At 40.6% G+C, this 72089-nt stretch overlaps 2 pseudogenes; both read left to right on the top strand.

Annotated features, from left to right (window-relative positions):
* Positions 1 to 33604: 33604 nt before the first annotated feature.
* Positions 33605 to 33672, top strand: LOC138848305 (U6 spliceosomal RNA; annotated as a pseudogene).
* Positions 33673 to 46467: 12795 nt separating this feature from the next.
* Positions 46468 to 47453, top strand: LOC138848301 (high mobility group protein B2 pseudogene; annotated as a pseudogene).
* Positions 47454 to 72089: the final 24636 nt, after the last annotated feature.

Here is a 72089-nt window from a genome sequence, read left to right as displayed (position 1 = left end):
ATGCAAGAATCCATAATGATATTGGGCTTGATTGAGTCGCAAGGAAATTGGCTGTTCCCAGATTCATCCACCCCTCCAGCTGATGCCTGTGGAATTATGACTGAATTAACCGGAAAATCGCAGTGAACCTCAGTTTGGAGGCAATTAATATCTGTCACCTCAGCCAAAGTGTTCCATTTGATTTTTCAAAACACAAAAACTCACCTTGGTCGTGAACCTGTAGATTTCTAAGCTTCAAACGCCTATTTGTTGTGTTTTTTATTTCATAATCGCTACTCTGTCCGAACTCATGTTTGTATTGCGTCACAATACAAAATTTGGGAAGGAAGAAGGTAAAAACCTCTCAGACCCAGAAAACATTTAGGAAATTGCCGCTCAGGAAACCAAAAGTCAGCTGAGGCACCCAAAACAATGACAGCAAGGCAGACTTGGAGCAAGTCAACAGCTGTGCCCTTTTTGAAAAATAACCTTCCTCTTGTGCCCTGAACTCCATATTGCAGCCTCAAAACCAAAGCTCACATCAGAAAATTCATTACAAACCATGATAAATAAGAAAAATGAGACAAAAGCCAAAGAAATGCTAGAATCCATAATGATATTGGGCTTGAATTAGTCGCAAGGAAATTGGCTGTTCCCAGATTCATCCACCCCTCCAGCTGACTGCCTGTGGAATTATGACTGAATTAACCTGAAAATCGCAGTGAACCTCAGTTTGGAGGCAATTAATATCTGTCACCTCAGCCAAAGTGTTCCATTTTTTTTTCCAAAACACAAAAACTCACCTTGGTAATGTTACCTGTAGATTTCTAAGCTTCAAATGCCTATTTGTTGTGGTTTTTATTTCATAATGACTACTCTGTCCAAACTCTTGTTTGTATTCCATCAGAATACAATATTTGGGAAGGAAGAAGGCAAAACCAACTCAGACCCAGAAAACATTTAGGACATTGCCACTCAAGATACCAAAAGTCAGCTGAGGCTCCCAAAACAATGACAGAAAGCCAGAATTGGAGCAAGCCAACATCTGTACCCTGTTTGAAAAAGACCATTCCTCAGGTGCCCTGAACTCAATATTGCAACCTCAAAACCAAAGCTCACATCAGAAAATTCATTACAAACCATGATAAATAAGAAAAAGGAGAAAAAAGCCAAAGAAATGCAAGAATCAAGAATGACATTGGGCTTGATTCAGTCGCAAGGAAATGGGCTGTTCCCGGATTCATCCACCCCTCCAGCTGACTGCCTGTGGAATTCTGACTGAATTAACCTGAAAATCGCAGTGAAACTCAGTTTGGAGGCAATTAATATCTGTCACCTCAGCCAAAGTGTTCCATTTCATTTTCCAAAACACAAAAACTCACCTTGGTCGTGTTACCTGTAGATTTCTAAGCTTCTAACACCTATTTGTTGTATTTTTTATTTCATAATGGCTGCTCTGTCCAAACTCTTGTTTGTAATGTGACAGAATACAAAATTTGGGAAGGAAGAAGGCAAAACCAACTCAGACCCAGAAAACATTTAGGAAATTGCCACTCAACAAACCAAAATTGAGCTGAGGCATGCAAAACAATGACAGCAAGCCAGAATTGGAGCAAGCCAAGAGCTGTGCCCTGTTTAAAAAAAAAAAAAAAACCTTCCTCTTGTGCCCTAAACTCCATATTGCAGCCTCAAAACCAAATCTCACATCAGAAAATTCATTACAAAGCAGGATAAATCAAAAAATGAGAAAAATGCCAAAGAAATACAGGAGACCTTTCTGATATTGGGCTTGATTTAGTCTCAAGGAAACCGGCTGCTCCCAGATTCATCCCCCCCTCCTGCTGACTGCCTGTGGAATTCTCACTGAATTAACCTGAAAATCGCAGTCAAACTCAGTTTGGAGGCCATTAATATCTGTGACCTCAACAAAGTGTTCCATTTTATTTTCCAAAACACAAATACTCACCTTGGTCGTGTTTCGAGTAGACTTATAAGCTTCAAACGCCTATTTGTTGTGTTTTTTATTTCATAATGACTGCTCTGTCCAAACTCTTGTTTGTATTCCATCAGAATACAAAATTTGGGAAGGAAGAAGGCAAAACCAACTCAGACCCTGAAAACATTTAGGACATTGTTGCTCAAGAAACCACAAATCGGCTGAGGCACCCAAAACAATGACAGCAAGCCAGAATTGGAGCAAGCCAACATCTGTACCCTGTTTGAAAAAGACCATTCCTCCGGTGCCCTGAACGCCATATTACCGCCTCAAAACCAAAGCTCACATCAGAAAATTTATTACAAACCATGATAAATATGAAAAAGGAGAAAAAATCCAAAGAAATGCAAGAATCCATAATGATATTGGGCTTGATTTAGTCGCAAGGAAACCAGCTGTTCCCGGATTCATCCACACCTCCAGCTGACTGCCTGTGGAATTATGACTGAATTAACATGAAAATCGCAGTGAAACTCAGTTTGGAGGCAATTACTATCTGTCACCTCAGCCAAAGTGTTCCATTTGATTTTCCAAAACACAAAACTTCACCTTGGTCGTGTTACCTGTAGATTTCTAAGCTTCGAACGCCTTTTTGTTGTGTTTTTTATTTCCTAATGGCTACTCTGCTGAAACTCTTGTTTGTATTGCGTCAGAATACAAATTTGTGAAGGAAGAAGGCAAAACCAACTCAGACCCAGAAAACCTTTAGGAAATTGCCGCTCAAGAAACCACAAATCGGCTGAGGCACTCAAAACAATGACAGCAAGCCAGAATTGGAGCAGCACAACAGCTGTGCCCTGTTTGAAAAAGACCATACCTCAGGTGCCCTGAACTCCATATTGCAGACTCAAAACCAAAGCTGACATCAGAAAATTCATTACAAACCATGATAAATAAGAAAAATGAGAAAAAAGCAAAGAAATGCAAGAATCCATAATGACATTGGGCTTGATTCAGTCGCAAGGCAACGGGCTGTTCCCGGATTCATCCACCCCTCCTGCTGACAGCCTGTGGAATTCTGACTGAATTAACCTGAAAATCCCAGTGAAACTCAGTTTGGAGGCAATTAATATCTGTCACCTCAGCGAAAGTCTTCCATTTCATTTTCCAAAACACAAAAACTCACCTTTGTTGTGTTACCTGTAGATTTCTAAGCTTCAAACGCCTATTTGTTGTGTTTTTTAATTCATAATGGCTACTCTGCCCAAACTTTTGTTTCTATTGCGTCAGATTACAAAATTTGGGAAGGAAGAAGGCAAAACCAACTCAGACCCAGAAAACATTTAGGAAATTGCCGCTCAAGAAACAAAGGGCCGCTGAGGAACCCAAAACTTTGAAAGCAAGACAGAATTGGAGCAAGCCAACAGCTGTGCCCTGATTGAAAAAGACCATTCCTCCAGTGTCCTGAACTCGATATTGCAACCTCAAAACCAAACCTCAGATCAGAAAATTCATTACAAATCATGATAAATAAGAAAAATCAAAAAATGCAAAGAAATGCAGGAGTTCTTAGTGATATTGGGCTTGATTTATTCCCTTGTTAATGGCTGTTTCCAGATTCTTCTATACCTCCCAACTGAGTGTCTGTGGTTTCTGCTGAATCAAAATGAAATTCGCTGTGAAACTCGGTTTGGAGGCAATTAATATCTGTCACCTCAGCAAAAGTGTTCCATGTCTTTTTCCAAAACACAAAATCTCACCTTGGTCGTGTTACCTGTAGCTTTCAAAAGCCTATTTGATGTGTTTTTTATTTCATAATGTCTATTCTGTCCAAACTCTTGTTTGTATTGCGTCACAATACAAAATTTGGGATGTAAGAGGACAAAACCATCTGAGACTCAGAAAACGTTTAGGAAATTGCCACTCAAGAAACCTCAAATCGGCGGAGGCACCCAAAACAATGACAGCAAGCCAGAATTGGAACAAGCCAGCAGCTGTGCCCTGATTGAAAAAGACCATTCCTCCGGTGCCCTGATCTCCATATTGCAGCCTCAAAACCAAAGCTCACATCAGAAAATTCATTACAAACCTTCATACATAAGAAAAATGAGAAAATACCCAAAAATGCAAGAATCCAGAATGATATTGGGCTGGATTTGTTCGCAAGGAAACCGGCTGTTCCCGGATTCATCCAACCCTGCAGCTGACTGCCTGTGGAATTCTGACTGAATTAACCTGAAAATCGCAGTGAAACTCAGTTTGGAAGCAATTAATAACTGTCACCTCAGCTAAAGTGTTCCACTTTATTTTCTAAAACACAAAAACTCACCTCGGTCGTGTTACCTGTAGATTTCTAAGCTTCAAACGCCTATTTGTTGTGTTTTGTGTTTCATAATGGCTACTCTGCCCAAACTCCTGTTTGTATTTGGGCAGAATACAAATATTGGGAAGGAAGAAAGCAAAACCAACTCAGACCCAGAAAACATTTAGGAAATTGCCGCTCAAGCAACAAAGGGCCGCTGAGGAACCCAAATCTTTGAAAGCAAGACAGAATTGGAGCAAGCCAACAGCTGTGCCCTGATTGAAAAAGACCATTCCTCCGGTGTCCTGAACTCGATATTGCAACCTCAAAACCAAACCTCAGATCAGAAAATTCATTACAAACCATGATAAAAAAGAAAAATCAGAAAAAATCCAAAGAAATGCAGGAGTTCTTAGTGATATTGGGCTTGATTTATTCCCTTGTTAATGGCTGTTTCCAGATTCTTCTACACCTCCCAGCTGAGTGTCTGTGGTTTCTGACTGAATTAAAATGAAATTCACTGTGAAACTCGGTTTGGAGGCAATTAATATCTGTCACCTCAGCAAAAGTGTTCCATGTCTTTTTACAAAACACAAAATCTCACCTTGGTCGTGTTACCTGTAGCTTTCAAAAGCCAATTTGATGTGTTTTTTATTTCATAATGTCTACTCTGTCCAAAGTCTTGTTTGTATGCCATCAGAAAAGAAAATTTGGGAAGGAAGACGGCAAAACCAACTCAGACCCAGAAAACATTTATGAAATTGCCACTCAAGAAACCAAAAGTCAGCTGAGGCACCCAAATAAATGGCAGCAAGCCAGAATTGGAGCAGGCCAACAGCTGTGACCTGTTTGAAAAGGACCATTCCTCCGGTGCCCTGAACTCCATATTCCAGCCTCAAAACCAAAGATCACATCAGAAAATTCATTACAAACCATGATATATAAGAAAAATGAGAAAAAAGCCAAAGAATTGCAAGAATCCATAATGATATTGGGCTGGATTTAGTCGCAAGGAAACCGGCTGTTCCCGGATTCATCCACCCCTCCAGCTGACAGCTTGTAGAATTCTGACTGAATTAACCTGAAAATCACAGTGAAACTCAATTTGGAGGCAATTAATATCTGTCACCTCAGCCAAAGTGTTCCATTTGATTTTCCAAAACACAAAAACTCACCTTGGTTGTGTTACCTGTAGATTTCTAAGCTTCAAACGCCTATTTGTTGTGTTTTTTATTTCATAATGGCTACTCTGCCCAAACTTTTGTTTCTATTGCGTCAGATTACAAAATTTGGGAAGGAAGAAGGCAAAACCAACTCAGACCCAGAAAACATTTAGGAAATTGCCGCTCAAGAAACAAAGGGCCGCTGAGGAAGCCAAAACCTTGAAAGCAAGACAGAATTGGAGCAAGCCAACAGCTGTGCCCTGATTGAAAAAGACCATTCCTCCGGTGTCCTGAACTCGATATTGCAGCCTCAAAACCAAAGCTCACATCAGAAAATTCATTACAAACCATGATAAATAAGAAAAATCAGAAAAAATCCAAAGAAATGCAGGAGTTCTTAGTGATATTGGGCTTGATTTATTCCCTTGTTAATGGCTGTTTCCAGATTCTTCTATACCTCCCAGCTGAGTGTCTGTGGTTTCTGACAGAATTAAAATGAAATTCGCTGTGAAACTCGGTTTGGAGGCAATTAATATCTGTCACCTCAGTAAAAGTGTTCCATATCTTTTTCCAAAACACAAAATCTCACCTTGGTCGTGTTACCTGTAGCTTTCAAAAGCCTATTTGATGTGTTTTTTATTTCATAATGTCTATTCTGTCCAAAATCTTGCTTGTATTACGTCAGAATACAAAATTTGGGAAGTAAGAGGACAAAAACAACTGAGACTCAGAAAACATTTAGGAAATTGCCACTCAAGAAACCTCAAATCGGCGGAGGCACCCAAAACAATGACAGCAAGCCAGAATTGGAGCAAGCCAGCAGCTGTGCCCTGATTGAAAAAGACCATTCCTCCGGTGCCCTGAACTCCATATTGCAGCCTCAAAACCAAAGCTCACATCAGAAAATTCATTACAAACCATGATAAATAAGAAATATCAGAATAAAGCCAAAGAAATGCAAGAATCCATAATGATATTGGGCTTCATTTAGTTGCAAGGAAACCGGCTATTCCCGGATTCATCCACCCCTCCAGCTGACTGCCTGTGGAATTCTGACTGAATTAACCTGAACGGAGGCAGTTAATATCTGTCACCACAGCCAACTTGTTCCATTTGATTTTCCAAAACACAAAATCTCACCTTGGTCGTGTTACCTGTAGCTTCAAAAGCCTATTTGTTGTGTTTTTTATTTCCTAATGGCTACTCTGTCCAAACTCTTGTTTGTATTGTGTCAGAATACAAAATTTGGGAAGGAAGAAGTAAAACCAACTCAGACCAAGAAAACATTTAGGATATTGATGCTCAAGAAACTTCAAATCGGCGGAGGCACCCAAACCAATGACAGCAAGCCAGAATTGGAGCAAGCCAACAGCTGTGACCTGATTGAATAAGAACCTTCCTCTTGTGCCCTGAACTCCATATGCCAGCCTCAAAACCAAAGCTCACATCAGAAAATTCATTACAAACCACTAAAATTAAGAAAAATGAGAAAATAGCCAAGGAAATGCAAGAATCCATAATGATATTGGGCTTGATTTAGTCGCAAGGAAATCGGCTGTTCCCAGATTCATCCACAGCTCCAGCTGACTGCCTGTGGAATTCCGACTGAATTTATCAGAAAATCGCAGTGAAACTCAGTTTGGAGGCAATTAATATCTGTCACCTCAGCCAAAGTGTTCCATTTTATTTTCCAAAACAAAAAAAAATCATATTGGCGTGTTACCAGCAGATTTATAATCTGTAAATGTCTATTTGTTGCATTGTGTCAGAATACAAAATTTGGGAAGGAATAAGGCAAAACTAACTCAGACCCAGAAAAAATTTAGAAAATTGCCGCTCAAAACCAATAGTCAGCTGAAACCCCAAAACCAATGACAGCAACCCAGAATTGGAGCAAGCTAACAGCTGTGCCCTGTTTTAAAAAGACCATTCTTCCGGTGCCCTGAACTCCATATTGCCGTCTCAAAACCAAAGCTCACATCAGAATATTCATTACAAACCTTGATAATAAGGGAAATGTGAAAAAGTCAAATAAATGCAAGAGTCCTTTGTGATATTTGGCTGGATTTAGACACAAGGAAACTGGCTGTTTCCAGATTCATCAACCCCTTCCACAGACTGACTTTGGAATTCTGATGGAATTCACCTCAAAATCGCACTCACACTCAATTGGAAGGTAATTAGAATCTGTCCCCTCAGCAGAAGTGTTCCAAGTCATTATCCAAAACACAGAAACTCATCTTGGTCTTGTTCCCTGTAGCTTTTGAATCCTGAAAGGGCAATTTGCCGTATTTTCTTTTTTTTCATAATGGCTACTCTGTCCAAAATCTTGCTTGTATTGCATCAGAATACAAAATTTGGGAATAACAAGGCAAAATCAACTCAGACCCAGAAAGCATTTAGTAAATTACCACTCAAGTACCCACAAATCGGCTGAAGCACCCAAAACAATGACAGCAAGCCAGAATTGGAGCAAGCCAACAGCTGTGCCCTGATTGAAAAAGAACCATCCTCTTGTGCCCTGAACTCAATTGCCAACCTCAAAAACAAAGCGCACATCAGAAAATTCATTACAAACCATCATACATAACAAAAATGAGAAAAAAGCCAAAGAAATGCAAGAATCCATAATGATATTGGGGTTGATTTAGTTGTAAGGAATCCGGCTATTCCTGGATTCGTCCACCCCTCGAGGTGACTGCCTGTGCAATTCTCACTGAATTAACCTGAAAATCACAGGGAAACTCAGTTTGGAGGCAATTAATATATGTCACCTGAGCCAAAGTGTTCCATTTTATTTTCCAAAACACAAAAACTCACCTTGGTCGTGTTACCTGTAGATTTCTAAGCTTCAAACGCCTATTTGTTGTGTTTTTTATTTCATAATGGCTACTCTGTCCAAACTCTTGTTTGTATTGAGTCAGAATAAAAAATTGGGGAATAAGAAGAAAAAACCGTGTCAGACCCAGAAAACATTTAGGAAATTGCCACTCAAGAAACCTCAAATTTGCTGATGCACCCAAAACAATGACAGCAAGCCACAATTAGAGCAAGCCAACAGCTGTGCCCTGATTGAAAAAGAACATTTCTCTTGTGCCCGGAAGTTCTTATTGCAGCCTCAAATCCAAAGCTCACATCAAAAATTCATTACCAACCATGATAAATAAGAAAAAAGAGAAAAAATCCAAAGAAATGCAAGAATCCACAATGATATTGGGCTTGATTTAGTCGTAAGAAATCCGGCTAGTCCTGGATTCATCCACCCCTCCAGGTGACTGCCTGTGCAATTCTCACTGAATTAACCTGAAAATCACAGTGAAACTCAGTTTGGAGGCAATTAATATCTGTCACCTCAGCCAAAGTGTTCCATTTTATTTTCCAAAACACAAAAACTCACCTTGGTCGTGTTACCTGTAGATTTCTAAGCTTCAAACGCCTATGTGTTGTGTTTTTTATTTCATAATGGCTACTCTGTCCAAACTCTAGTTTATATTGCGTCAGAATACAAAATTTGGGAAGGAAGAAGGCAAAACCAACTCCGACCAAGAAAACATTTAGGAAATTGCCGCTCAAGAAACCAAATGTCAGCTGAGGCACCCAAAACAAGGACAGCAAGCCAGAATTGGAGCAAGCCAACAGCTGTGCCCTGATTGAAAAAGAACTTTCCTCTTGTGCCCTGAACTCAATATGCCAGCCTCAAAACCAAAGCTCACATCAGAAAATTCATTACAAACCATGATAAATAAGAAAAATGAGAAAAAAGCCAAAGAAATGCAGGAGTTCTTAGTGATATTGGGCTTCATTTATTCCCATGTAAACTGCTGTTTCCAGATTCTTCCACACCTCCCAGCTGAGTGAATGTGTATTCTGACTGAATTAACCTGGAAATCGCAGTGAAACTCACTTTGGAGGGAATTAGAAATTGTCCCCTCAGCAGAAGTGTTCCATGACACTTTCTAAAACACAAAAACTCACCTTGGTCGTGTTACCTATCGATTTCTAAGCTTCAAATGCGTAATGTTGTGTTTTTAATTTCATAATGGCTACTCTGTCCAAACTCTTGTTTGTATTGCGTCAGAAAATTTGGGAAGGAAGAAGGCAAAACCAACTCAGACCCAGAAAACATTCAGAAAATGTGGATCAAAAAACAACAACGCTGAGGCACCCAAAACCTTTAAAGCAAGACAGAATTGTAGCAAACCAATAGCTGTGCCCTGATTGAAAAAGAACCTTCCTCTTGTGCCCTGAACCCAATATGCCAGCATCAAAACCAAAGCTCACATCAGAAAATTCATTACAAACCATGATAAAAAGAAAAATGAGAAAATAGCCAAGGAAATGCAAGAATCCATAATGATATTGGGCTTGATTCAGTCACAACGAAACCGGCTGTTCCCAGATCCATCCACCCTTCCAGCTGACTGCCTGTGGACTTCTGAATGAATTAAGCTGAAAATCGCAGTGAAACTCAGTTTGGAGACTATTAATATCTGTCACCTCAGCCAAAGTGTTCCATTTTATTTTCCAAAACACAAAAACTCACCTTAGTCGTGTTACCTGTAGATTTCTAAGCTTCCAACGCCTATTTGTTGTGCTTTTAATTTCATAATGGCTACTCTGTCTAAACTCTTGTTTATATTTCTTCAGAATACAAAATTTGGGAAGGAAGAAGGCAAAACCAACTCAGAACCAGTAAACATTGAGGAAATTGCCACTGAGGAAACGACAAATTGGCTGAGGCACCCAAACCAATGACAGCAAGCCGGAATTGGAGCAAGGCAACAGCTGTGCCCTGATTAAAAAAGACCATTCCTCAGGTTCCCTGAACTCCATATTGCAGCCTCAAAACCAAAGAACACATCAGAAAATTCATTACAAACCATGATAAATAAGAAAAATGAGAAAATAGACAAAGACATGCAAGAATCCATAATGATATTGGGCTAGATTTAGTCGCAAGGAAACCGGCTGTTCCCGGATTCATCCACCCCTCCAGCTGACTGCCTGTGGAATTATGACTGAATTAACCTGAAAATCACAGTGAAACTCAGTTTGGAGGCAATTAATATCTGTCACCTCAGCCAAAGTGTTCCATTTCATTTTCCAAAACACAAAACCTCATCTTGATTGAGTTACCTGTAGATTTCTAAGCTTCCAACGCCTATTTGTTGTGTTTTTTATTTCATAATGGCTACTCTGCCCAAACTCTTGTTTGTATGGCGTCAGAATACAAAATTTGGGAAGGAAGAAGGCAAAGCCAACTCAGACCCAGAAAACATTTAGGAAATTGCCGCTCAAGTAACCAAAAGTCAGCTGAGGCACCCAAAACAAGGACAGCAAGCCAGAATTGGAGCAAGCCAACAGCTGTGCCCTGATTGAAAAACAACCTTCCTCTTGTGCCCTGAACTCAATATGCCTGCCTCAAAACCAAAGCTCACATCAGAAAATTCATTACAAACCATGATAAATCAGAAGAATGAGAAAAAAGCCAAAGAAATGCAGGAGTTCTTAGTAATATTGGGCTTGATTTATTGCCATGTAAACGGCTGTTTCCAGATTCATCCACACCTCCCAGCTGAGTGTCTGTGGTTTCTGACTGAATTAACCTGAAAATCGCAGTGAAACTCGGTTTGGAGGCAATTAATATATGTCACCTCAGCCTGAAAGGAGCCAAGAGCCACCATAAAAAAAAAATGGGGCTCCTGAGACAAACTGTTCCAGAGACGGCCTTGGAAAATGGGGAGTAAACCGGTTCACAGAGAAAGCAGTCAGCTACTGACCAGAGATACGCAGAACACCTGCCTTGTAGATAAGCCCCCTTCCCTACGCTTGCTCAAGGTTAACTAAGAAAGTTACAAGGCACATAGCAACCTACTCCTGTCTCCTAGAAACCCCCTCCCCTAATGTATCCCTTTGACCTAGTACTTTTCCACCGACATTAGCACTTCAGTAGCCTGCTACTGAAAATTATCCAATGAACTTACGCCAGCCTATAATATGTTAATTTTGTGGTTTTGCCCTTTAAAAGCTGTGTAAGATAGCTGCTCAGGGCTCCTCTCGCTTGCTTGCTGCTTGCAGCAGTAGAGGGCCCATTTGTACAAATGAAATAAATTACCTCCTGTTCTATTGCATCGTCTGGTCCGGAGTCTGTGTTTCTGGGGTCATCACAAGAGGACACCGCTTTTGGGGTCCTACATATGGGGGCTCGTCCGGGATTTGGGGGACCCCAGACTCCCACACTCCATCGGCCAGACGGAGGTAAGTTTGCTTACTTGTGTATTATTGTAACTGTGGTTTGTACTGTTTGTCCTTGTCTGCCAGGACGACGTGGAATCCGTCCTGGGGCGCCTGTACAGGCTCAGTACTGACTGGACCAAAGGGGAAGACAGACGTGTCGTGAGGCCCCTGGTCCAACCCTGGAGGACGCTCCAGTGGTGGTCTGGGAAGGAGGGAAAGAGGGCATTTCCCTTCTTCAAAGGGAGAGCCTGGCCAAACGGCCGCTCCCTTCTGAAATTCTGGTTTTGGTTTTGTCTCGGTCTGTTGCTGCGCGGCTTGTGATTTCAGACGTGTCCTGAGACCCCTGGTTCAACCCTGGAGAACGCTCCAGTGGTGGTCTGGGAAGGAGGGAAAGAGGGAATTTCCTTTCTTCCAGGGGAGAGCCTGGCTAGACTGCCGCTCCCTTCTGATAGTTTCGGTTTTGTCTCGGTCTGTTGCCGTGCGGCTTGTGATTTGTGTTCTGTGTGTCACTGTTTTTGTTGTCCTTTATCTCTTACTGTCTCCCCCATCTGTTTTTATTGTTGTGTTTGATTGCTAGATGTATACTTGTATGAAAAATGTAGATTGTATTCTTATGATGTGTTAATTATGTCTACTTCTCAATGCAACTCTAGGGCCAAATGTAGGGACAAATTTTTGGGCTGGAGAGGCTTGTACCTAGATTTGGCTCTGGTAACCAAGAAACTTTGCTGCCGAATGACCTTCTCCTGCTCCTTGGGAGCCTGGCCAGTTCCCGGGGAGGAGGATAAAGGAATGTTTTCTGATAAACAGGTGGGCATGCTTCATGTCTCGGCTCTCTGGCCAAGACCCGAGATGGGACGCACTGCTTGCCTAAAATCTTGGCAATGAGCCACCCTTGTCCTTGGAGGCTTTAGGGGGGAGCCGGAGCAAGCCTCTGCTGCTGCTGTTTCATTTTGGGGGGAACACGCAGTCAAGCTGAATGTTAAATGTGCCCATAATGATTACATGATCAATTGGCTACTGTGATTGAGGTGTTCTGTGACAGTCCCTTTAATGAAAAATTAACAAAATGGATTAATAACAGGACATTCAGGACCTGACGCTCTGCTTGGTATGTCATTACAAAAATCATCAAGGAGGGCTATGCCTGATAAATGAGGGTGCTATAAATGTGGGCAACAGGGACATGTACAAAAATTGTCCAGAAGTCAAAAATCAAAATAAGGCTCTTCCTGGGATTTGCTTCCAGTGCTAAAGGGAAAGGCATTGGGCCAATAAGTGTCACTCCAAAACTGATAAAGAAGGTAATTCATTAAAAAACAGAGTTCAGGAAACTGGAAGCGGGGCCAGCCTCAGGCCCACCCTACAGGGATCAGTGGACCATCTTGCTATAGTATCATTAAAGCAATGGAGCCATGTTTATTGCAACATTCTGTTAATCTATGCTCCTTTACCATCTTTCCTGTAAATAATTTTAGTGTGCACTACAAGGCTTGCAGCGTATTTCTTGCAGATTAAAAGTAACTAAGTCTGTGCACAGCAGACAGCTAAAAAGTAATTTACTGTCACAAATTGGCGTAGTTGGCAGGATCTGCAGGTATGCAAAGCAATGCCTTTCTTTAAAAGAAAAACTGAAGTTGCATGTGTAACCTGTGATGTTCCTGGCTGAAAAGACCTTCAGTTCGCCTCTTTGGTGAAGGAATGGGCTCTCTGCTCAGAATCGAGTGAGAATTGGGATGGCAAGTTACAGAGTGCACAGCCTCCACAAGTTATTGAGGTTTTGCTATCAGTGCCGGTGGAAAAGGGGGATGAACTATAGGCTTTGGGGAGGTGAGAATGGATTTTGTTATCTGCATACTGATGCATGTATAAGCAATTGGAAAAATAAGTACAGGATAAATGTAAATTGAAAAAAAAAAATGCTGCCCTTTAGAGTCAAACTGCTAGATAGTGGTAAAAAAAAATTATATCAAGCTCCTGTACTGCTGCCAGGGCCAACTAAGGTTATTCAGTGTAAACAATACAGAATTCCAGGTGGATATGAGGAAATATCTAAAACAGTAAAAAATTATCTTAAGAATTCAGATGAAACCTAAAAAATGACTGTAAATTACAGGGAATTAAACAAAGTTACTCTCCCATTGACTGCTACAGTCCCAGATACCATCATTTTAATGTAAAAGGTCACAAACATAAAAGCGTGTTCTTAATAAGGAAAAAAAAAAGAGATACTTTTAAAAGGATATAATTTGTAAAAATTGTTTATCTTAATGGCTGGTTTATACTGGAATGAAAAAAAGGGGGGGGAGAAGAGAAAGGTTTGAGCAAGTTACAGAAGGTGTAAGAAAGTCGCAAAATGTTATAAAAAAAATCTTTGGTTATTTTCTTTGACATAAAATCAAAATCTGATCCTCTGTTAAAGCAATAAGTTAAAGTAATCTATTATGTTCTCTTGATGTCTCTGTTAAATTCTAACTGCTTAAAAACAGCTGTAAAAAGAGCAGTGGTGAAATGGAGGGATCCTATCACCAATCAATGAAATGGACATGATCCAGTACTGGTATGGGACATGGGCTCCTAAGGGATGAGTTTTTCTATGTAACCAACATGCTTTTCTGCAATTGCTCCCTGGGCCGTGTGGCCCTGATGTTAACATCTGTATTTACAGCAGCGGATAGAGCACGTCAGTGGCGTGCTTTACCTGAAGACTACAATAACAACGTCATCCTAATAGGAGAGGACACTGCCCTTGCCATGGCTGCATCAGTAGTAAGTGTTCCTGGACTGGCTTTTGAAAATAATCGTGGACTATAAAGGCTTACATGTTTGGTGACCAAAGCAATCAATCTTACTGCTACTGTGCTATCCAATATAGCCAAAGAACTGGATCAAGGTCACTCAGGAGTGCTTTTAAGCCATGCAGCTAACAATTACTTGCTGTTAAAAAGATCATTTAAGTTGTAAACCTGTACCTGGGGGATATTGCTTTAACATTACTAACAATGTGCCATATATAGAGTCTGTTATTGATAAACTTAAGAGTAAAATGCAACATATGTTTATTACTAACCCACTATTCATTTGAAGGGTTTCAATGGATTCATTGGTTATTAATGTTGGCTGGACTGCTACTGCTTTTCCCACTTTGTATGGGATGTCTTCCGTGTGTTCTGCATTTTATGCTGACTTCGCTACAGTATGAATGGACTGAGATTCATCATTTAAAACTTCGTACCAAGCCTCCATTGTAATCAAAATAATTGATATTTGGCTGTATGTTTCATCTCTCACCTAATGTTGGGCTGGAATGGTACTCAAAGACGGGTAAGACGCTCAGCATCCTGTACCAACCTAAGACAGGGCTCTAGGCCAAGCTGCCAGAGTTACCGATGACGGGTAAGGACAGAGATGACTGAGGGCAACCTAAGACAGAGGCCATTCTCAATTTAATAAAAAAAAGGAGGAGATGTGGGGACCCATGGCTGGCCATGGGCCCACATGCTAAGGCCTGGCTTGCTGATCATTGGCATTAGTCCTAACGCAACAGTATCAAGCCCTGGCCACCAGTGACCGTATTAAAACCCCTCATTAACGGCACACAATTTTAGGATTAAAATTAGTTCAAAGAGAAAATGGGGGAATGAAAGGAGCCAAGAGCCACCATAAAAAAAAAAATGGGGCTCCTGAGACAAACTGTTCCAGAGACGGCCTTGGAAAATGGGGAGTAAACCGGTTCACAGAGAAAGCAGTCAGCTACTGACCAGAGATACGCAGAACACCTGCCTTGTAGATAAGCCCCCTTCCCTACGCTTGCTCAAGGTTAACTAAGAAAGTTACAAGGCACATAGCAACCTACTCCTGTCTCCTAGAAACCCCCTCCCCTAATGTATCCCTTTGACCTAGTACTTTTCCACCGACATTAGCACTTCAGTAGCCTGCTACTGAAAATTATCCAATGAACTTACGCCAGCCTATAATATGTTAATTTTGTGGTTTTGCCCTTTAAAAGCTGTGTAAGATAGCTGCTCAGGGCTCCTCTCGCTTGCTTGCTGCTTGCAGCAGTAGAGGGCCCATTTGTACAAATGAAATAAATTACCTCCTGTTCTATTGCATCGTCTGGTCCGGAGTCTGTGTTTCTGGGGTCATCACAAGAGGACACCGCTTTTGGGGTCCTACAAGCCAAAGTGTTCCATTTTATTTTCCAAAACTCAAAAACTCACCTTAGTATTCTTACCTGTAGATTTCTAAGCTTCAAATGCCTATTTGTTGTGTTTTTTATTTCATCATTGCTAGTCTGTCCAAACTCTTGTTTGTATTGCGTCAGAATACAAAATTTGGGAATAAGAAGGAAAAACCGTGTCAGACCCAGAAAACATTTAGGAAATTGCCACTCAAGAAACCAAAAGTCAGCTGAGGAACCCACAACAATGACAGCAAGCCAGAATTGGAGAAAGACAACAGCTGTGCCCTGATTGAAAGAGAACCTTCCTCTTGTGCCCTGAACTCAATATACCAGCCTCAAAACCAAAGCTCACATCAGAAAATTCATTACAAACCATGATAAAGAAGAAAAATGAGAAAAAAGCCAAAGAAATGCAGGAGTTCTTAGTAATATTGGGCTTGATTTATTGCCATGTAAACGGCTGTTTCCAGATTCATCCACACCTCCCAGCTGAGTATCTGTGGTTTCTGACTGAATTAACCTGAATATCGCAGTGAAACTCGGTTTGGAGGCAATTAATATCTGTCACCTCAGCCAAAGTGTTCCATTTTATCTTCCAAAACTCAAAAACTCACCTTAGTCTTCTTACCTGTAGATTTCAAAACTTCAAATGCCTATTTGTTTTGTTTTTTATTTCATAATGGCTACTCTGCCCAAGCTCTTGTTTGTATTGCGTCAGAATACAAAATTTGGCAAGGAAGAAGGCAAAACCGACTCAGACCCAGAAAACATTTAGGAAATTGCCACTCAAGAATCCAAAAGTCAGCTGAGGAACCTACAACAATGACAGCAAGCCAGAATTGGAGCAAGCCAACAGCTGTGCCCTGATTGAAAAAGAACCTTCCTCTTGTGCCCTGAGCTCAATATACCAGTCTCAAAACCAAAGCTCACATCAGAAAATTAATTACAAACCATGATAAAGAAGAAAAATGAGAAAAAAGCCAAAGAAATGCAGGAGTTCTTAGGGATATTGCGCTTGAATTATGGCCATGTAAACGGCTGTTTCCAGATTCATCCACACCTCCCAACTGAGTGTCTTTGGTTTCTGAATGAATTAACAAAAAAATCGCAGTGAAACTCGGTTTTGGAGGCAATTAATATCTGTCACCTCAGCCAGAGTGTTCAATTTTATTTTCATAAACACAAAAACTTACCTTGCTCGTGTTACATGTACATATATAAGCTTCAAACGCATATTTGTTGTGTTTTTTATTTCATAATGGCTACTCTGTCCAAACTCTTGTTTGTATTACGTCAGAATACAAAATTTGGGAAGGAAGAAGGCAAAACCAACTCAGACCCAGAAAACATGTAGGAAATTGCCACTAAAGAAACCAAAAACAGCTGAGGCACGCAAAACAATGACAGCAAGCCAGAATTGCAACAAGCCAACAGCTGTGTCCTGTTTGAAAAAGACCATTGATCCGGTGCCCTGAACTCAATATGCCAGCCTCAAAACCAAAGCTCACATCAGAAAATTCATTACAAACCATGATAAATCAGAAAAATGAGACAAAAGCCAAAGAAATGCACGAGTTCTTAGTGATATTTGGCTGGATTTAGACACAAGGAAACTGGCTGTTTAAAGATTCATCCTCCCCTTCCACTGACTGAATTTGGAATTCTGATTGATTTCACCTCAAAATTGCACTCACACTCAATTTGGAGGGAATTAGAATCTGTCCCCTCAGCAGAAGGGTTCCATGTCATTTTCCAAAACACAGAAACTAATCTTGATCATGTTGCCAGCAGATTTCTAATCCTGAAAGGGCAATTTCTGTGTTTTTTTTTCTTTCATAATGGCTACTCTGTCCAAATCTTGCTTGTATTGCATCAGAATACAAAATATGGGAATAAGAAGGCAAAACCGACTCAGACCCAGAAAACATTAAGGAAATTGCCGCTCAAGAAACCACAAATCGGCTGAGGCACCCAAAACAATGACAGCAAGCCAGAATTGGAGCAAGCCAACAGCTGTGCCCTGATTGAAAAAGAACCTCCCTCTTGTGCCCTGAACTCAATATTGCAGCCTCAAAACCAAAGCTCACATCAGAAAATTCATTACAAACCATGATAAATAAGAAAATGGAGAAAAAGCCAAAGAAATGCAAGAATCCATAATGATAGTGGGCTTGATTTAGTTGCAAGGAAACCGGCTGTTCCCAGATTCATCCACAGTTCCAGCTGACTGCCTGTGGAATTCCGACTGAATTAACCTGAAAATCGCAGTAAGACTCAGTTTGGAGGCAATAATATCAGTCACCTCAGCCAAAGTGTTCCATTTTATTTTCCAAATCACAAAAACTCACCTTGGTCGTGTTACCCTTAGATTTATAAGCTTCAAACGCTAATTTGTTGTTGTTTTTTTTTTTTTATTTCATAATGGCTACTCTGTCAAAACTCTTGTTTGTATTGCGTCAGAATACAAAATGTGGGAAGGAAGAAGGGAAAACCAACTCAGACCCAGAAAACATTTAGGAAATTGCCGCTCAAGAAACCACAAATCGGCTGAGGCACCCAAAACCTTGAAAGCAAGCCAGAATTGGAGCAAGCCAACAGCTGTGCCCTGATTGAACAAGACCATTAATCCAGTGCCCTGAACTCCATATTCCATCCTCAAAACCAAAGCTCACATCAGAAAATTCATTAGAAACCATGATAAATAAGGGAAATCTGAGAAAGCCAAAGAAATTCAAGAGTCCTTTTTGGTATTTGGCTGGATTTAGACAGAAGGAAACTGGCTGTTTCCGGATTCATCCCCCCCCTTCCACAGACAGACTTTGGAATTCTGATTGAATTCACCTCAAAATCGCACTCACACTCAATTTGGAGGGAATTAGAATCTGTCCCCTCAGCAGAACGGTGCCATGTCATTTTCCAAAACACAGAAACTCATCTTGGTCGTGTTGCCTATAGATTTCTAATCCTGAAAGGGCAATTTGCTGTGTTTTTTTTTCTTTCATAATGGCTACCCTGTCCAAAATCTTGCTTATGTTGCATCAGAACACAAAATTTGGGAATAAGAAGGCAAATCCGACTCAGACCCAGAAAACATTTAGGAAACTGCAACACAAGAATCCACAAATCAGCTGAGGCACCCAAAACAATGACAGCAAGCAGAATTGCAGCAAGACAACAGCTGTGCCCTGATTGAAAAAGAACCTTCCTCTTGTGCCCTGAACTCAATATGCCAGCCTCAAAACCAAAGCTCACATCAGAAAATTCATTACAAACAATGATAAATAAGAAAAACCAGAAAAAAAGCCAAAGAAATGCATGAATCCATAATGATATTGGGCTTGATTTAGTTGCAAGGAAGCCAGCAGTTCCCAGATTCATCCACGCCTAAAGCTGACTGCCTGTGGAATTCTCACAGAATGAACCCGAAAATCACAGTGAAACTCCGTTTGGTGGCAATTAATATCTGTCACCTCAGCCAAAGTTTTCCCTTTTATTTTCCAAAACAAAAAAACTCACTTTGGTCGTGTTACCTGCAGATTTAAAATCTTGAAACGCCTATTTGTTGTGTTGTTTATTTCATAATGGCTACTCTGTACAAACTCTTCTTTGCATTGCATCAGAATACTAAATTTGGGAAGGAAGAAGGGAAAACCAACTCAGACCCAGAAAACATTTAGGAAATTGCCGCTCAAGAAACCACAAATCAGCTGAGGCACCCAAAACCTTGAAAGCAAGACAGAATTGGAGCAAGCCAACAGCTGTGCCCTGATTGAACAAGACCATTAATCCAGTGCCCATAACTCCATATTGCAGCCTCAAAACCAAAGCTCCCATCAGAAAATTCATTACAAACCATGATAAATAAGGGAAATCTGAGAAAGCCAAAGAAATTCAAGAGTCCTTTGTGGTATTTGGCTGGATTTAGACACAAAGAAACTGGCTGTTTCCAGATTCATCCCCCCCTTCCACAGACAGACCTTGGAATTCTGATTGAATTCACCTCAAAATCGCACTCACACTCAATATGGAGGGAATTAGAATCTGTCCCCTCAGCAGAAGTGTTCCATGTCATTTTCCAAAACACAGAAACTCATCTTGGTCGCGTTGCCTGTAGATTTCTAATCCTGAAAGGGCAATTTGCTGTGTTTTTTTTTTCTTTTATAATGGCTACTCTGCCAAAATCTTGCTTGTATTGCATCAGAATACAAAATTTGGGAGTAAGAAGGCAAAACCGACTCAGACCCAGAAAACATTTAGGAAATTGCCGCTCAAGAAACCACAAATCGGCTGAGGCACCCAAAACAATGACAGCAAGCCAGAATTGGAGCAAGCCAACAGCTGTGCCCGGATTGAAAAAGAACCTTCCTCTTGTGCCCTGAACTCAATATACCAGCCTCAAAACCAAAGCTCACATCAGAAAATTCATTACAAACCATGATAAAGAAGAAAAATGAGAAAAAAGCCAAAGAAATGCAGGAGTTCTTAGTAATATTGGGCTTGATTTATTGCCATGTAAACGGCTGTTTCCAGATTCATCCACACCTCCCAGCTGAATGTCTGTGGTTTCTGACTGAATTAACTTGAAAATCGCAGTGAAACTCGGTTTGGAGGCAATTAATATCTGTCACCTCAGCCAAAGTGTTCCATTTTATCTTCCAAAACTCAAAAACTCACCTTAGTCTTCTTACCTGTAGATTTCAAAACTTCAAATGCCTATTTGTTTTGTTTTTTTTTTTCATAATTGCTACTCTGTCCAAACTCTTGTTTGTATTGCATCAGAATGCAAAATTTGGGAAGGAAGAAGGCAAAACCAACGCAGACCCAGAAAACATTTAGGAAATTGCCGCTCAAGAAACCACAAATCAGCTGAGGCACCCAAAACAATGACAGCAAGCCAGAAGTGGAGCAAGCCAACAGCTGTGCCCTGATTGAAAAAGAACCTTCCTCTTGTGCCCTGAACTCAATATGCCAGCCTCAAATCTAAGCTCACATCAGAAAATTCATACAAACCATGATAAATAAGGGAAATGTGAAAAAGCTGAAGAAATGCAAGCCTGTGGAATCCTAACTGAATTAACTGAATTAACCTGAAAATCGCAGTGAAACTGAGTTTGGAGGCAATTAATATCTGTCACCTCAGCCAAAATGTTCCATTTCATTTTCCAAAACACAAAAACAACTTGGTCATGTTACCTGTAGATTTGTATGCTTCAAACACCTATTTGTTGTGTTTTTTATTGCATAATGGCTACTCTGTCCAAAATCTTGCTTGTATTGCATCAGAATACAAAATTTGGGAAGGAAGAAGGCAAAGCCAACTCAGACCCAGAGAACATTTAGGAAATTGCCACACAAGAAACCACAAATTAGCTGAGGCACCCAAAACAATGACAGTAAGCCAGAATTGGAGCAAGCCAACAGCTGTGCCCTGATTGAAAAAGAACCTTCCTCTTGTACCCTGAACTCAATATGCCAGCCTCAAAACCAAAGCTCACATCAGAAAATTCATTACAAACCATGATAAATAAGAAAAAAGAGAAAAAAGCCAAAAAAATGCAAGAATCCATGATGATATAGGGCTTGATTTAGTCGCTAGGAAACCAGCTGTTCACGGATTCATCCACCCCTCCAGCTGACTGCCTGTGGAATTCTGACTGAATTAACCTGAAAATCGCAGTGAAACTTAGTTTGGAGGCAATTAATATCTGTCACCTCAGCCAAAGTGTTCCATTTTATTTTCCAAAACACAAAAACTCACCTTGGTCATGTTACCTGTTGATTTCTAAGCTTCAAACGCCTATTAGTTGTGTTTTTTATTTCATAATGGCTACTCTGTCGAAAATCTCGCTTGTATTGCATCAGAATACAAAATTTGGGAAGGAAGAAGGCAAAGCCAACTCAGACCCAGAGAACATTTAGGAAATTGCCACACAGGAAACCACAAATTGGCTGAGGAACCCAAAACAATGACAGCAAGCCAGAATTGCAGCAAGCCAACAACTGTACCCTCTTTGAAAAAGACAGGTCCTCCAGTACCCTGAACTCCATATTGCAGCCTCAAAACCAAGCTCACATCAGAAAATTCATTACAAACCATGATAAATCAGGGAAATGTGAAAAAGCCAAAGAAATGCAAGAGTCCTTTTTGATATTTGGCTGGATTCAGATACAAGGAAACTGGCTGTTTCCAGATTCATACCCCCCCTTCCACAGACTGACTTTGGAATTCTGATTGAATTCACCTCAAAATCGCACTCACACTCCATTTGGAGGGAATTAGAATCTGTCCCCTCAGCAGAAGGGTTCCTTGTCATTTTCCAAAACACAGAAACTCATCTTGATCATGTTGCCAGCAGATTTCTAATCCTGAAAGGGCAATTCGCTGTGTTTTTTTTTTTTTTCTTTCTTTCATAATGGCTACTCTGCCAAAATCTTGCTTGTATTGCATCAAAATACAAAATTTGGAAATAATTTGGGAAGGCAAAACCGACTCAGACCCAGAAAACATTTAGGAAATTGGCACTCAAGAAACCACAAATCGGCTGAGGCACCCAAAACAATGACAGCAAGCCAGAATTGGAGCAAGCCAACAGCTGTGCCCTGATTGAAAAAGACCCTCCTCCGGTTCCCTGAACTGCATATTGCAGCCTCTAAACCAAAGCTCACATCAGAAAATTCATTACAAACCATGATAAATAAGAAAAAAGAGAAAAAAGCCAAAGAAATGCAAGAATCCATAATGATATTGGGTTTGATTTAGTTGCAAGGAAACCGGCTGTTCCCAGATTCATCCACCACTAAAGCTGACTGCCTGTGGAATTCTGACTTAATTAACCTGACAATCGCAGTGAAACTCAAGAAACCAAATTTCAGCTGAGGCACCCAAAACACTGACAGGAAGCCAGAATTAGAGCACGCAAACAGCTGTGCCCTGATTGAAAAAGACCATTCCTCCAGTGCCCTGAACTCTATATTGCAGCCTCAAAACCAAAGCTTACATCAGAAAATTCATTACAAACCATGATAAATCAGGGAAATGTGAAAAAGCCAAAGAAATGCAAGAGTTCTTTTTGATATTTGGCTGGATTCAGATAAAAGGAAACTGGCTGTTTCCAGATTCATCCCAACCTTCCACAGACTGACTTTGGAATTCTGATTGAATTCACCTCAAAATCACACTCACACTCAATTTGGAGTGAAATAAAATCTGTCCCCTCAGCAGAAGGGTTCCATGACTTTTTCCAAAACACAGAAACTCATCTTGGGCGTGTTGCCTGTAGATTTCTAATCCTGAAAGGGAAATGCGCTGTGTTTTTTTTTTTTTTCTTTCATAATGGCTACTCTCCAAAATCTTGCTTGTATTGCATCAGAATACAAAATTTGGGAATAAGTAGGCAAAACCGACTCAGACCCAGAAAACATTTAGGAAATTGGCACTCAAGAAACCACAAATCAGCTGAGACACCCAAAACAATGACAGCAAGCCAGAATTGGAGCAAGCCAACAGCTGTGCCCTGATTGAAAAAGAACCTTCCTCTTGTGCCTGAACTCAATATGCCAGCCTCAAAACCAAAGCTCACATCAGAAAATTCATTACAAACCATGATAAATAAGACAAAAGAGAAAAAAGCCAAAAAAATGCAAGAATCCATAATGATATAAGGCTTGATTTAGTCACAAGGAAACCGGCTGTTCCCGGATTCATCCACCCCTCCAGCTGACTGCCTGTGGAATTCTGACTGAATTAACCTGAAAATCACAGTGAAACTCAGTTTGGAGGCAATTAATATCTGTCACCTCAGCCAAAGTGTTCCATTTTATTTTCATAAACACAAAAACTCACCTTGGTTATGTTACCTGTAGATTTCTAAGCTTCAAACGCCTATTTGTTGTGTTTTTTATTTCATAATGGCTATTCTGTACAAACTCTTCTTTGCATTGCATCAGAATACAAAATTTGGGAAGGAAGAAGGCAAAGCCAACTCAGACCCAGAAAACATTTGGGAAATTGCCACACAAGAAACCACAAATCGGCTGAGGTACTCAAAATAAGGACAGCAAGCCAGAACTGCAGCCAGCCAACAGCTGTGCCCTGATTGAAAAAGAACCATCCTCTTCTGCCCTGAACTCAATATGCCAGCCTCAAAACCAAAGCTCACATGAGAAAATTAATTACAAACCATGATAAATAAGAAAAAAGAGAAAAAAGCCAAAGAAATGCAAGAGTACTTTGTGATATTTGGCTGGATTTAGACACAAGGAAACTGGCTGTTTCCGGATTCTCCCCCCCTTCCACAGACTGACTTTGGAATTCTGATTGAATTCACCTCAAAATCGCACTCACACTCATTTGGGAGGGAATTATAATCTGTCCCCTCAGCAGAAGCGTTCTATGTCATTTTCCAAAACACAGAAACTCATCTTTGTCGTGTTGCCTGTGGATTTCTAATCCTGAAAGGGCAATGTGCTTTTTTTTTTTTTTTCTTTCATAATGGCTACTCTCCAAAATCTTGCTTGTATTGCATTAGAATACAAAATTTGGGAATAAGAAGGCAAAACCGACTAAGACCCAGAAAACATTTAGGAAATTGGCACTCAAGAAACCACAAATCGGCTGAGGCACCCAAAACAATGACAGCAAGCCAGAATTGGAGCAAGCCAACAGCTGTGCCCTGATTGAAAAAGAACCTTCCTCTTGTGCCCTGAACTCAATATGCCAGACTCAAAACCAAAGCTCACATCAGAAAATTCATTACAAACCATGATAAATAAGGGAAATGTGAAAAAGCCAAAGAAATGCAAGAGTCCTTTGTGATATTTGGCAGGATTTAGACACAAAGAAACTGGCTGTTTCCAGATTCATCCCCCCCTTCCACAGACCGACTTTGGAATTCTGATTGAATTCACCTCAAAATCGCTCTCACACTCCATTTGGAGGGAATTAGAATCTGTCCCCTCAGCAGAAGCGTTCCATGTCATTTTCCAAAACACAGAATCTCACCTTGGTTGTGTTGCCTATGGATTTCTAATCCTGAAAGGTCAATTTGCTGTATTTTTTTTTTCTTTCATAATGGCTACTCTGTCCAAAATCTTGCTTGTATTGCATCAGAATACAAAATTTGGGAAGGAAGAAGGCAAAACCAACTCAGACCCCGAAAACATTTAGGAAATTGCCACACAAGAAACCACAAATCAGCTGAGGCACCCAAAACAATGACAGCAAGCCAGAAGTGGAGCAAGCCAACAGCTGTGCCCTGATTGAAAAAGAACCTTCCTCTTGTGCCCTGAGCTCAATATGCCAGCCTCAAAACCAAAGCTCACATCAGAAAATTCATTACAAACCATGATAAATAAGAAAAAAGAGAAAAAAGCCAAAAAAATGCAAGAATCCATAATGATATAGGGCTTGATTTAGTCGCTAGGAAACCGGCTGTTCCCGGATTCATCCACCCCTCCAGCTGACAGCCTGTGGAATTCTGACTGAATTAACCTGAAAATCACAGTGAAACTCAGTTTGGAGGCAATTAATATCTGTCACCTCAGCCAAAGTGTTCCATTTGATTTTCCAAAACACAAAAACTCACCTTGGTCATGTTACCTGTAGATTTCTAAGCTTCAAACGCCTATTTGTTGTGTTTTTTCTTTCATAATGGCTATTCTGTACAAAGTCTTCTTTGCATTGCATCAGAATACAAAATTTGGGAAGGAAGAAGGCAAAGCCAACTCAGACCCTGAAAACATTTGGGAAATTGCCGCACAAGAAACCACAAATCGGCTGAGGCACTCAAAACAATGACAGCAAGCCAGAAGTGGAGCAAGCCAACAGCTGTGCCCTGATTGAAAAACAACCTTCCTCTTGTGCCCTGAACTCAATATGCCAGCCTCAAAACCAAAGCTCACATCAGAAAATTCATTACAAACCATGATAAATAAGAAAAAAGAGAAAAAAGCCAAAAAAATGCAAGAATCCATAATGATATAGGGCTTGATTTAGTCGCTAGGAAACCGGCTGTTCCCGGATTCATCCACCCCTCCAGCTGACAGCCTGTGGAATTCTGACTGAATTAACCTGAAAATCACAGTGAAACTCAGTTTGGAGGCAATTAATATCTGTCACCTCAGCCAAAGTGTTCCATTTGATTTTCCAAAACACAAAAACTCACCTTGGTCATGTTACCTGTAGATTTCTAAGCTTCAAACGCCTATTTGTTGTGTTTTTTCTTTCATAATGGCTATTCTGTACAAACTCTTCTTTGCATTGCATCAGAATACAAAATTTGGGAAGGAAGAAGGCAAAGCCAACTCAGACCCTGAAAACATTTGGGAAATTGCCACACAAGAAACCACAAATCGGCTGAGGCACTCAAAACAATGACAGCAAGCCAGAAGTGGAGCAAGCCAACAGCTGTGCCCTGATTGAAAAAGAACCTTCCTCTTGTGCCCTGAACTCAATATGCCAGCCTCAAAACCAAAGCTCACATCAGAAAATTCATTACAAACCATGATAAATAAGAAAAAAGAGAAAAAAGCCAAAAAAATGCAAGAATCCATAATGATATTGGGTTTGATTTAGTTGCAAGGAAACCGGCTGTTCACAGATTCATCCACCACTAAAGCTGACTGCCTGTGGAATTCTGACTGAATTAACCTGACAATCGCAGTGAAACTCAAGAAACCAAATTTCAGCTGAGGCACCCAAACAAAGACAATAGCCAGAATTGGAGCACACCAACAGCTGTGCCCTGTTTGAAAAAGACCATTCCTCAGGTGCCCTGAACTCTATATTGCAGTCTGAAAACCAAAGCTCACATCAGAAAATTCATTACAAACCATGATAAATAAGGGAAATGTGAAAAAGCCAAAGAAATGCAAGAGTCCTTTGTGATATTTGGCTGGATTTAGACACAAAGAAACTGGCTGTTTCCAGATTCATTCCCCCCTTCCACAGACTGACTTTGGAATTCTGATTGAATTCACCTCAAAATCGCTCTCACACTCCATTTGGAGGGAATTACAATCTGTCCCCTCAGCAGAAGCGTTCTATGTCATTTTCCAAAACACAGAAACTCATCTTGGTCGTGTTGCCTGTAGATTTCTAATCCTGAAAGGGCAATGCGCTTTTTTATTTATGTTTTTTATTTCATAATGGCTACTCTGTCCAAACTCTTGTTTGTGTTGCGTCAGAATACAGAATTTGGGAATGAAGAAGGCAAAGCCAACTCAGACCCCGAAAACATTTAGGAAATTGCCACACAAGAAACCACAAATCGGCTGAGGCACCCAAAACAATGACAGCAAGCCAGAATTGGAGCAAGCCAACAGCTATGCCCTGTTTGAAAAAGACCATACCTCCTGTGCACTGAACTCTATATTGCAGCCTCAAAACCAAAGCTCACATCAGAAAATTCATTACAAACCATGATAAAAAGAAAAAAGAGAAAGAAGCCAAAGAAATGCAAGAGTCCTTTGTGATATTGGGCTTGATTTAGTTGCAAGGAAACCAGCTGTTCCCGGATTCATCCACCCCTCCTAGCTGACTGGCTGTGGAATTCTGATTGAATTCACCTGAAAATCGCACTCACTCTCGATTTGGAGGAAATTAATATCTGCCCCTCAGTGGAAGGGTTCTATGTCATTTTCCAAAACCCAAAAACTCATCTTGGTCATGTTGCCTATGATTTCTAATCATGAAAACCCAATATGTTCTGTTTTTCAATTTCCTGATGGATCCTCGTTCTAAACCCTTGTTTGTATTGCATCAGAATACACAATTTGAAAAGGAAAAAGGCAAAACCAACTCAGACCAACAAAGCATTTAGGAAAAAGTCGCTCAAAATGAAAAATTGCCTGAGGCACCCAAAGCAATTACAGAAAGCCAGAATTGGAGAGAAACAACAGCTGTGCCCTAATTGAAAAAGACCATTCCTCTGGTTCCCTGAACTCCTTAAGCCAGCCTCAAAACCACAACCCACATCAGAAAATTTATTACAAACCATGATAAATAAGAAAATGTGAAAAATGCAAAAAAGAAAAAGAAATGCAAGAGTCCTTCGTGATATGGCGCTTGTTTTAGTACAAGGAAACCAGCTGTTTCCGGATTCATCCACCCCTCCCAGCTGACTGACTGTGGAATTCTGATTGTATTCACCTGAAAAGAGAGAACATTTATAAGTATATTGGGACTGTGGAACCTGTCATTTACCAATCACATGTTAGACTGAATCATAGACCAAATATAGGGAAGAAATCCTATGCATGTAAACCTTGTGGGAATTCATTCAGTATTAAATACCCTCCATCACAGCACTCATATTGTGGAAAACCCTCATGTGTGTAATGATTGTGTGGAAACCACTCACCAGAAGTCAGATCTCATTAGACATCAGAGAATTCACACAGGGTTGAAATCTTACAAATCTAATGACTGTGGGAAGTTCTTTGGCCAGAAGAAACACCTCATAAATCATCAGAGAATTCACACAGGTGAGAAACCTTTTGAATGTAATGACTGTGGAAAATCCTTTGGCCAGAAGGCAAACCTCATAAATCATCAGAGAATTCACACAGGTGAGAAACCTTATGAATGCAATTACTATGGAAAATCCTTTGGCCAGAAGGCAAACCTCATAAATCATCAGAGAATTCACAGAGGGGAGAAACCTTATGAATGCAATCATTGTGGAAAAGCCTTTGCTGAGAAATCAAAGCTCACAAAGCATCAGACAATTTGTACTGGGGGAAACCTTATGATTGCAATGACTGTGGAAAAACCTTTGCTGAGAAGTCAAACCTCAGAAAATATCAGAGCCTTCACACCATGGAGAAAGCTTATAAATGAAATGACTATGGAAAAGCCTTTGGTCCCATCCTTGCATACCAAGGATAAATCCCACTTGGTCTGGGTGGATGATCTTTCTGATGCATTGTTGGATTCAATTGGCCAGAATTCTGTTGCAGATCTTTGCATGTATGTTCATCAGGGAAATTGGTCTATAATTACTTTCTTTGTTGCACTTTTTTCAAGTTTAGGAATGAAGGTGATGTTGGCTTCATAGAAAGAATTTGGGAGAATCGCCTCTCTCTCAATTGTTTTGTATAACTTGAGAAGAATTGCAGTTAGTGCTTTAAATGTCTGTTAGAATTCAGCAGTGAAGCCTTCCAGTTTTGGGGTTTTCTTGGTAGTGATGGTCTTTATTACTGGTATCATTTCCATCTGGTTATGTGTGTGTTTAGGTTTTCTATATCTTTGTTGCTCAATTTAGGTAGGTTTTATGGATGGAAGGATGGTGGAAAGCCTCTTTGCTGTACTTCATAACTCATAAGATATCAGAGTATCCACACAGGGAATTTTCTACTTGACCTTTTTGTGCAAGTTATATCTCATGAAATATTAGAGAATTCACCAAGGGGAGAAATGCATGAATATAATACATGTGAATAGCCTTTGTGGTGCAAATCAGACCTCATCAAACATAAAAGAATTCTCATGGGGAGCAATTTTATGAATGTAATGACTCAGAGCCTTTTACCATAATTCAGCCCTCATTGTACATCATCAAATTCATATAGGGAAAAACTCCTTTGAAAGTAAAATCCCTTTAATTAGAAGCCATACCTCATAAGACAACAGGGAATTCACGTGGGAGAGAAACCTTATGGGTGTAATGAGTGTTGGAAAGCTCTGCCCAAATCTCTCCTTATATCAGAATGCACAACATATATATCTAATGAATGAAATAAATGTGAGAAAGTCATTTCACATAGGTAATGCCTCATAATCCATCATGGAATTTGAACAAGGGAGAGACCTTAACAATATAATGAATGTGGAAGAGCTTTTCTCCAAAATTCATGTAAGTATTGTGACAAAACCTTTTGCTGGAAATCACATCCTATCCAACAGAGACTCATGTAAAGGAGAAAGCTTATAAATATTATTAGAGTCAGAAGTCAATGGTACATCAGAGAATTGACACAGGTGGTTTCTTAGGCGTATACTGATTGTGCAAAAACATTTTCTTTATTTCAGGCTTGTATAGACACAGAATTCACAAAAGGTGATAGTCTTTGCATGCTGTAAATACAATAAAACCTTTAGCCAGAAATTAGACATCAACAGACTTCAGAGAATTCATAAGGAACAAAAGTCTATGCAATGAATTTGGAAAATGTATTTCTGTTATAAATCAGTCTTCAATTCCCATGAATAGACTCACAAATGAGAAAACATGCATGCATAGAAAAGTTTTGTACCATAAATTATCTCTAGATGGTAAACTAATATATCACACAAAAGAAATATCATGAGTGTAATGGAATTGGGAAACCCTTTGCTATAAGGCAGATTTCCAGAAAGCTTAGCAAGATTACAGAAAAGTCTCTGAAAATGTAACATGTCTGAAAGATTTGTTGGCATCACAAACTGGAGGATAGCTCAAGTGCATGTGTTTTTGTGCCTGGCATCCAAATTGATATCTCTTTTTCTTTGATGAATTCCTTGTTTATTTATTTAGCAGATTTAGAGACAAAGGATTCCTGTCCATTGATTTACTACTATATGCCCACAATTGCCATGGTAAAGTATATGGCAAAAACTGAGTGCTGGGGGCTGTGAATCTGATTCATCACTGATAACATTGAAGACATTGGTTCCTGGTTCTTATGCTGCTATGCATGGAAATGTTTCTCTAATTTCATTTTCAAATAGTTCATTGTTAATATAAAGAAATGCTTCTAATTTTTAAAATTTCATTGAAATAATTTGTGATTAATGTGTCCTAGTCATGCATTATTACAGGGTGTAGTGCAATATTTGCACACATTTATGCAGTAAAAAGTGATCAAGCTAAGCAACTACAGTTTTATTAAGTTTTTAAAGAGTTATTTATTTGAAAGACAGAGTTACAGAGAGAAGTAGCAGCAGAGAGAGAGAGAGGCCTTCCTCTGCCGGTTCACTCCCCAGATGGCCACAATGGCCGGAGCTCTGCCAATCTGATTCCAGGAACCAGGAGCTTCTTCCAGATCTCCCACTTGGGTGCAGGGACCCAAGGACTTGGGCCATCTTCTACTGCTTTCCCAGGCCATAGCAGAGAGTTGGATCAGAAGAGGAGCAGCCAGGACTAGAACTGGTACCCACATGGGATGCTGGTGCTTCAGGCCAGGGTGTTAGCCCACTGTGCCACAATGCTGGCCCCCAAGCAACTACAGTTTCTAATTCTTCTCCATGATTTGAGACTACCAGCTCCTCTCCTTCAGTTCTTTACACAGAACCTAATATGGTTGAATGTAGTCATCTCATTATATTATGGAACACCAGAAGTTCTTTCTGCCTCTTTGATTTTTGATACCTATTATCCAATCCCCCTCTATCCCTAGCTGCTTCCCTTCTCAGCCTCTAGTAATCACAGTTCTGTGTTCAGATCCATTATTTTCTTTCACTTCCACATGTGACAAGGACCAGGTGACATTTGTGTTCCTGCTTCTGGCTTATTTCAATTAATTTAATAATATTTTGTTCTTTTTTTGTATCTAAAAGAGGTTGCCCTGTCCATTGTTTTTCACTGATGGACAGCTAGATTGGTTTCACATCCTGGCTGCAGTGAACTGTGTTATAGTGGCTGTGTTATGGGAAAATTGCTGTATCTTTGATATGCTCTCCTCCTTTCCTTCTAATAAAATTTCCTTATTCTATATAGCCAAGAGCAAGATAACTCTCACATGGTAGGTCAATTTTTATCTTAGTTTAATTTTTGTTATTTATTTGAAAGAGTTACAATAGAGGTAGAGACACAGAGAGGTCCTCCATTAGCTGGTTCGCTCTACAGATGACTACAAAGGCCAGAGTTATGCCATTCTGAAACCTGGAGACAGGAGCTTCCTCTGGGTCTCCCTCATGGGTGCATGGGCCCAAGGACTTGGGCCATCTTCTACTGCTATCCCAGGAGATAGCAGAGAGCTGTATTGGAAGAAGAGCAGCTGGAACTAGAACTGGCACCCAAATGGGATGCTGGCCCTTCAGGCCAGGGCTTTAACTCACTGCACAACAGCGCCAGCCCCAATTTTTATCCTTTTTAAGGAATGACCATACTGTTCTGCATAACATCTGTACTAACTTGTGTTTTCACCTACCATATATGGTGGTTTTCTTTTCCCATGTGCTCTCTAGCATTTGTTATTTTTTATCAGTTTGGCATAAAAATGATATAGTATTGTTCATGTTTTTGTGTATTTTGAAATCAGTTAATTTGTTTATTAAATCTTTATTATTTGAAAGGTGGATTTAGAGAGAGAGGGAAAGACATAGATAGCTTTCATCTGCTGGCTCACACCCCAGAGAGTTTCAACAGTTGAGCCTGGGGCATGCTGGAGTCAGGAGCTTCATCCAAGTCTCCCACATGAGTGGCAAGGACCTGAGTCCTTCGTCCATCTTCTGCTGGTTTCCCAGGTGTTTAGCAGTGAGCTAAATTGGAAGTGGAGATTCCTAAACTCAAAGTGGAACTCAGATGTTATGCTGGCCTCACAGATTGCAGCTTTCCCCACTTGGCCACAATGCCAGCCCCTCTATCAATTTAATTCCTCAAAAATAGCTCAGTAATGTTGGCATCTATCTCATTTTGTTTTTTCTCTGTTATTATTCAACTTATTGATGTCTTATTTTTGTTCACATTATTCCTCTCAATTGCTCTACCTGAGGTGAGTAGGGCTGCTGTGTTGCTTAAATGAAGTGTATGCTTTAGATTACTCATTTAATGAGTGCATGTCATTCACATAGCACTTCACTGAAGTTCTACTATGTCCCAAATCCTCTTCTAGGCACAGAATTTAGACCACTTTTCTCTTAGGCCCAGATCTTGCCTTTAACATACTACTTGGAATTTAGTAGCTCATGAAATCTGCAGACTGCATAAATGAATGAATATTTTGAGGGCTGTGCTTTTGTGGAGGAACTTCATAGGAGACCGAAGGAATAAAATAAATCAAAAGTATCCACAGTATATAGAATGTATACTATTTTACAAGTCACAGAGAAGAAGAAGAAGAAGGAAAGTAGTAAGACTAGAAAGTTTGTGGCAAGACTAACAGGCGCTGGTCAAGAACTTAATAAGCACATTAGGAAAGCAGTAAGGTTTCTTTTTTTTTTTTTTTTGAGGAAAAGTTTTTATTTCTAGTGATGAAATTGGCTACAGAACATTATGAAAGTTTAAAAATACAAAGAGAAATTGTCTATAATTAATAGATTCAAAATTTGACAATCAGTGAATATCATTATTAGTCATTACCAACAACAGTTATTGATTTGAAAGGCAGAGTGACAGGAAGAGGGAACCACTGCTTCACTCCCCAGACACTTGCAATAGCCAAAGCTTGACCAAGCCAAAACCAGGAACTGGGAATTCATTCTGGATGTCCCATTTGGGTGCAGGGACCCAAGCACTTCTGCCATCCTCCGTCTCCTCCCAGGGTGCACACTAGCAGAAACTTGCCTCAAAGCAGAGAAGCTACCACTCAAGCCAGGCATTTGTATATGGGATGTGGGTGTGTGGTGGTGATAGCAAGCCCTCATGGATAAAAAAAAAAAAAAAAAAAAAAAAAAAAAAAAGACAAAGTTATTTCTATGCCAAGGAAATTACTCTGTAGTCTTTCTCTTATAAACTACGTATTGCTGAACCTAGATAATTTTTCCTTTATTTAACAATGACATGAAAATGTCAGTTGAGTTGGCTTTCCTGAAGACCTTGTTTCTTGAATATTAGTGGCTAGCTGAGATAAATTCTTTTCATCTCTTTCTCGCTTCGGCAGCACATGTGCTCGCTTCGGCAGCACATATACTAAAATTGGAATGATACAGAGAAGATTAGCATGCCCCTGCGCAGTAAGGTTTCTTTACCTCCCTGTAGGCTCTGCTCTCCAGAGGTGAACAGGGTCCTCTAAACCCACTTGCTGCACACACAAACACCTGAGTGTTGTATTCTCCCACAGGTGTTGGAGACTGATATGGTGTTCTGATTTATATTTACATAATGGCTAGTGACATCGGGCATATTCACATGTTTTGACCATGTACATTTCTTCTGAGAAATGTCTATTCAGATCCTTGCCTGTTTCTTCACTGTATTTTTTGGAGTTTTTCCAATTCATGTAAATGTTCTGGAAATCTGTAAACATTCAGAGTTTTAATTTTTCCTGCCATCTGTTCATTGTATCTACACTCTGATGTTTACTTTGTTGTGAAGAAGTATCTTAGTTGGATATACTCAAATGTCTCTGTTTTTATTTTTGTGACTATTGCTATTGGAATCTTACCCAAAAGCTATTGTGTGTTGACAATATTTAGAGTTTCCCTATGTTTACTTGGGTTTGGGTCTTATGATTACATTTTAATTCACTGTGAGTTCACTTTCACATAGTGTAAGAGATGTTGGAGTCTCTTTTCAGGCTTCTACATATGGATAATCAAGTTCCTCTGCACCACTTGTGAAAGAGATTCTTCTTTCTCCAGTTCATTTTAGTTCCTTTGTTAAATATGAGTTGCTGGTAGAAATTTGGGTTTATTTCTATGCTACCAAGTCTTTTCCATTGAACTATGTGTCTGTTATTATATCAGTGCTAACACTTCTTCTTTTTTTTTTTTTTTTGCAGTATATTTATTTGAAAGGCAGAGTTACAGAGAGGTAGAGGCAGAGAGAGAGAGAGGTCTTCCATCCACTGGTTTACTCCCCAAATGGCCACAATGGCCGGAGCTCTGTTGATCTGAATCCAAGTGTCAGGAGCTTCTTCCAGGTCTCTATGCAGGTGCAGGGGCCCAAAGACTTTGGCCATTTTCTACTTTTTTCTCAGGCTATACCAGAGAGGGGTATAAGAAGTGGAGCAGCTGGGAAACATACTGGCACCCATATGAGATGCCAGCACTGCAGACGGTGACTTTACCTGCTTTGTCATAGTGCTGACCCCTGTAATATGTCTTAAAATATGGTGTGATGTCTCCAGCTTTTTTTTGCTTTATAATATTGCTTTAGATGTTAAGCATCTCTCATGTTTCTATGTGAATTTTAGCATCATTTTTTCTAGCTCTGAGAACATCGTTGGTATGTTGATTGGGATTACATTGAATTTGCAAATTGCTTTTGGTAGTATGGATATTTTGGTATTATTCTTCCCATTCACAAACATAAGTTTTCTGTGAAACTGTCAAAAAGCCTTGACAAAAATTGGACTTTATTACACAAAAATTCATCACTTTTTGGGATCATTTAAATCCATAATTTTGCACTAATATTTGATAAATAATTAAAGACTTTGAGCATTTTAGTAGGAGAAATTAAAATATTTATCAATTTATTCAAATATTGTTTAGATGTGATATTCAAATATTGTTTAGAGCCATTGTCTGTATTCCCTCTAAATTACGATCTTTTTGCTTTTTGCCTGTTAAACTTGTCCCTTGATTCAAGAACCCTTTTTAATGTAATGTAAACTGAAAATGTCATTTCATAAGCTAAAAAAAATGACAAAGAAGGAAAAAGAAGGGAGGGAGGTTGAGTATATAATTATGTTCTCCGAATTTTTTCTATAAAACATATTGAATCATTTAAAAGCTAATTAAAATTAAACTCAAAATTGGACCATTATGACCAATATTTAAAACAAGTGATTAAAAACTGTAGATGTCTTCAATTTTGATTATCATTCTTCTTTAGAATATCTGAAAGAAATCCAGTTTCTCACTTTAAAATATACCAGTGTGTTAGAATTTAGTATTAAATGACTTTGTTTAAAAGTTTTATTTAATCTATTGCTTTAAGTAGTAATACTATGGCCATTGTAAAACAAAATCCTTATCATTTTTCATAAAACAGGAAGGGCCTTTAAAACATCATCACTAAAAATATTAAGAGACCTAAAATATAACATTCTTAAAACCCAAGTGATACCATTCAAAATTTTCAAATATGCAGGGATAGTTCATGTCAAGTAACTAAATAATTGTTAAGTGTATATATGGAATAGCTTCTATAAATTCTTTTGGCAAGGGCTGGCACTGTGGCATAGTGGGTGAGGCTGCCACCTGCAGTGCTGGTATTCCATAGGGGCATCAGTTCAAGACCTGGCTGCTCCACTTCCTATCCAGCTCTCTGCTATGGCCTGGGAAACACTATAAAATGGTACAAGTCCTTGGGCCCCTGCAACTGCATAGGAGACCAGGAAGAGGCTCCTGGTTCCTGCCTTCCAGTCAGCACAGCTGCAGCCATGGAGGCCAACTGTGGAGTGAACCAGTGAATGGAAGACCACTCTCTCTGCCTCTCCTTCTCTCTCTGTGTAATTCTGACTTTCAAATAATATAAATAAATCTTTAAAAAATTCTTTTGGCAAATAGATGAAGCTATTTGTTATACATTTCAAATAAATAGCAAACATACTAGAAAAATATATTGAATAAAATTTAAGCAACTCATAGCTATACACAGAAATTTCTCACCATAACAACATAGCAACCACTAAATTTCCAAATTCAATTTTCCACAACTTAGAATCTTTAACTCCAGAAGGAGTACAAAATTGACAGAACAGTGGCCTATGTATCAGGATACCTAATGCTAATACAGAATTATCCCTGCCACAACTTACCTATGTGACCTTGAACAATTCACTTTACTTCTCTGGGCTTGGCATTTAGCATCCTCATGTGATAAAGGAGGCTTGGATAAGATCAGTTGTACTCTATCTTGAGACTTCAATGATCTCTCAGTTTCCAAACAGGCACCTTAAGGGAAAGTAAACCTTTAGATCAAAGCTTACATTTTTAAATCTAAATATATTTTAAACTCTTTCTACAACTAGTACAAAACAACACATTTAAATGTGTACCATGCCACTTTTCAATATTTGGGAATAATTAATGCATCATTTTAGAGCATTGTCTTGAGGCCAGTGCTGTGGTGTAGCTAGTAAAGCCACTGCATGCAGTGGGGGCATCCCATATGGAGGCCGGTTCAAGTCCAGGCTGCTCCATTTTCCATTCAGCTGTCTGCTATAGCCTGGGAGAGCAGTAGGAAGTTGGCCCAAGTCCTTGGGCCCCTGAATCTGCATGGGAGACCCTGAAGAGGTCCTGGCTCCTGGTTTCAGATTGGCATATCTCTGACCTTTTAGGTCATCTGGGGAATGAAAAAGCAGATGGAGGAACTCTCTCTCTTCCTCTTGTTCACTATCTGTGTAACTCGGACTTCCAAATAAATAAATAAATAAATCTTTTAAAAAATCAAAAGAATATTGTCTGGCACACAGTGAACCACTAAGTACAAGATATTATTAGTAATATTAGATTGAAATATTGAAATAAACTAGGCAATAAGCCTTAAGATGCAAATTAATACCAAGAAATATAATCTCAAATTTCTGTGTTCAACAAGGTAGTCTCTTTTCACTACTAACTTTATACTAAATAAGATATTTTGATATTTTGTTAAGAGTAAATTTATCGGGGGCCAGCGCCGTGGCTCACTTGGTTAATTCTCCACCTGTGGTGCTGGTATCCCTTATGGGCAAAGTGTTCTAGTCCTGGTTGCTCCTCTTTCAGTCCAGCTTTCTGCTATGGCCCGGGAAGGCAGTAGAGGATGGCCCAAGTGCTTGGGCCCTGCACCCGGATGGGAGACCAGGAGAAAGCACCTGACTCCTGGCTTTGGATGGGCACAGCTCCAACTGTGGCAGCCATCTGGGGACTGAACCAATGGAAGGAAGGCCTTTCTGATTTCTCACTGTATATAACTCTACCTGTCAAATAAAAAAAATTATTAGTTTTTCATAAAAACTGCAGTATTGAAAAAGTTCTAAAATCCCTCTAATTCTAAATGTCTGTGACTGCTAACTCATTAGCACATATTGCATTCTTTACATCTGGGTAATCATGACAATTCACTTTTAAATGATTAACAGATCTGCTGTTATATATAAATACATGCTTTTCCGAAAATCATACAATAAGCAGGCTACATACTTTACTTCAAGTAGAACTGCCATATCCAGTCCTACAATTGTAAATAAGACAGTTTCAATTGTTCAGCATTATCAATTATAAATTCCAATCGTGTAGCAATACTCATAAGAATTTAGGGGGCCGATGCTGTGGAGTAGCAAGTAGAGCTGTGGCTTGCAGTGCTGACATTCCAATTGGGTGCCAGTTCAAGTCCTGGCTACTCAAATTACTATCCATCTTTTTAGGCAAGTAAGACTTACTATCCAGCAGTAGAGGATGGCCCAGGCCCTTGGGCTCCTGCACCTGCATAGGAGACCCAAAAGAAGCTGCTGGCTCCTGGCTTTGGATTGGCAGAGCTCCAGCCATTGTGGCCAAATGGGGAGTGAACCAGCGGTTGGAAGACTGCTCTCTCTCTCTCTCTCTCCTTCTCTGTGTAACTCTGATTTTCAAGTAAAATAAATGAATTTTTTTAAAAAAAGGATGAAATAAAAAGGAAGATGAAGATTACAAAATTGTTTAATTTTTTTAATAAATATAAATTTCCAAAGTACAGCTTTTGGATTACAGTGGCTTCCCCTCCCCCAAAACATCCCTCCCACCCATAATCCTCCTATTTCCTGCTTCCTCTCCCATCCCAGAAGATTACAAAATTGTATGAAGGACATTTGTACAGTAAACAAATATACTGATTTCCAATGCAATATTTGAATACTTGAAGCAGGAAGGCTAAGTACTTCTTTGCCAAAATAACATGTTTTCTCCAGTGTAAAACCCATTTGCCATCCCAATACACAAAGGGATTTGGGGCAAGAAGGAAAAAAGAAGTCCACACATGCAGAAATTTTAAGCAAAACAAAATAGAGAATGTATTTAGTTTCATGTAAATCACATGAGAATTAATAGTATTCTACCAATTTGCAACAAATATTTTTAACTTTAATGAATGAATGAATTTTCAGTTACATAGCAGGAAACTTCTACCCTCTCCCATAAAACTGAAAGAGAAACTTTTTAAAAGTAAAAACTGATGAAAGAATTCTGCAATACATGTTAATGTTAAGTAGCCCAGCAGAGTTTACTTAGAAATACAAACACACACACAGAAAATAAATACATTAAAATCTTACTGAATAGGTCAGTAATAGTTCAGGATCCAATATGTGTGCAAAAGATTCTGGATTTCCCAGTCACTTTGTATAGGAAATGATGTGCTTTCCTATGTAGCATGTAACTTTAGATTCCTGAACACCTCCACTTTGCTTCTTACCCTGAATCCCAGCAAATACAGGAACACAGCTGTTGAGTCATTCATTTTCTGGATTTGGGAATATCAAAGAATTAATGAGTATAGAAAGTTGTACAGCAAAGACCAAGAATATCCAAGGGAGGTCAGGAAAATCAATTGAACAAGTCAAAATACTATGAATGTATACTGAATGCTCTGTTTTTAATATGTCTTACTTACCTAAAAAGACATGAGGGCTATTGCTCTCTCTCTTAATACAACTAAGGAGAAGATATCACCAATGCTCAAGAAAAATGAATACACAGCAGAGCTAATACAAAATCCCCAAATTCCAAAATAGAAAAACTGGATATGCACTCCTTACACACACCCTGAAGTGGCAATGAAGTAGAACAAATCTAAAATTAGAAAAAAATCTTTTTTTAAAGATTTATTTATTTATTTGAAAGTCAGAGTTGCACAGAGAGAGGCAGAGAAGAGAGAGGGGTCTTCCATCCACTGGTTCTCTCCCCAGTTGGCTGCAATGGCCAGAGTTGTGCCAATCCAAAGCCAGGAGCAAGGAGCTTCTTCCAGGTCTCCCACATGGGTGCAGGGGCCCAGGACTTGGGCCATCTTCTACTGCTTTCCCAGGCTATAGCAGAGATCTGGATCCATATGAGCTGCCAGCACTGCAAGTGGTGGCTCTACCCACTATGCCACACCACTGGCCCCGAAAATTCTTGTCAAATTAAGAACATTTAACCTTTGTTTTAGAGTGCATTATTAAAATATCTAAACTGGGGGAATACATAATTTCTTTCTTTAGAAATCAGAAGAGAAAAAGAACACTTCAAGCCTACTGTGACACCACACAGAAGGAATGGAGAATCATGATCTCAATTAGCCTAGGGACAGAATAAAAGGGAGGGAAATAGGAACAACAGAATTAAGATGAATAAGCTTTGACAGCTGAGGGAATCTGAATGTAAAGAAAAGGCATGCAGTTAACTGAAACAATAGAGATAAGTCTGAGAGGAAAAAACATTGTTAAGTCATATTAATGGGGCCAGAGCTGTGACTTAGTAAAGTAAAAAAAAAAAATCTAAATTTTGTTTTTAAATTATATAATTAAAAAAGATAAAAAAGATGTTCAATCTTAAGTCTCTACAGCATAAGATATACATCAATTTTCCCAGGTTCTATTTGCATTTATTAACAAAGTTTCATGGGTGTAATCACTAAAGTGGCTCCAATAAGTCTTTTTATAAAAATTATTTTTTATTTTGACAGGCAGAGTGGACAGTGAGAGAGACAGAGAGAAAGGTCTTCCTTTTTCTGTTGGTTTACCCCCTAGTGACCGCTGCGGCCAGTGTGCTGCAGCTGGCACATGGCGCTGATCCAAAGCCAGGAGCCAAGTGCTTCCTCCTGGTCTCCCATGCAGGTACGGGGCCCAGGCACTTTGGCCATCCTCCATTGCACTCCTGGGCCATAGCAGAGAGCTGGACTGGAAGTGGAGCAACTGGGACAGAATCTGGCTCTCCCAGCAGGACTAGAACTTGGTGTGCCTGCACCGCAGGTGGAGGATTAGCTTATTGAGCCATGGAGCCTGCCTCCAATAAGTCTTAACCTGGGATGCAACTAAATTTAACAAGGATACTCAATAGGAATTTTAGAAGAATTCCAAAATATGTATCAGAATAAAAATAAATACTTTACTTGGTACATCTCATTTTAACTATACTATTGTCTAAATTTCCAAATATCAGATGTACTAAAAAAATCCCCAAAGCAGCAGAGTTGGTCCGACATGATGAGGAATAAAATAAAGAAAATGAGAATTCGCAGATCCCAGATTGAAATAACCAAGAAGGCCCAATAAAAGAAAACTCAATGTCTTCATACACTAACATTTATTACCTCAGATTTATTTAACAAAAAGGTGATTATTCCAGCTACATCCCATTAGGTAGCCCAATTTTACCTGCTAAATCCATTTAAAAAAAGCACCTCATGATATATTACTAAAATCATATTGCTATATGCCATCCACCATGTCCACTGTACCTTATACCTAATGTTAACAGATCTGATGAAAATCAGTAGATAAATGATGTGTCTTAACCACGTGTGGGAAATGTCTTTTGTTCAACATTTTTCCAAAAACCCCTCAGTCTCAGTTTGCCTTCACATTGAAAAGACACTTCTGAGGTTTACTAATCAGTCCAGCTTCTTCGGGCCTCCCTCCAATGAAAGGGGCTAAAATCCATCAAAATAAACTCTAGGCACTGTCCTTGTGCTCCCAGTGACTTTTTCACTCTAGGGGCTCACAAACCTTCTAAATTCTTTAGATCACCTGTGATGTCCATTAGTTCTCAAAGACTATGATGCAAGTAATTTCCCCTCTTGGAACCTTGTTATTAACTGTGCTGTATGAGAAATGAAGTCTCCTACACACCTTGTGCTTACGATTCTCCAAACCATGTTGCCTGCTAGGACTTTGGCCATGAATATAGGACAGCAATACCTGAACATGATTACTGAGATCTCCTTAATAAAGGATAGACTGGGGCCAGCACTGTGGTGCAGTGGTGTAATCCTTTACCTGCAGTGCTGGCACCCCATATGAGCACCAGTTCTAGTCCCCATTTCTCCTTTTCCCATCCAGCTCTCTGCAATAGCCTGGGAAAGCAGTAGAAGCTGTTCCAAGTGCTTTGGTCCCTGCCAAAATATGGGAGACCTAGAAGCTCCTAGCTCAGATTGGCCCAGCTGCAGACATTGCAGTCATTAGGGGAGTAAATGAGCATATGGAAGACCTTTCTCTCTGTCTCTTCCTCTCACTGTCTGTAAGTACACCTGTCAAATACGTAAATAAATTCTATATATATATATATTTACATTTATTTATATATATTTATGTATATAAATATATTCATATATAAAATATATTATGCTTTATCATATATTATATAATATATAATAATTATAAACAGATAATATTATATAATTTATTATAACTATTATATATATCATATATATATATTATTGAGATGACTTCAATAGCCAGAGTGTGGCCAGGTTGAAGCCAGGAGCTCCTCCTCCAATGTGTGTGGCAGCAACCCAGGCACTTGGACCATCTTTCACTGGTTTTTCAATCCATTGGTATGGAGCTGGATCAGAAATAATTATATATTTATATATAAATAAATTCATATATAATATTTATATATAATTATATATTATATATTTATGATAATTATATGTAATTCTATATTATGTATAGAAATATATAATATATATTATAATATATAAATATATATATGATGGATCAAAATGCGGCATTCTCCATTTGGCAGAAGAGACAGGCTCCAATATCTACTGTCTATGTCAGTATGTCAGTATAATGTAGGAGGTAACCCCTCTACCAAATAAGAAAAGCTATTTCAGTTCAGCTGGACATCATTCTGCTGACTGTTGACCTTATTACTGTTAGTCTGGATGCTTTCATTGGTTACAATCCAGAGACCCAATTTTCCCATAGATATAAACATCAGCAAACATGAAAATTTGGTAAGAAAAGCTTAAACTGAGAGTTATGATTAATAACTATTTTAACAAAATTTCTCAGAACCCATCTAATCCAAACCTTGGACAATTGGGAGCTGTTGTACTTGGCCCACCCATAATTGAAATGGATTCTAAATCCTTCAACTGCAAGGAGAGTATCATAGACATTAATGCTCCAAACGGATCCAGTTCCCTGCTAATGTGTCTGGAAAAGCAGCACAGGGGGACTCAAATATTGGGGCTCCTGCACCCATGTGAGAGACCTGGAAGAAGCCCCTGGCTCCTGATATCAGTCTGGCCTAGCCACAGTCACTGCAGCCATTTGAGGAGCGAACAAACCAGGAGGAAGATCCATCTCTCCCACTCTCTCTTTCTAGTGCTGCCTTTCAAATTCATAAATAGACCTTTAAGAAAGTCGATCACTTCAATAAATTTGTCATTGCTCAGTCATGATTACTTTTACTACCTTAAATTCTTTTTCAAAAGATTTATTTATTGGAAAGGCAGAAAGAGGAGCTGGTGGTTGTGGTGCAGTGGACAAAGTTGCTATCTGTTACATTGGCATCCTCTACGTGCACCAGTTCAAGTACCAGCTATTCCATTTCTGATCCAGCTCCTTACCAATGGACTGAAAAAGCAGGGAAAGTTGGCCCAAGTGGCTGGGATGCTGCCACGCACATTGCAGGAAAAGCTCCTGGCTTCAACCTGGCCACACTCTGGCTATTAAAGTCATCTCAAAAATGAATTAGGTGGTGGAAGATTTCTGTCTCTCCCTCTCTCTGTAACTCTTTCAAATAAGTAATTAAATATTTTAATATGATAAAAAATGGCAGAGAGACACAGAGACAAAGAGAGAAGGAAAGAGAAGCAGAGAGATCTCCCATCTGCTGGTTCACTTTCTATATGGCTACCACTGTGCAAGACCAGGTTTCAAGTCCCCATTGAGGTTACAGTTCTCCAAATTAGATGACAAGAAGGAAAGAATTTGAGCTATTATCCATTGCTTCCCAGGGATATTAACATGAAACTGATTTGGAAGTGGAGTACCCAAAACTCAGATTAGCACTGCAATATATGATGCGGGCATCTGTTGTGATGGTTAACAAATTGGAAAACCTAGAGGAAAAATCAACAGATTCCTGGACATACACAATATACCAAAATTGAGTCATGAAGACACATAGAAAAGCTAAACAAATCAAAAACCAAGACAGAGATTGGATGAGTAATAAAGACCCTCCCAACAAGCAAAAGTCCAGGATCAGACAGCCTCACTATTGAATTCTACAAGTCTTTTAAAGAACTAATGCTTCTCAAACTATTCAACACAATTGAAAGAGAGACAATCCTCTCAAACTCCTTCTATTAATCTGACAATGACTCATTCTATCATTTATTTATACATAATGTTGAGAAAATCAGAAGTATTTGTTAGGACTTCTGCTAAAATGCACTAGATTTATAATTTTTAAATACATCTTTCCTAGATGTAATGCAGTCCTTTGCTACTTTAGAGTATCAGAAATTTAAAATGTTGGACTGGTGCTGTGGTGGAGCAGGTTAACACCCTCGCCTGAAGCTCCAGCATCCCATATGGGGGCCGGTTCAATACTCAGCTGCTCCACTTCTGATCCTGCTCTCTGCTATGGCCTGGCAAAGTAGTAGAAGATGGCCCAAGTCCTTGGGCCCCTGTACCGATCTGGGAGACCTGGAACTAGCTCCTGGCTCCTGGCATCGGATCAGCACAGCTATGGCAGTTGCAATCAATTAGGGAGTGAACATCAGATGAAAGACCTCTCTCTTTCTCTCTGGCTCTCCTCTCTGTCTGTAACTCGACTTGTAAATAAATAAATAAATAAATCTTTAAAACAATTAAGAAATTTAAAAAGGGAAAAGTTTTTAAAAAATGTATTTATTTATTGTGAGGCAGAGTGACAGATATAGAGAGCAAGAGAAAGAGAGGTCTGCTATCCACTGGTTCACCCCTAAATGGCCAGAATGGCTGGAGCTGGGCCGATCTGAAGCCAGGTGCCAGAAGCCAGGAGTCAGCAGCTTCCTCCAGGTCTCTCACATGGGTGCAGGGGCCCAAGCACTCAGGGCATATTCCACTGCATTCCTAGGCCATTAGCAAAGAGCTGGATTGGAAGTGCAGGAGCAGGGACTCAAACTGGTGCCCATGTGGGATGTTGGTGCTGCAGGTGGATGCTTAATCTACTATGCCACAGAGTGGGCCCAGGGAATGGTTTTAGGAAGACATCTTTCATGTAGACTAGGCTGCAATATTGCAAGGTAAGGTTTAGCTTTTATTTCCACACATCAGTATTCATCTTTTAGCAACTATAAATACTGAATATCATACATATAGACATAAATATAGGTAACTGCAGATTTTGTTGTCATTCTTTCTAATTCTCTTTTTAATGTCTGCTAATAGGCCATATTATGGATTATTATATTGATGTTATCTGTACACAACCATCAGGCATTTCCACTGTTGAATGTGTTTATGTGTACAGGTAGTTTTGTTTGTGTGTACATGAATGCACATTTGATGGAGATAGCACTGACAGTAATAATGTGAGAAATCCTAATGCTGATTTCAAACTTTCTATCCTCCGCAGAGATGGCTGTCATTGAAGTAGACCACAAGGCCCCTTTGCTGTTGTGGACTGAAATGTGCCTCCCTAAAACTCAAACACTGAAGTGCTAACCACCAACATAACTCTACCTGAAGAAAGTGCTTTTAAGCAGATCAAATGATAGATGTGTCTGTCACATCAGAGAAGGGCTTCTGGAAAAATCGAGCCTATTAGCACCTTGATCTGATATTTTCAAGCTCTACAACTCTGAGAAGTAAAATTCCATGATTTAAATCATATTCTCTGTGGTATTTTCTTAGCAAATTAATATATCCTCATTTCTGCTAGCATTTTCTGCTGTCATCTAGAAGGTCCTCGTGATTAACAGAGAAATATAGAAAGTAAAAACTATGATTTTAGATTACCAAGTACCTACTAACATAAAAAAGATATCCCAGAAGCAACCTACTACCATCCTCCAGGACCCAGAAAAAAAAAAAAAAACAGGAATGAGTCAAGTTGTGGGGCAGTAGAAAAGTGAATAATGAAAGATCACAGCAGAAGTAAATAAGGAAGGGTTTGATGCTGTGGTGTAGTAGGTTAATGCCTTGTCCTGCTGTGCATGTATCCCATATGTTGTTGCTCGAAGACCAGGTTCTCCACTTCCAATCCAGCTCCCTACTAATGCACCTGGGAAATTGGTGGAAGATGGACCATGTTCTTGGGTGCTGGCACCCACATGAGAGACTTGGAAGAAGCATCTGGCCTTTCAAATAAAGAAATCTTAAAAAAAATAGAAGCAGTGTTAGCACTGTTGGAAAAACAGACACATAGTTCAATGGAAAAAATAGGCAGCTGAAATAAACTGACTTTTCTACAGCCAACCCCTATTTAATAAAGGAAAGAAAACAAACAGGAGAAAGAAGAATCCCCTTAGCAAATGGTTTAAAGGAAAGTGATTATCCATATGTAGAAGCCTGAAAAGATACCCCAACACCTCATACACTATGTAAAAGCAACTCAAGGTTAATTAAAAGTCTAAATATAAAACCAAAACCTTGAGAGCTTGTTTTGAGGTTCTAGCAGGGGAGCGCAGCTACTCGTATACCCTTGACCGAAGACCGGTCCTCCTCTAGCGGGGAAGGTCGTCCTCTTCGACCCAGCACGCAGCTTCAGGAGGGACGCACATGGAGTGGTGAGGGAGGAAGGGGACACCCGCCTAGCCAGCCAGATCAGCCGAATCAACCCTGGCGATCAATGGGGTGACAGATGTCGCAGCCAGATCGCCCTCACATCCTGAGTTCATGCCGGAGCTGAGGGAAGGAAGCAATGCCGTCGGATCTGGCCGCTCTGCGGGAGTCTGAGGAACAACTCACACCAGGTGGCCGCCATTCCGTCGTCATGGGTAAAGGAGACCCCAACAAGCCAAGGGGCAAAATGTCCTCCTATGCCTTCTTTGTGCAGACGTGCCGGGAAGAGCACAAGAAGAAACACCCTGACTCTTCGGTCAATTTCGCAGAATTCTCTAAGAAATGCTCGGAGAGATGGAAGACCATGTCTGCAAAGGAAAAGTCCAAGTTTGAAGATATGGCAAAAAGTGAAAAAGCTCGTTATGACAGGGAGATGAAAAATTACGTTCCTCCCAAGGGTGATAAGAAGGGAAAGAAAAAGGATCCCAGTGCTCCTAAAAGACCACCATCTGCCTTCTTTCTCTTTTGCTCTGAACATCGCCCAAAGATCAAAAGTGAACACCCTGGCCTGTCCATTGGGGACACTGCAAAAAAATTGGGTGAGATGCGGTCTGAACACTCAGCCAAAGATAAACAACCATATGAACAGAAAGCAGCTAAGCTAAAGGAGAAATATGAAAAGGATATTGCTGCATACCGTGCCAAGGGCAAAAGTGAAGCGGGAAAGAAGGGCCCTGGTAGGCCCACAGGCTCAAACAAGAAGAATGAACCTGAAGATGTGGAGGAAGAAGAGGAAGAAGAAGAAGATGAAGATGATGAGGAAGAGGATGAAGATGAAGAATAAATGGCTATCCTGTAATGATGAGTGTGGAGTGTGCGTGTGTGCTCAGGCAGTTGTTTTGCTAAGAATGTGAATTCAAGTGCAGCTCAATATTAGCTTCAGTATAAAAAAACTGTACAGATTTTTGTATAGCTGATAAGATTCTTTGTAGAGAAAATACTTTTTTTAAAAAATGCAGGTTGTAGCTTTTTGAGGGGCTACTACATACAGTTAGATTTTAAAGCTTCTGATGTTGAATGTTCCTAAATATTTAATGGTTTCTTTAATTTCTTGACTTGTGTATGGTAGCGCAGCAAAGTTGTAGGAATTAGTATCATTTGTAAATTTGGATTTTTTGTTAGGATGTTGCATTCTGTGTTGTTTTTTTAAAAAAAATTTTGTAATAAAATTATGTATGTTAAAAAAAAAACCCAAAACCTAAGTAAACATATGAGAAACTGTAAAACATTAGCAGAGACAACAGTTTGCATAAGATTCCAAAAGCACAAGTAACAAAAATAAAATATACAAATTTGAGCATATCAAATTAAGATACATCTTCACAACAAAGTAATCAACAGAGTGAAGATACAATGGACGGAATGGCAGGAAACATTGAAAACTCTGACTATGACAAAAGATTGATAGCCAGAACATACATATATAGAACTGGAAAAACTCCAAACAAGAAGCAAAATGTACACGTAAGAAATGGGCAATGATCAGAATAGATGTTTCTCAGAAGAAGAAATCTCAATGGTCAAGACATAGATGAACATGCCCAATATCACTAGCCATTAGGGAAATGTAAATCAAAACCAATAGCAGACTCCATCTGTGGGAGAAGACAATGCTTGGGTTTTCATTTGTGCAACAAGTGGGTTTAGAGGACCCTGTTCACCATTAGAGGGCAGAGTCTACATGGAAGTAAAGAATCCTTAATACTTTCCTAATGGGAGAAGAGGAAGCCTGAGACCTCGCAAGCGGGAAGTGGTCCAGAAACTGCTCAGGTGTGGGTGTAGGTGGCTGAGCAACAGGCAGTCCTGCCTTGATTCCCCACAAAGATACAGGGGAAACCCTTCTGGATGGAGCAGGCGTGAATCGGAGGACCTACTGGGAGAACAAGGTCACCCACCGCGCGGAAGCCAAGTCGCGGGACCCAGACGCAGAAGCCCCAGGGTCTGCGCGACAGTGCTCCAAGGGGAGTGCATGCCACACAGACAACAGCGGGGAGACTTGGGACGCTCAGGGCTCTGAGTCCACACATCGGCGCTGGAAGGGGAGGTGAGCTCAATAACCCGAGACATTGGTGGGGAAACGGGGGTCAGAATCTAGAGGGGGGCCGGAAAGTGCAGCAAACTCACTACCGGAAAGAAGGAAAAAAAAAAGCTTTGGGGTTTCTCTTCCCCCTAACCTTGCAAAGGTTACAAGGCTGCAAGGCTTGAAGAATTCCCAAGAGACAAAGAGCAGGCCTCCTCTTTGGATTTACATATCAATGGGGGAGAGTTAAGGAACTGAGTCACTACAATTCAGTAGCCTAGCCAACCCAGTGGGAGTCCAGAGGAGCCAAAGACTGGAAGCTAAATACCATCAATTCTGCACAGCCCTGCCCTGCGGTGTTACTTACCCCCTGAATAAATAAAATAAATAAATAAATAAATAAAAAGAGAGAGATTTACCACGCATAACCTGAGGGTGTCACCTTTGCACACCCTTAACCAGAAAGAACCAGGCAGCTCTCTCAGGCCGCACCCATCTCAAGCCTCCAAGGCTCCTCCAACAGCAGGCAGTCCACTTAACACAGACACAGTATAAAAAAAAAAAAAAGAAAAAAAACGCACAGTGACGCAAGAAGAATTAACTATGCCGAGTAACAAACACAGAAATAGAGGGAGCAAGATCAACGATGACACTATGATGCCTCCAAATAAGCAAAACACCCCAAGCCAAGAGTATGAAGATGATGAGATAGAAGAAATGCAAGATACGGATTTCAAAAAATTTATGATAAGAACATTTAGAAGTTTTCAAAAGCAAATCCTTGAACTACAGAAATCCTTAATGGACAAGATTGAAAATCTCTCTCGTGAAAATGAAATTTTAAGGAAGAGTCAAAATGAAACTCAGAAACTAGTAGAACAGGAAAGTGTAATAGTCAAGAGAAATCAAAATGAAATGAAGAGCTCAATAGATCAAATGACAAACACATTAGAAAGCCTTAAAAACAGAATGGGTGAAGCAGAAAAGAGAATATCGGACTTAGAAGATAGAGCACAGGAAAACATACAGTCAAACCAAAGAAAAGAAGAGGAAATTAGAAACCTAAAAAATATTGTTGGGAATCTACAGGATACTATTAAAAAAAACAACATTCGAGTTCTAGGAGTTCCTGAAGGCATGGAGAGAGAGAAAGGATTGGAAGGCCTTTTTAGTGAGATACTAGCAGAGAACTTTCCAGGTTTGGAGAAGGACAGAGATATCCTAGTACAGGAAGCTCATAGAACCCCCAATAAACATGACCAAAAGAGATCCTCACCACGACACGTGGTAATTAAACTTACCACAGTGAAACATAAAGAAAAGATCCTAAAATGTGCAAGAGAGAAACGTCAGATTACTCTCAGAGGATCTCCAATCAGACTCACAGCTGACTTCTCATCAGAAACCCTACAAGCTAGGAGGGAATGGCGAGACATAGCATAGGTGCTAAGAGAGAAAAATTGCCAGCCCAGAATATTATATCCTACCAAGCTCTCATTTGTGAATGAAGGTGAAATAAAGACCTTTCATAGCAAACAGAAATTGAAAGACTTTGTGGCCACTCGTCCGGCCCTGCAAAAGATACTTAAAGATGTGCTACACTCAGAAACACAGAAACACGGCCATCAATATGAAAGAAGGGAAAGGAAGAACACCTACCAGTAAAAGAGCATGGGAAGCTCAAAGCATATACTAGAAAATATTTCCGGGAAAATGGCAGGGCAAAGTCATTACGTATCAATTGTCACATTGAACATTAACGGTCTGAATTCTTCAGTTAAAAGACACCGTTTGGCTGACTGGCTCACAGAACACAACCCAACTATTTGTTGCCTACAAGAAACACATCTCTCTAACAAAGAGGCATGCAGACTGAAAGTGAAAGGTTGGAAAAAGATATTCCATGCCAACAGAAACCAAAAAAAAAGCAGGTGTAGCCATATTAATATCAGACAAAATAAACTTTAATACAAAAACTGTTAAGAGAGACAAAGAGGGACACTATATAATGATTAAGGGTTCAATTCAACAGGAAGATGTAACTATTATAAATGTATATGCACCTAATTACAGGGCACCGGTCTATTTAAAAGATATGTTAAGGGACTTAAAGGGAGATTTAGATTCCAATACAATAGTACTGGGGGACTTCAATACTCCACTCTCAGAAATAGACAGATCATCTGGACAGAAGATCAACAAGGAAACAGCAGATTTAATTGACACTATTGTCCAAATGGATCTAACAGATATCTACAGAACTTTCAACCCTACATCTACAGACTTCACATTCTTCTCAGCAGCGCATGGAACCTTCTCTAAGATTGATCACATACTAGGCCATAAAGCAAGTCTCAGCAAATTTAAAAGAATTAGAATCATACCATGCAGCTTCTCAGACCACAGTGGGATGAAGCTGGAAATTAGCAACTCAGGAAACCCCAGAAAGTATGCAAACACATGGAGACTGAACAACATGCTCCTGAATGAACACTGGGTCATTCAAGAAATCAAAAGAGAAATCAAAAACTTTCTGGAAGTAAATGAAGACAACAACACAACATATCAAAACTTATGGGATACAGCAAAAGCAGTATTGAGAGGCAAATTTATAGCAATAGGTGCCTACACCAAGAAATTGGAAAGGTACCAAATAAATGAGCTTTCAGCGCACCTCAAGGACCTAGAAAAACTGCAGCAAACCAAACCCAAATCTAGAAGGAGAAGAGAAATAATTAAAACCAGAGAAGAAATTAACAGGATTGAATCCAAAAAAAACATTACAAAAAATCAGCCAAGCGAGAAGCTGGTTTTTTGAAAAAATAAACAAAATTGACACCCCATTGGCCCAACTAACTAAAAAAAAGAAGAGAAAAGACCCAAATCAATAAAATCAGAGATGAAAAAGGAAACGTAACAACAGACACCACAGAAATAAAAAAGAATCATCAGAAATTACTACAAGGACCTGTATGCCAGCAAACAGGAAAACCTATCAGAAATGGATAGATTCCTGGACACATGCAATCTACCAAAATTGAACCATGAAGACATCGAAAACCTAAATAGACCCATAACTGAAACAGAAATTGAAACAGTAATAAAGGCCCTCCCAACAAAGAAAAGCCCAGGACCAGATGGATTCACTGCTGAATTCTACCAGACATTTAAAGAAGAACTAATCCCATTTCTTCTCAAACTATTCAGAACAATCGAAGAAGAGGGAATCCTCCCAAATTCTTTCTATGAAGCCAGCATCACCTTAATCCCTAAGCCAGAGAAAGATGCAGCACTGAAAGAGAATTACAGACCAATATCCCTGATGAACATAGATGCAAAAATCCTCAATAAAATTCTGGCCAATAGAATACAACAACACATCAGGAAAATCATCCACCCAGACCAAGTGGGATTCATCCCTGGTATGCAGGGATGGTTCAACATTCGCAAATCAATCAATGTGATTCACCACATTAACAGACTGCAGAAGAAAAACCATACGGTTATCTCAATTGATGCAGAGAAAGCATTTGATAAAATTCAACACCCTTTCATGATGAAAACTCTAAGCAAATTGGGTATAGAAGGAACATTCCTCAATATAATCAAAGCAATTTATAAAAAAACCCACAGCCAGCATCCTATTGAATGGGGAAAAGTTGGAAGCATTTCCACTGAAATCTGGCACCAGGCAGGGATGCCCACTCTCACCACTGCTATTTAACATAGTTCTGGAAGTTTTAGCCAGAGCCATCAGACAAGAAAAAGAAATCAAAGGAATACAAATCAAGAAGGAAGAAGTCAAACTATCCCTCTTTGCAGACGACATGATTCTGTACTTAAAGGATCCAAAGAACTCTACTAAGAGACTATTGGAACTCATAGAGGAGTTTGGCAAAGTGGCAGGATATAAAATCAATGCACAAAAATCAACAGCCTTTGTATACACAAGTAATGCCATGACTGAGAAAGGACTGCTAAGATCAATCCCATTCACAATAGCTACAAAAACAATCAAATACCTTGGAATAAACTTAACCAAGGACGTTAAAGATCTCTACGATGAAAATTACAAAACCTTAAAGAAAGAAATAGAAGAGGATACCAAAAAATGGAAAAATCTTCCATGCTCATGGATTGGAAGAATCAACATCATCAAAATGTCCATTCTCCCAAAAGCAATTTATACATTCAATGCAATCCCAATCAAGATACCAAAGACATTCTTCGCAGATCTAGAAAAAATGATGCTGAAATTCATATGGAGGCACAAGAGACCTCGAATAGCTAAAGCAATCTTGTACAACAAAAACAAAGCCGGAGGCATCACAATACCAGACTTCAGGACATACTACAGGGCAGTTGTAATCAAAACAGCATGGTACTGGTACAGAAACAGATGGATAGACCAATGGAACAGAATTGAAACACCAGAAATCAATCCAAACACCTACAGCCAACTTATATTTGATCAAGGATCTAAAACTAATTCCTGGAGCAAGGACAGTCTATTCAATAAATGGTGCTGGGAAAACTGGATTTCCACGTGCAGAAGCATGAAGCAAGACCCCTACCTTACACCTTACACAAAAATCCACTCAACGTGGATTAAAGACCTAAATCTACGTCCTGACACCATTAAGTTATTAGAGAACATTGGAGAAACCCTTCAAGATATTGGCACAGGCAAAGAATTTCTGGAAAAGACCCGGGAGGCACAGACAGTCAAAGCCAAAATCAACTATTGGGATTGCATCAAATTGAGAAGTTTCTGTACTGCAAAAGAAACAGTCAGGAGAGTGAAGAGACAACCGACAGAATGGGAAAAAATATTTGCAAACTATGCAACAGATAAAGGGTTAATAACCAGAATCTACAAAGAGATCAAGAAACTCCACAAAAACAAAACCAACAACCCACTTAAGAGATGGGCCAAGAACCTCAATAGACATTTTTCAAAAGAGGAAATCCAAATGGCCAACAGGCACATGAAAAAATGTTCAAGGTCACTAGCAATCAGGGAAATGCAAATCAAAAGCACAATGAGGTTTCACCTCACCCCGGTTAGAATGGCTCACATACAGAAATCTACCAACAACAGATGCTGGCGAGGATGTGGGGAAAAAGGGACACTAACCCACTGTTGGTGGGAATGCAAACTGGTCAAGCCACTATGGAAATCAGTCTGGAGATTCCTCAGAAACCGTTCGACCCAGCCATCCCACTCCTTGGAATTTACCCAAAGGAGTTTAAATTGATAAACAAAAAAGCGGTCTGCACCCTAATGTTTATTGCAGCACAATTCACAATAGCCAAGACCTGGAACCAACCTAAATGCCCATCAATGGTAGACTGGATAAAGAAATTATGGGATATGTATTCTTTAGAATACTATACCGCAGTAAGAAACAACGAAATCCAGTCATTTGCAACAAAATGGAGGAATCTGGAACACATCATGCTGAGTGAAGTAAGCCAGTCCCAAAGGGACAAATACCATATGTTCTCCCTGATCAGTGACAACTGACTGAACACCAAAAAGGAAACCTCCTGAAGTGAAATGGACACTATGAGAAATGGTGACTTGATCAGCATAGCCCTGACTGCTAATGGACAACTTAATACATTATCCCTCATAGTATTTTTTTTGTCTGTTCTACTTAATATGACTGGTTTAATTCTGTAATTATCACACAGTTATTCTTAAGTGTTGAAAATTAACTGAAATGTGATCCCTGTTAAACATAAGAGTGGGAATAAGAGAGGGAAGAGATGTATAATTTGGGGCATGCTCGGGCTGACTTGCCCCAATTGGTAGAGTTGGAAACATACCAGGGGATTCCAATTCAATCCCATCAAGGTGGCATGTGCCAATGCCATCTCACTATTCCAAGTGATCAATTTCAGTTCACTATTGATCATAATGAAAGGACTAAGAGTCAAAGGGAGCACATAAACAAGTCTAGTATCTGCTAACACTAACCGATAGAATAAATAAAGGGGAGAGTGATCTAACATGGGAAGTGAGATACTCAGCAGACTCATAGAATGGCGATGTCCTAAATAGCACTCTGGCCTCAGAATCAGCCCTAAAGGCACTCGCATCTGGCTGAAAAGCCCATGAGAGTATTTCAGGCATGGAAAGCCAAGACACTCTGGCAAAAAGATCTCTGTGAGTGAGATCCCAGTGGAAAGAACAGGTCTTCAAAGAGGGAGGTGCCTTTCTCTGAAGGGAGGAGAGAACCTCCACTTTGACTATGACCTTGTCTAAACAAGATAAGAGTCGGAGAACTCAAGGGGCTTCCATAACCTTGGAAACTCATGACTGGTGCAAAGGGAGATTACTGATGCCATAAACAGGAGTGTCAATTTGTAAAGTCAACAACAGGAGTCACTGTGCACTTACTCCTCATGTAGGATCTCTGTCCTTAATGTGCTGTACACTGAGGCTTAATGCTATAACGACTACTCAAACAGTATATTTCACTTTGTGTTTCTATGGGGGTGCAAACGATTGAAATCTTTACTTAATGTACACTAAACTGATCTTCTGTAAAAAAAAAAAAGAAAGAAATTATCAACTCCCAACTTGACTCTCACTGGGATTAAACATGACAATAGGTCTGATCTGATTTCATCATCATTTAAAAAAAAATCATCTATTATTTTTCACTTTATGTTTCTCTGTGGAAACAAACTGTTGAAATCCTTACTTAAGGTATACTAAGCTGATCTTCTGTATATTAAGATAATCAAAAATGAATCTTGATGTGAATGGAAGGGGAGAGGGAGTGGGAAAGGGGAGGGTTGTGGGTGGGAGGGACGGTATGGGGGGGAAAGCCATTGTAACCCATGAGTCGTACTTTGGAAATTTATATTCATTAAATAAAAGATAAAAAAAAGAAAATAAAAAAATAAAAAAAAATACTTTCCTAATGGGCTTGTTGAATTCTTGACTAGTGCCTATTACCTTTGCCACAACCTTTCCAGTCTCACTACTTTCCTTCTTCTTCCTCTTCTCTATAGCTTGCAAAAACAGTATATCTTCTATATACGGAGGATACTTTTGTTTTGTTTTATTCCTTCTGTCTCATGATGTTCCTCTAAGAAATCACAACCCTCCAAATATTCATTCATTTATGCAGTCTGCAGTTTTCATGGGCTACTACATGGCAAAGTACTAGGTTAAAGGAAAGGTATAGGTCAGGAACTGAGCAAAGTTCACAATGATGTAGTATTATCTGGGGAAATGAACCTGATGGAAGACATCTCTCTCTCTCTCTCTCTCTCTCTCTCTCTCTCTCTCTCTCTCCTTCTCTCTCTGTGTAGCTCTGATTTTCAAATAAATAAAGAAATCTTTAAAAACTAACTAAATAAATATACTAATAACCTGGTGGCAACACCTTTCTATAAGAACATGTGAAGCACTCAAACACAGTTTGTCCCAGAAAGTCAGCCATAGTTTTCAAGGGCACATCTTCTACTCCATTTGTGGACATCTCTGAGTGGAGTAAGGGGCACTTATTTCTTCCCCTCTTCTTTCTTACCACTCTCACAGTTATAACTTCTATTGATGCTTCCACAGAGCAGTCTTTATGAAATTGTAGAACTAATATCCTCCCATTTTAAAAATGTCATGGGTTTAACCACAGAACCCAAAATAAGACAATTAACTGACCTTCTTAATTACACAGTGTGGAATGTAAGATTCTCAGTGGATCACTGGGTAACTGTAAAGTACTGGGCAGAGAAAAAGATGTTACTTATCTGTATTTATGATGTTGTAATTCTCCACTTTATGCAAACTCAGATTAAAAGGGCTCCAGTTAGTGGGCAACACTGTTGCATAGTGGGTAAAGCTACTGCCTGCAGTGTCAGCATCCTATATGGGTGCCGGTTGGGATCCTGGCTGCTGCACTTCCCATCCAGCTCTCTGCTGTGGCCTGGGAAAACAGTAGAAGATGGCCCAAATCCCTCATCTCCTGCACCCACCTATGAGACCTGGACAAAGCTCCTGGCTTCTGGTTGTGGATCCAAACAGCTCCAACCATTGATTTCTGTTTCTACCACTCTGTAACTCTGCCTTTCAAATAAATAAATAATTATTTTAAAAAACAGCTTCATCCCAGAAGAAGCTCCTGGCTTCAGACTGGCACAGCTCCAGCTGTTGCTGCCAATTGGGGAGTGAACCATCGGACAGAAGACGTCTCTCTCTCTTTCTCTCTCTCTCCTCTCTCTGTGTAACTCTTTCAAATGAATAAATAAATCTTTAAAAAAGTAGCTCCAGTTATTGACAACACAGTAGACTTGCATTAATTTTAGTTCCCTTCTCACTTTGCAAAGGGATCAGCGTCAGGTCAAAACAGTTGACAGCCTTGCTAACAGGAGAAGAAATAGCTGAAGACAGAAAATGAAAAGCAGCCAAATAAATCATCAAAGAAAGAGAAGTGGACCACATCCAACACAAACCTTTAAAAGTGGATGCTCACAATTAACGAGTGAAACAGCTGCCCACTGAAATCTTATCTAGGGAGGGAAGATGTCCTAAGTTCTGCTTCTGTAAACTCCAGTCATAAATCTATCCTAATAAATCTGTCCCCGGCATCTCTTTTACAAACATACTGGACCCACTGACCATTGGAAATGTGGACCTAAGTCATGAAGGCTGCCATTTAAACCCACCAATGCTGTAACAGCTAAGAAACTTGAATTTGATGCACAATTCTCAGGAAATCATTCCAGCTGAGCCTAGGGCCATTAATAGAAACTCCTTGGATCCTCCACTGTCTCTGTGCCTGTTTGAAAGAAGGGAGTTTTCCCACCCCAGGTTTCTGGAACAGCTTCAAATTCCACATTGGAAAAGTCTGATAATTAATACTTGAGAGGGATCAATGCACACTTCACACTGCTCCCCACCAGGAAGATGAGGTGCAGGATGAGAGCAGTGGGGCAGAACCTAGTCAGATCCTCCTGCCCACCCCTCTGCTGCCCCAGGCTCCCTGCTGAAGGCCACCCAGACCCACCCTGCAGGAACCAGTCCAGTAAACATCAAGAGGCCTGGCCAGACTGCATTCTGAGACCACCCACAGTGGGAACCCAGCTTATTTAACTGTGGAGAGCTGGAGTCTTTCTGCCTTCCTTCCCTGCGTGTGCATGTTCCCAGAATGCTGCCCCCTCTCTCCTGTAACCACTAAATAAAGCGCATTAGGGACAGTTTGGGTGAGGTCCTGCAGGAGAGATTCCAGGCACTGGGAGCCTGGGAAGTGGAGGTGGGAGACAGAACAGCCCGGGTCCCAGTCCTGACCTCGGGGGAAGCTGCCATGATCTATGGCTCCCTGGCACCCACCCTTCTCCCACACATGTCCTGCCCCTTCCTGCATGCCAAACCTGCAGCAGAAAGTCCCTGGAGGAGGTACCCTTTCTTCTGGACACACGGGGAGCGATTCGGGGAGTGGCGGGAAGAGACTCCCTGGTAAGTGGGACCCACAGGTGAATGATGAAGAGGGAAGATGCAGCAGGAGGCAGGCTCGGGGTGAGCACTTGGAAACTCCCTGGGATCGCACGTGCAGAGCAGGAGATGCAGTAAATGCCAGAGAAGGAGAAGCACAGCCCCCAGGGCTGACCCTGATCAGGGAATGAACTCCCTCTGTTCCAACTCAGGCCCCAGGGAATGGCAGCAGCATGCACATGTGCACAGGCATTCAGAAGGCATAATACATCTGAGCTCCTGGGAACTCTGGGAAATGGAGTACAGGCCACATCATCCATAGAGACACCAGCTGGCCCTCCCAAAGGCTGTAGTCAGGGGTGGGTGCCCACAACCAGAGGGCCTTTGCTTTTATTCAGTCCCTCCTTCCTTTCCTTCCCCCCACCAAAATCTCAGGGATCAGTTGCTTTCTTCCTTTCCTGAATCAAATCTGAAAGAGTGACACTCACTGCTGCTAACTGACCCCAAATCCTGGCTCCCTCATAACCTCTGTCTCTTCCAGAAAAATCTTATTTACTACTTTGGCCCTAGAAATCATAAATGACTATGATAGAATGTAGCTTTTAACAGAGGTGTAGAAGGCATGGTTTAATATCCAGTTTTGAGAATACAATTTTCATTTGTGTTTTATTGATGTTTATAGTTCTTTTAAGATTTATTGATTTATTTGGAAGTCAGAGTTACAGAGAAGGAGAGGCAGAGACAGAGAGAGAGAGAGAGGTTTACCATCTGCTGGTTCACTCCCCAATTGGCAGCAGCAGCACAGCACCGACCCCTTATAGTTCTTTTCAAATCATTTTAAACTGTCTTTTTATTCATCTAGTACAGAGACAGAAGAATGGACACAGAGCTAACATAGCTGCGTATTCAAAGAGACAGGTTAAGGGTTTAAATGCCTTATATCATAGCATTTATACCTTAGATTAATTCTGGGGACAGTATTATCTGGAGTTTACAAAATAGAAACTGAATGGAAAGAGCTTAGAAAAGCATGGTGTTTTTTAATATCATAAAAAAGTCTAAGTTAAAGGCCAATCAAGGGGCCAGCACTGTGGCATAGCATGTAAAGCATTGACATTCCATATGGGTGGAGGTTGAACCCGGCTACTCTGCTTTCGATCCAACTCTCTGCTATGGCCAGGGAAAGCGGTGGAAGATGGCCCAAGTCCTTGGGCAGCTGCATCTGTGTGGGAGACCCAGAAGAAGCTCCTGACTGCTGGCATTGGAGCTGTACAGCTCCAGCCATTGTGACCAATTGGTGAGTGAACCAAAAGATGGAAGATGCTTCTCTCTCTCTCTATCTCTCCCCTTCCTCTCTGTGTAACTGTGACTTTCAAATAAATAAATAACTGTTTTTTAGAATGTCAATCAATATATAATACTAGCTTAAAGATATTTCTTTTGTCTTGTGTCTCAGTTTTTAAAATCTGATTTATCAAATGGAAAAATGTGAGAGAGATGAAGAGTACCTACAAAAATAATTTACTGTAATTATTTACTGTAATAATTTACTGTAATGATGTACTGTAATTTATGGTAATAATGTACTGTAAAGAACCACATAGGATTATAACTTGTCTAGAAAACAAAGGAGATTCAAAGTTGCTATTTTTCATGGTTATTTGTTCTTATTTTTAATATCAAGATAGTATATAAATATTATGCACTCCTAGGTATTTGTGTGTTGTTTGATATGTTTTATTTTTTAATCAGAAATTCAAAGAGATAACTGGGTAACATGGAGTTCTGTGTTTCTGATTACTTCTCTCAATTAGAGATCATGGGATTAGAGTTAGTGCTAGATTAAGAATGCTTCAATCTTTATCCACTGACTTCACCCCAGCATTTACTATGTTAAACAATATTCTTTGGGTAGATGGCTCTTTCTTGCCAGACTGTAAACTTCATGGGGTCTAGAAACATATTTGCTTTGACACTAAAACTCAGCATCTTGACAGTCAGTCTTTTAGTTGAATAAATACATGATATACAAAATAAATATTTCTGCCCCTCAAGAACTGCCTAAGAGAGAAGAAAATAGAAATCAATTTGATGACTCTCAGTATTAGGTGAATATATAATTTGTCATTCTGACATAAGCCTTGTCATAAAAAGGGCATATGAATAATCACACAGAGTTGAAGTGTATGAACACCTAGGGCCAAGTGGATTAAAAGTTCAGCCTAGCTATGTAAGGCATTCCATGTCAATAGGAGAGGAAGGAGGAAGAGGGGAGGGAGTGAAGGTGGGAAGGTGGTTACGGTGGGAAGAATCACCATGCTCATTACTTAGCAGCAAAGAGAGAATCTGTGATCATTTGTTGCTTAAGAAAGGGTGATAGGCATTATTTAATTATAATGCAGGCATCAGTGTTCTTCTGTCTCTGAAATAGGAAGTCTATAACTCAGAATTCCTTGCTGTTTCATCAAAAACAATTCAAAACAAAAACCTAATTAAGCATAAGTGGAAGTTACGCATTAGAAGTCTATTCCAATCTCTAGGAGGTTCAGGGGTTGGAAAATTCATCTAAAATCTTGCTGAAAAATGTCCCACACATTTTCCATGAACACTACCCTTAAGCATAAGCTTTTTTTTAAAAAAAAGATTTATTTATTTGAAAGTCAGAATTACAGAGAGAGGAGAGGCAGAGAGAGAGAGAGAGAGAGAGAGAGAGAGAGAGAGAGAATCGTCCATCTGCTGGTTTACTCCCCAATTGGATGCAATGGCCAGAGCAGAGCTGATCCAAAGCCAGGAGCTAGGAGCTTCTTCCAGGTCTCCCATGTGGGTTCAGGGGTCCAAGGACATGGGCCATTTTCTACTGCTTTCTCAGGCCACAGCACACCTGGATTGGAAGTGGAGCAGGCTGGACTCCAACCGGTGACCATATGGGATGCTGGCACTGCAGGAGGCAGCCTCACCTGCTATACCACAGCACCAGCCCCCATAAGCCCTATCTTCTGCAGAACCAGCACCCCAGACACCAGCCACCACATGGCATCCCATGGCACATTCAACCCTGGCAATGTTCTGCAGCTCTTGCTCCTCTCCACTTTCACTGGAAGAATCTGCAACTCCTTGTTTTCATGCAAGTAATTCTGATTCAGATGATGCCCCTGACACAATTGGCTGGCAAGTGCCATGGCATGTGTCCACGGCCTAGCTAAATGCAAAGCTGGAACATTTCACTGCCATGGTGAGACACGGACTCCATCTAATGAAGTAGGGGATTTTTCAGGGAGTCTAGAGAATCAAATATGACAAAATGACAAATCTTAACCAAAGAGTGCCGTGGTACAGATGAAGAGAACCCAAAACGTATTTTTCTATCTTTTCTTTTCTGAGTTAAGTGCCTAAAAACAAAGCCAATGAGGGTTAAACAGACCCATTCTGAAAATTCCTTAACATCTTCATTTTCATCCAAATTAATATATTACTTGAAGGAAATAAATTTTACATAAATGAAAATGCAGCACCACAGACAATTGTACAGAACATAGCCCTTCAGTTAGCTTCAAACCATCTGGGTGCATTAATGTGTTCTTCCAGAACCCAAGCTGCAGTACAATAGAACCACAGCCTCTGACATTCCTCCTCCACCCCGATGGATCTTGGGTTTTCCTCCCACCTCCCCTCTCCTGTGAATACATCAGTAGCAGGACAAATGGAATCCAAAGATACGATGATGTTATTTAACATGGAATAAACATAGTGTTTTAGTCAGTACAATCCTCAATACTACAATAATAATTCCGAGTTCACTGATTATGAAAGTAAGTATATGAAATGTATTCCTAAGTAATCACACCATCGAGAGCTGAATGTAGACTTTCAGAGGGAAAGAAACAGAGAATTGTGTAGAGATGTGTATCTCTATAATACAGATCTACCGCTGTACTTTATAGACAGTACACCATGTTTGTATTTTCTTGTTTTTTGTGGTTTTTTTTTTTTTGCAGTCTGGAATAGTTTATTACATCCAGCTTGTCACTTTGGAAATTTTATGATTAGACACTAATATACAACAAATTTTGAATCCTTACAGACAATATAGAGCACCCTAGGCCCTCCCAAGGGCAGAAAACAGACCAAGAGCTCATAGACTAGCTGCAACTGCAAGAAGCAGATGAAGATATCGTCAGAAAGATACATATTCCTGCAGTGTGGCTGCTGAGCAGTTCTGCCCTTATGGATCTCATCTCTGTTTCAGATCATTAAAGAAAGTTACATGCTTTCTGACATTTCTAAAGATTTCAATAATGAGAATCTAATATATGTTCACTATGCTAAGAGCTTCAGAACAGCCCAAAGATGTGGGCCATCTATTGCTTTCCCAGGCCATAGCAGAGAGCTGGATCAGAAGAGGAGCAGCTGGGACTAGAACCGGAGCCCATATGGGATGCTGGCACTTGAGACCAGTGCTTTAACCTGCTGTGCCACAGCACTGGCCACAACGTAGTATTTCTAATAGAAGAGATGGTTAAGTCATTAACTCCTCTAAAATACAAGTTAAGTATTAGTTTTGAAACTCTGATTCATTCATGAGAAAAACAAAAGGTTAATTTTCACTCTTTGCTTCTGGGTATGTAAATTTTCTTCTAAGAAATTAATCATGACTTTTACATTTCAGACCCTATTATGAGTAAGTAGAGAATATTGTGGGGTCATACGCTCATTCTATCAAAGGAACATTTCTCCAATTAAAGAAAACATTATGGGCATCCCATATGGGCACTGGTTTGAGTCCTTGCTGCTCCACTTCTGATCTAGCTCCTGGCTATGTCCTGAGAAAGCAGTAGAAAATGTCCCAAGTGCTTGGGCCCATGCACATGCATGGGAGAACTTGAAGCTTTTAGCTCCTGGCTTCAGATCAGCGCAGCTCCAGCCATTGCAACCAGCTGGGGAGTAAACCATCAGATGGAAGACCTCTCTCTCTCTGTGTGTGTGTGTGTGTGTGTGGGTGGGTGTTTGTAACTCTTTCAAATAAATAAACAAATCTTTAAAAAAAAAAAGCCAGGGGTCAGGGAAATTTCATCGAGGTCTCTCGCTTGGGTGCAAGACTCAAGGATTTCTACCATATTCTACTGTTTTCCCAGTATGTTTTCAGAGACCTGCATCAGAAGTAGAACATGCAATGGTGCCCATAGAGGATGCTAGTGCTGCAGGTGTTGCTATAACCCATTTTGCCACAGTGCTGGCCCTGTAACAATTTTTAATTCCTAGGAATTAACAGGGAAGAAAGAAGTATGGCAGGATACCTTTTTTAAAAAAATATTTTATTCATTTGAAAAAGTTATATGGAGAGGTAGAGAGTGAGCTGATCAGAAGCCAGGAGCCAGGAGCTTTTTCTGGGTCTCCACATGAGCAAAAGGGCCCAAGGACTTGGGCCATCCTATAATGTTTTCCCAGGTGCATTAGCAGGAGGCTGGACTGGAAGTGGAGCAGCTGGGACTCTACCAGCACTCATATGGGATGCCTGTATTTCAGGCCAGGGCTTTAACCTGATGTGCCATAGTGCTAGCTCCAACAGGTGACCTTTTACGCTCAATAATCTCTTCTTGGTATTGGCAGCAGTTTGTAATTTTTTGTTTATTTGCCTTCTTCTTAATCTATATTTTTAAAAAAATTACAAAAAGTTCCAGCACCCTGAGAACCTCCATCACAAGGGCATACAATCAGATGTTTGTCCAGAAAAGGGTGGTGTAGATGCAACGTGGAAAATGCAAGGTGAGTTGATTCATCTTTCTCAGGCTGTGGTTTCCATGGGCAACTTTTACAACCAACTGCCTTATTTGTTCCTCTTCCACAGAGTGGAAAACACGTTAAGTCATCCTATTTAGCCAAAAGCCAGTGGCAGCACTTCAATATGTCATCAATCCAGGGCCAGCGTTGTGGCACAAAGGAGTAAGTTGCCAACTGCAACAGCAGCATGCCTTATGGCACTGCTTTGAGACTCACCTCCTTCACTTCTCGTCCAGCTCTTTGCTTGGGAAAGCAGCAAAGATTGCCCAAGTGTTTGGGTTCCTGCACCCCCATGGGGGACTGGGGCAGACTTCCAGGGTCCTGGCTTCGGCCTGGCTCAGCCCCAGCTATTGTGGCCATCTGGAAGTGAGCCAGCAGATGAAAGATAGATCTCTCTCTCTCTCTCTCTCTCTTCCTTTTACCTAAACATACATTACATACATAAATGAAGATGCATCAATGTAGCAACTTTTTGAGGAAAAGTCTTCTGATTATTGCAGGTACTGTCTCAATGCATAAAAATATTCAGACACAAAAATTATAAACTGATTTATATTTATATTTCTCAACCACATACTTTTCAGAAAAAATTGTCTGCCACTCAGCATCAGGTATCAGTCTGAAAGCATTCATTAAAAAATCAAGTAATTTAACTAAACACAAAAACCTCTAGTATAGGCTGCATATAAACCAGTGGCTTCCATGGGTATACACAGATTGATTTTTGTTAATTTACAGGGATCACTGCACTTCCCTGGCACGGAGCTGTCTGAAGAGTTTAAACACTGATGGGTGTGGCATTATTTCTGATATTTGCTTATTATCCAGAGTGCATTTATTCAATATCTATCATGAACTCCACACTCTATATATAAATCTATTTCAAATATGTTGATATTTAATGGTACTTACACACTTAAAAACTGAGCTAATCCTCCTAACTTCTCTCTGGAATAGCTATGCCTTTGACATTGCCTTTTTTCACACATATGGAAATGCATATATGCTTCTGTATGGTACTTCAGAATTTATAAAAGGCTTTTCAGGTAAAATTTACATAACATCATGTGAAAGTGGCCAAAGGACACAGTCTTCTCATTACAGAGGGGAGAGGTATGAAGTCACTCTCTGAACAGTTACTCAGATTCTGTCAATCAGGTTCAGAACCTTATTAGGTATCAGATACACATCTAGATTTTTTCCCTACTGTATCTTTTTCAGAATTCCCAGCTTATGAGTGAACTTCAGTCTGAATGAATGCTAATATTCAAGGTTCTAAGTGAAAAAATTACTGAGGTTTGTATTGGTGAGGAAAGCATGTATCTAAATGTTACTTGTATTTAATAATAAGTATTGAATCATGAAACTGAATATAAGATTATGCAAATTTTTAAGATGAAGAGCATATATTTAAAACCACATTCTTACATTTTGCAAACGTGTTGAAACAGCTTACTGGAGCATGTGTTTGGCATAGTGGTAAAGCCTTCCACATCCCAGTCAGAATGCCCAGGGCTCAAGCCCTAGCCCTGCTTCTGCTTCTGGCTTCCTGCTAACAGAACCCTGGGAGGCAGCAGCTGATGGCTCAAGTACTTGAGTCCCTGCCACCTGTGTGGGAGACCCACACTGAGTTCCTGGCTTCAGCCTGACCCAGCTCTGGTTGGTGCAGACATTTGAGGAATGAGCAATAAATGGAAGGGCTCTCTCTGCCTTGCAAATAAACAAAAATAACTATACAGACATTTCCTTAAGGTGTCTTGCTCACTTTTAAATGATTTCCCTTTTCACAGTAAAATGCCTTACTGTCCTCTTTAGTTACAATGCATGTTTTGCTCTCCATGTCCACTCCTGAGCTCCAAGTACTGGCAGCTCACCCTAGCATGCTGACTGGTTCCAATGTTCAAGTACTCATCTCCCATTCTCTTTTGGTGGGTCTACTGGAAAGAAAGGAGAGTATCTACAGTAGTTAATATCTTACTGTTGCTCTTGCTGTCCACCTGCAGGCCTGAAGGATGATCAGCTGAATACACACTGTGATGTTCTGGACGTAGTTTCCAAACTTCAGTCACTTTGCAGTGGAGGGACTCTGTCCTCGTCAATCACCTGAAAGCCTGCAGGAGTAGGGAGAAGCTGTGTTTGAAGAATTCACAAATACAGTGCATTGAAGCCAACCACTACCACCCCCACCACACCCCTACTTCAGGTTCTGGAAAATCCCAAACCAGGAGTTTGGGACCAGCAGTGGTTCAGGAGGTGACCTCAACTCCTTACTCTGAACAGCTCCAAAGTGCCTGGTGCACCCAGCGGGAGCTCAGCGCCTCGACCTCCCACCCTCCTGCCCTTGCCACCAGGACGCCCAGCTCCCAGAGCCTCCAGGAGGCCTGCAGCAGACCAGCAGGTCCAGGCGCGCTGGGTTGTGCATCCAGAGCAAACCCAAAATACAGGCCCAGCTCAAGTGTCACCTCCCCACAAAGTCTCTGTATCCTACTCCCTCCCGGAAGGCTGCGGGCCAGCACTCAGAACTGGGAGTCGCGGCATTTGGGGTTCACCCATGCTCCCATGAAGGAAGATGCCCCCATGGGAACCCCGCTCCACCTGTGGGCAGGGCTGGGGAAGGAGGGCTGAGTAAGCCTCCACCCTAGGACTGCAGCCTGGGAAAGTCCAGGGCCCCAGCGCCCTTGCCGGGCATGGGGTCTCACTAAGTGTGCTCTGAGCCAGGGCCTCAGCCATCAGCAGCTCTCTTGCTTCCAGAATCTGCTGCAGGACAGCTCAGGCTCCACCCAGCGGGGAACCTCGGGCCAATCCTTCCTGCCCTGGGGCAGGACCAGTGCTGCCAGACCCGCCCCATGTAGGCTGGCTATAAAGGCGGTGGTCATTGTTGGGCAGCTGGTAGTTGCCACCTCTCCCGCTGGCCCTGCTGGCTGAGGCTTGCAGCACGTGCTGCGCTTGGGGAAGTAATGAAGGCCAAGTCTCATCAGGAAAACCAAGTGTGCGGTGCTGATTTACTCACTGACACAGCATCTGTGTGGTCTGTATGGGCAGACAGGGGGAAGGGTTTCGTAGGAGGGCGCTGTTGGCACACTGGGCCTCATGCAGCTGCCTGCTATAGGCATCCAGGGCAGCAGAGTCCTGCAGGATCCCTAGAGTCCTGGCCATGCTGTGCCTTCCATCATCCACCCTCCTGCACTGATGCTGGGGGAAGTGCTTCTGCGGTTGATATCTCATTTGAATCCATGGTCATTTTCTCATGATGGGCTGATCTCACACAGTGACAATCATGGGACAAATCACTGTTCTGCAGCATCTTCCTACCAGGAGCATTGCAGGTAGACAGGGGGCCACGGGTGACCAATGGCACCTCCTGTGCATGGTCTCTGGCCCATCCAGGACTAAAGGTGGAAAGGGAAGGAGAGGAGTAGGCTCAAGGCAGTACTGCTGCAGGTTCCATCAGGTGCAAAATGTCTCCCAATTGTGATTAACCTTGCAGGGAAACTGTCTCCTTTTGTGGGCCAGAGACAGCATCTGCCTTATTAGCTGTGCAGTGTATTGATAATTAAAATTTGGGCAGTCCTATCTTTAGTGCTCACAGCATAGTTACATTCTGAGGAACTGATGAAACTGCTTAGTACTTCGGGGCTGAGTGTAATATTAGGTGGGTAAGCCTGTTGTTGGCTTTTGGTTTATAGCTATTGGGCGACTTTATTTGGTAAAAATGCTTTCAGGCTCAGTAGTGTATTCAAGGATGACCACTTACTGAATTGTCTTTTTTTTTTTTTTTGTAAGAATAAGAGTACTGAAGACCGGGTTGAGCTACCTATGGCAAAACTCCACCATTCCTGGGAAGGCCACAATTGGCAAGAAAAGCAGGTAGCAAGCTTTCATCAAGTAAGTTGAGATTCCTGTGTTTGCAATCTGAAGAGCTCACTGCTGAGCTGGGAGGGGAACTGCTCTGAGCACAACTCATTAGAGAACTGCTCTTGCAGACCTTCCCCGAAGGAAGCACTGTTGTGGTCAGAAGCATTCCAGGAGCTGCTGGCCAGCAATTGTGAATTAGGCTTGAATTGAATCCATTGCAAGTATCACAAGAGTGCAGAAAGGCTGTGTCCTCAAATCAGCAGCTCAACAGGGAGAATTTGACTTAACCTAGAAGGTCTGTTTATCTCCGCTTATTTTGCAGCATATTCACACCAGGTGGGGAAGATAAATCACCCTTCAGCTCTGCAATGGCAGTGCTCTTGGTTGAGGCTGAGGATGCTTTTCATTGCATGCAGTATTTGCAAGAGACTTAGTTCCCTGAGGATTTATGCCTCTCCTGTAAATACATTTTTGGCACTAAAACAAACTGAAGTATTTCTGTTTTAGTAGTATGGAACCAATGAAGTATTTTGCCTACAGGCATCTTTGTCTTTAAAGAGCTAAATCCGCAGGATTACAGGATTGAGTAAAAACGAGAATAGCTAATCCTAGTACTAGAAAAGTACAAGGGATTATTTGATCATTAGCTTCCTCATATTCCTCATGTTTCTTTTTATTTTTCTGCCTGCTCTTCCCTACATACAGATGGTCTGGCTGTATTGGAGGCTTTTCTAAAAACTGAATTCTGTGAAGAAAATATAGGCTACTGGCTGGCTTGTGAAAACTTCCAAGAAAGATCCACCCACCCCAGAAGCCATCCTTATATGCAAGAAAAATATATACACTCTTCTTAGAAAAAGGCCCAAAAGAGGTAAGACACAATTCCTCATTTCAGCATAAAGAGTACACTCTTGACATCAAGATGCAACAAAAGAAGTAAAGACATAAGACTAAAGCAAGGGCCAGGGAATCTGTAAAGCTTCCTCTCCTGGTATCCTGTCTTTCAAATAAGTCTCCCCAGACCTGGCAGGTGGAGCTCATCACACATTACCGCTTCTAATTTTCACTTTCAAAGAGCAGAGCCCCCTTCTCTAACAAAGGATAATGAGTGATCTTTGTCTCAGATGAACATGCTTTCAAACCAGAACTCTTATTATCCAAAATATAAAAGAAGCTATGACTCCCAGCTTTACAACTGCCTGGAAAAGGGTGTATTACTTGATGGAGAATAACTTTTTGAAGTTGTATTTATTTGCAAGGCATAGTTACAGAGAGAAAAAGAGAGGAAACACAGAGGTCCATCTGCTGACTCACTCCCTAAATGGCCACAATGGCCAGGGCTGGGCCAGGCTGAAGCCAGCAGCTTCCTCCAGGTCTCCCATGTGGGGGCAGAGGACCAAGTGCTTGGGACATTCTCTGCTGCTTTACCCAGCAAGGAGCTAGGGAAGAAGTAGAGCAGCTGGGAGTCAAACTGGCATCCATGTGGGATGTTAGTGCTGCAGGCAGCAGTGTAACTTGCTATGCCACAACACCAGCCCCCAGAAAGAACTCTTATCCCTGGTCTTTCTTTTGAGTCAGAATGCTACCAGGATTTGTGTTGAAAACCACAGATCACCACAGAACCCCATGAGAAGAAAAAGGAGCCCCAGAGTAGAGGACATGTTCTGTTTCCTAAGGCAGAAGTTTTTGACTGCCAGAGACGAACATTCAGTTCAGCCTGGGTGTTTGGGAAACATCCCTCACAACTGTTGATTCCAGTTCAGGTAGTAAATCAGGAAGCTGGTGACTATCCAGGAGATGCCTGTATCAGAACAGCTTCCACCACCGTGAAGACACAGGCAGGAAATACATGGTCTGAGTGGGGTGGGTCTCACTGGAAAAGCAGGACTCTGAGATGGAAGATAATGCAATGGAATGCTGTTGTTCCAGACTCACTTAAAATCAATAGGTCTGGGATTCTGTGGCCTTAGCTACCTAGCTCTACATCTTTCCTTAAATCCATCCATATTACCACATGGTTTTAGTTCTAGGTTTTAAGTCCAAACTAATGTAACATGTTTATTATGTAGAATCATCCATTCTATTGTTGTGTATTGCTGAAGCTGAAGTGATGTTTGAATTGTTAAATGGTATATAAAATAGTGAGTGCTCATGTGTAGAAAACCACAGTGGCTGTTCCAGTGCCAAAAACTCTTGAAGGCAGTTAAGCTTTGAAGTGGTCTTTGAATATTTGAATACATTTATTTTGATAACTAATGTCATTGAATACTCAGAGTCCAGGTGTGAGTTGATTTGATTTTGGTAACTGGAAATATGACCAACATAAGATCTTTGTAGTAGAGAAGAAGCATGCATTACTGAATCTGTTCAGGGATCACAAAGTGACCTGAATTGACCAGTTTGGGGTGGAAATACCTGAGGCACCACTGGAGCCTGGGCCGGGCTGCTGTGGGTGGGGCAGAAGGAGAGGGGAGATGCCTGGGACCTGCGGGCCAAGGCTGCAGGTGTTCCTATTGGCCCCTGGTCACCCGTGGGGCCTCAGACCCTCTCACAATGGAACCGCACATGCACCTCAGATCGTTTTTACCCCTAATTCCACTTTAAAGAAAAGTTTATCAAGGCTGGCACCATGGTTTGGGGGTGCAACCAGAACTGCAAGGCCTGCATCACAGTTGCTGATTCAAATCCCTGCCGCCCAAATTCCTGTCCCACTCCAGCCAACAGGTGCAGTGGTGATGGACAGGTGCTTGGACCCCACACCACATGGGAGAACTGGAAGGGGGCTCATCGGCCTTCGGCCTCACCCAAACATTGGGGGATCAAACCAGCAGATGGAAGACCCCTGTCTCTATGCCTTTCAAATAAATCTCTTAAAATAAATAAAAAAGAAATGCAAAAATAAAAAAGAACCAGCTAAATAGAAGTGAACTGTATGGAGACAAACACCAATATTACATTACTCAACTCTCCACTGCTCCAATGAACAAAGAAGACAAATAAGAGGGATATAGGCCTCCCCTTTTTTGTTATGCTTCCCTTGGTTCTAACTAGCATGGGCTTCCAGAAAATGCACAAGGAATCCATTCTCTTCTGTGGTCAATACATGATCTCAGAATTTCCCTTATTCATTTGCCTAACAGATTTTGATTATGTTACTCTAAGGAAAGGGAAGGCAACAAAACTGCCCTTTTCCCCCATTTTAAAAATCTATTATTTATTTGAAAGGCAGAGTTACAAAGAAGTGGTAGAGACAGATCTTCCATCTGCTGGTTCACTTCCCAAATTGACCTCAGCTGAGCCAATCTAAAGCCAGGTGCTTCTTGTAGGCCTCCCACATGAATGCAGTAGTTCAAGCACTTGGGCCACCTTCTGATGCTTTCCCAGGCACATTAGCAGGGAGCTAGATTGTAGGTGGAGCAGCTGGGACTTGAATCAGCACCCATATGGGATGCTGGCACAGCAGGCCATGGCTTTACCCACTGTGTTGGTACTGTGTGTGTTTGTGTGTGTGTATGTATTTTTATTTCAAAGACTCATTTATTTATTTGAAAGGCAAGGTTAGAGAGGGAGAGACATAAGAAAAGAGATCTTTCAACCTCTGGTTCACTCCCCAAATGTCCACAACAGCAGAGGCTGGGCCAAGCCAAAGCCTGGAGGCTGAACAGCAGATAATCTTTAGTTATTAATTTAAAATGAATAGGCTGTAGCTGGTGCTGTGGCATATAAGGTGAAGCCACCACCTGCAGTGCTGGCATCCCCTATGGGCACTGGTTCATATCCCAGCTGCTCTGCTTCTAATCTAGCTCCCTGCTAATGTGCCTGGGAAAGCAGCAGGAGATGGCCCAAATACTTGGGCCCCTGAATCCATGTGGGAGAACTGGAAGAAGCACCTGGCTTTGGATTAGCCCAGCTCCAGCTGCTTGCAGCCACGTGGGGAGTAAAACAGCAGACAGAACATCTCTGTCTATTTCTGTGTCTCTCTCTATAATTCTGTCTTTCAAATTAATAAATAAATCTTTAAAAAGGGTTTATTAACATATACTATAATCCAATCCAGGAACAGTAAGAGAAGCATTAAATATTGCTACCTATATTTTTATTTATTTTTTTATTTTTAAATTTTTTAAACTTTTATTTAGTAAATATAATTTTCCAAAGTACAGTTTATGGATTACAAAGGCTTCCCCCCCATAACTTCCCTCCCAACAGCACCCCTCCCATCTCCCACTCCCTCTCCCATTCCATTCATATCAAGATTAATTTTCAATTATCTTTATACACAGAAGATCGATTTAGTTTATATTCAGTTAAGATTTCATCAGTTTGCAGAACACAGAACATAAAGTGTAAAATACTGTTTGAGTACTAGTTATAGCATTACTTCACATTGGACAACACATTAAGGACAGAGATCCCACATAAGGAGTAAGCACACAGTTATTCCTGTTGTTGACTTAACAATCTGACACTCTTGTTTATGGCATCCGAAATCTCCCTGGGCTCTAGTCATGAGTTGCCAAGGCTATGGAAGCCTCTTGAGTTCACTGAGTTCGATCTTACTTAGACAAGGTCATAGTCAAAGTGGAAGTTCTCTCCTCCC

This window comes from Oryctolagus cuniculus, unplaced genomic scaffold (genome assembly GCF_964237555.1).
Source record: "Oryctolagus cuniculus unplaced genomic scaffold, mOryCun1.1 SCAFFOLD_52, whole genome shotgun sequence".
Taxonomy (NCBI): domain Eukaryota; kingdom Metazoa; phylum Chordata; class Mammalia; order Lagomorpha; family Leporidae; genus Oryctolagus; species Oryctolagus cuniculus.
The sequence above is the reverse complement of the archived record's forward strand: the minus strand, read 5'-3'. Positions and strand labels throughout refer to the sequence as shown.